Here is a 70,079-nt window from a genome sequence, read left to right on the forward strand (position 1 = left end):
CGCAGACCCGCCCGCTCGACGTGCGCCTCGATTTGCTCCCGCCGGGAGCGAGCCACGTGTGCCGCCCTTCTTGCCGCGGCGGGCTCTCGCCCCCGGCATCTCTGCGAACCGAGCTCTCTGCCGACGCGGGGCTGAGGTCAGACTCCGACGGCCGGGAGAGCTACTTTACCCCCTGACTCGACCCCAGCCACGTGCGACACTTCCGTCAAACCGCTCTATTCGCTCTCTCGCTGAGGCGCTGTGGGGTACATCTAGCCCGCCGGGACCTCTAGGGCCACACCGGGGAAAGGTGAGGGGGAAGGAAAACCAGGGGGCCAACGGGTCCTCGCGTCGCTCTCGGAGTTCGCGTCATTGGCTGCCGATGAAAACCAGATGGACCTTACAATAAACTGTGCTCTGTTCCCCTTCCCCTTTACGGCACGAGACGGGTCCTTTTTTCAAGAAACGAAATGTACCTTAGCAAAGGAAATGTGTATTTCCCTCCACAAAGGAAGAGCTATTCATCTGTTCGCATTTACCGGCTAACTTCTAGCTTCACCCGAGAGGTCTTTGCTATGCGGCTCTCCCTCGTGCCCAGCCCTGTGACCCTGGGAGTCCGCCGGGGCACGGGGAACCTTCTCGGCTCCGTGCGCCGATTTTCTCCCTTCCGGCTTTGGCTGGTACTCGGGAAGAAAAGGAGACTTTATGACCTTTGGAAGAAAGGCCGGGGGGCTACGAGGCTGTCCTAAGTTTGACCGGGGAGAAAATTAGAAGGGCCGAAGCCCACCTACAACGTACTCTGCCTACTGCCCTAAAAAACACTACAAAATGTTTCTATAAATACATTAGCAGCCACAGGGGGGCTAAGGACGATTGCCATCCTTTTTTCAACGAGAGGAGAAACGCAGTGACCGCGGATGAGGAAAAGACCGAGGCGCTTCATGCCTTCTTGGCCTCCGTCTTTAGTAGCAAGACCGGTTGTTTGCCGGGCGCCCGGCCCCCTGAGCCGGAAGATGGGGAGCGGAACGAAGCCCCGGTAACCCGGAGGGAAAGGGCGACCGACCTGCTACACCGCTGAGGCGCGCGCCGGTCTCTGGGGCCGAGTGGGATCCGCCCGATGATACGGAGGGAGCCAGCGGCGGTGCTCGCCGAGCCGCTTTCTGTCATTTATCGGAAATCCCGGTCGACTGGAGGGTAGCGAACGGGACGCCCATCTACCAGAAGGGCCGAAAGGAGGGATCGGGGATTTACTGGCCTCTCGGTCTGACCTCGGTGCCGGGGAAGGTTACGGAGCGGATCATCTCGAGTGCCATTGCGCGGCACGTATGGGACGACCGGGCGATCGAACGCAGTCGGCGTAGGTTTACGAAGGCGGATCCTGCTTGCCTAACCTCCTCTCCTTCTGTGACAAGGCGACCCGCTTAAACACAAGAGGAAAAAGCTGTGGACGGTGTCTACCTAGACTTTATTGAAGCCTCTGCTACCATTTCCCACCGCACGCTCCTCGTGAAACTGGTCGCTCGCGGATTGGACGGGCGCATGCTTCGCCGGGTAAAAACCAAAAAAAGCCGGAGGGCTGGGACCCGAGCGTTGTGGCGAACGGAGCTAAATCCAGTCGCCGCCCGGTCGTGAGCGGTGTGCTCCGGGGCTCGCTACTGGGGCCTGTTCTGCTCGGTATCTTCATCAATTGTCTGGACGAGGGGATCGAGTCCAACCTCGGTAAGCCTGTCGGGCAGGAGTGTCGATCTCCTTGAGGGTAGGAAGGCTCTACGGAGGAATCTAGACAGTGCGGATGGATGGCCCAAGGCCAACGGTGTGAGGTTAGATGGAGCTAAGGGCCGGGTCTCGAACTTGGGTTGCGACCGCCCCGTATGGAGCGACGGGCTTGGGGAAGAGCGTCCGGAAACCTGCCCGGCGGAAAAGGACCTGGCAATGTGGGTCGACAGCCGGCTCAGTGTGAGCCGGCGGCGTGCCCGGGCGGCCGAGAAGGCCCATGGCGTCCTGGCTTGAATCGGGAATAGTGTGGCCGGCGGGACTCGGGCAGCGATCTTCCCCCTGCGCTCGGCGGCAATGAGGCCGCGCCTCGGATACTGTGTTCGGTTTTGGGCCCGTCGCTACAGGAAAGACACGGAGGTGCCGGAGTGAGTCCGGAGAAGGGCGACAGAGCTGGTGAGGGGTCTGGAGCGTGACTCTTGCGAGGAGCGGCTGAGGGAGCTGGGGGTGTTCGGCCTGGAGAAAAGGGGGCTGAGGGGAGACCTTCTCGCTCTCTACAGCTCCCTGAAAGGAGGTTCAAGCGAGGGTGCGGTCGGTCTCTTCTCACGAGTGACGAGATAAGACGAGAGAAAACGGCCTCAAGTCGCGCGGGGGGAGGGTTTGTATTGGTTAATAGGAAAAATTCCTTCACCTAAAGGGTCGTCGAGCATCGGTACTGGCTGCCCGGGGAAGCGGTGGAGTCCCCATCCCCAGAGCTATTTAAAAGACATGTAGATGTAATGCCGACAGATGAGGTTTAGTGGTGGACTTGGCACCCTTAGGTTAACGGTCAGACGCGATTACCTTAAAGGTCTTTTCCAACCTAAATCCTAGAGTCATAGAATTGCCCAGGTTGGAAGGGACTTGTCCGATCATCGAGTCTGACCGTTAACCTCGCTCTGACAGAACCCATCACTAAACTGTATCTCTGAGCGCTATGTCTACCCGTCTTTTAAATACCTCCAGGGATGGTGACTCCACCGCTTCCCTGGGCAGCCTGTTCCTACGCTTAATAACCCTTCCGGTGTAAAAATTTTTCCTCGTACCCAATCTAAACCTCCCCCGGTGCAACCTCTCCTCCTATCGCCTGTTCCTTGGGAGAAGAGACCAACCCCCACCTCTCTACAACCTCCTGTCCTGTGAATCTATGATTCCGTTTAACACAAGGCCGGTTCCTCATTTCTTGCTATTTCTTATTCTATTCTCTCCTCTATTCCTTCTTTGGGGGGGGCAATTTGGCAGGGTAGATTTGTTTCGCGGGTGGCAGGATGGACGCGGCGCTGCTTTTGGGAAACGACGGCACGGCCTTTTTGGGTCCTGCCCGCCCGCTGTGTCCGCTCCGGAGAGCGACCGGTTGTAGGGGCTCCGGCGCGACGCAACTCCCTTATTGACTCTGCCCTCAACCGCCGTGACCTCCGGAGGGACATTACACTGAATCGAGACCTATACAAGCTCTATTAGAAGGGCTTAGCGTTGTATTGACTCACTAATTGAAATACACTCACTAGGTTTCTAGGTGAAAACACCTCGGGGAAAGCTCTGGACAATGGTTCTGCTACGACGGCAAGCGAAATAAGAGGGAGCGTGTCTGCCTCGGGGCTGTCCGCAGGATTCGTAAACTCCCATTCCTTTACTGCCGGGTCACATCCATTTTCTTTACAGCGCTCCCGACAACATTAGAAATACCGGAAGAGCGCACGGCGCGAGAGGCGGAGGACATGCAACCCCTTAGTCTGCTCTCGGCACCTCTGAGACAAACCAGGCTCCAAAGCGTGTAAGGCCTTTTCTTAGCAGCGAGACGATGCCCAGAAAACACCGCTCTGGCTTACAAATTGGGGCCAGGCAACCTGCATGGCTCAATGCTCCCTTTGTCTCCCACGGTCACCCCCTTTCCCGCCTGTCACGGCAGACGTGGCTCCGGCTGATCTGCCCGGCTTGACATGGCAGCAAAAGGAGACCGCGCCAACGGCAGGGAGGAAGGGGACGAACGCGAGAGACGGAGGGTCACCCAGCATTAGTAAGCAATGCTCTCGCTTCCCTTGCACCGTCCTACACTCCCAAGGCATGATCTCGGCCGGTCAAGTCACGTAACGCGTATCTGTGCAGCCAGCAAAGTCCCTAGTGCTTGGCGTGAACGGGGCTGGATGCAGACGAACCGCCTGGGAACCGCAGACCGTATATTCCCGTTAAGCACATTCGTGAGATGAGCCCACGCCTCCCGCTGACTGCAAAGCCTGAGAGGGAGCCCCGCAGAGCGGACCCTCCGGCCGGCAGGAGAGCGGGACTCTGACCGCGGGGAGCGCGGACAGAGCTGGCCCTTCTCCTTCCCTTCCCCTGGGCGCCGACGCGCTGCCCTCCTTCCGCCTCGCATCCCCGCTCCCCCTTCCCGCCCCTGCTCCCTAACGCCCGGGACACGGTGCTGCCCAGCGCCAAAAACGCTGCATATTACAATGACTTCCTTCGGTATGACCGCACGAGCCCTGGGCAAGGACGGGGCAAGTCGCTCTCTACAAGGGAGGGGTGAGAGTTGTCTCTCGTGGCCCACGGCGACACCGGGCAAGTCCCCGCGCCCGGGAGCCCGGCGCTTTGGCCCGCCCCGATAAATCAGGGTTGCGGCCGCTGGCACTGGTCCTGTGCTGTCCCTGCATAACCGTACATCATCTCTGCCACACCGATGAGTTACGAGGGCTGCACAGGCACATTACCTATGCTGAGTGTTTTATGGGCGAGCGCACAGCTAGCTACCTTTACCCTGGGTGGAAAGAGACGCTCCGTTGGCACAGCTCGAACCCTCCTGCTGGGCGCAATGGCCGGGAGAGGGCGTGGGAGGACCTGGAGGGATGCCTGCGGGCCTCCGGCTTCCCGCTTTTCGGTGGGACGGGGCTCGCCTTCCCAGCTCTGCCCAGGTAGGAAAATGACAGAAATTGGGATGGAGGGCTCTGAGAGCTACCGGAACCGAACCGGGGGGAAGTCTGTCACCGTAACGTATGAAATCGTTTACACCTTTTCCTCTCTCCTCTCGACATCCATCCACACCTTCATCTCCCCATCCAGAGACAGACGCAGCCCCTCGTGGCACCCGACCCACCCCTTCAGCGACAAGGACCAGAGCCTACGCTGCTGCCCGCCCTGCCGGTGGGTCCCTCCCCAGCCTCTTCTCCTTGCGCCCTGGCCAAGAACCCGACCTCGCGGCGCGTCTGACCGATGGCCGGGAAAGCCGCTTACCCGAAACGGCCCCCCAGCTCCGGGATAATGCTTAACAGAAACTAGACACCAAGCGATGCTCTTGACCTGCAGAATAATCTCCCCGATGCACATAGACCACGTAGACCCTATAAATCTTCTGTTACAGGAAACCCAAGTTTTTTACAGCTACTCTCCTTCCTCACAAAATGTAAGGCACAGAAAGGAGCCTCGAGGCAACGTTCAAAAACACATCCCTGCGCGAAACCGGTAGACATTTAAAACTGACAGGGGCTTCCCGGGGATCGCTCCGCAACAGGAACTGCCCGAACTACCAAAGACGCTGACCATAAAATGACTTAGAAAAAGAAAAGGAACCAGGCGCGCATAGTGCGAGCGGGACCTCCGGGATTGGACACGAGCGGCACAGAGCTTCCACAACGCTGTAAGAGGTTCAAAGCCACAAACTGAGCGGATCCCACGCTGTGGGCCACCCCCCTCCTTGTGGACACCAGCGGCATTAAAGTGTCCAGAACCCTGCAGTGCTGGGACAACAATCTCCCCTGTCTATCCCTGCTCACCTGGCTCAAAATACTCGATCAACACGATCGATACACCGGGAGAGGAGCACGCGCGCTGGCGAGCCTGCTCTGACGGCACATCCCACCTCGTTGCACACACAGGGAAGGGTAACGCTCGTAGAGAGCATGCACCCCTTTTCCCTCCCGGCAGGTCCCGACGCAGAAAGGCCTCGTGCTCCCAGCCCGGATGCTGCGGGGAGCGCGGCCGCAATTGGCAGCGCCAACTTGGGTCTGGGACGTTCCTACCGTGACAGGGACCCTGTGCACAGGGTGCACGGTTACTCCACACGTGCGCAACAGCTGCCGGCCAAGGACACGTGGACCTGCGCGTGCAGCCGCAGGTGTGCCATCTATTTTCACCCATCCCAAAACTGATGGACAAATAGCGAGAGCAATGGATCATCAGTAGGAGATGCAGGTTGCCGGCTACGTCAACAGAGGAGACGCGGGCTTTGTTTGGAAACGCCGTTTCGAGACCCGGTCCTTCCCGGTACGCCGCCCCCGGAACAGGCTTGCCTCGCGCTACCCTCTCCCTGCCTGACGCTCCCTACGGGGCCTCTTGTGTTTCTCACCCCCTGCGCAGCCACGCGTGACATCGGTGACGACTGGGCCTGCGACGCTATTAAACCTCAGCCTGCACGGGCAAACACGCCGCTTCCGCCGGTACCGGGGTGCTTTAGGCCCACGTCCCGGGTCGGGGGGCACGCGCTGCAAGGGGTGTGCGTGGGAGACAAGGTGCAGCTAGGCTGCTTTGGGGGCGCAGCGGGAAAACCTCGGGCATCCCCCAAACAGAACAGGCTGCAACTCCCTTATTTTATCTTTTTAGACTTCATTGCGTTTACTTTCCTTCCGTCGGACTTGCCATCTCATTTCATTTCGCTCCATTTCCTTACAATAACTTTCGTGTCGATACACCCGGATCCCGAGCATCCCCCCCACCCCAGCGAAGCGCACCCGCTGGCCCAGCCCGGTTGCGGGGACGGGGGTCCCCGAGCATCCCCCGCGCTGGGGGGGGGCGGGATGCGGGCGCGGAGCGGCGCGGGGAGGCGCGGAGCGGGGCCGCTGCCCATTGCACATTCTCTCCGGGCGGCGGCGCCGCGTCCCGCTCCCGCCGGCCCCGCTCCGCTCCGCCCGGCCCCGCCGCGGCCCCGCACGCCTCGGCCCGGCCCCGGCGCCACGAACATGGCGACGCCGAGCAGCGGCGGGGCGCGCCGGGCCGCCCCGCTCCCCCGCCGGCTCCTGCCGCTCCTGCTGCCGCTGCTGCTGCTGCCGGCGGCGGCGGGCGGCCATTCCGCCCTGCTGCTGCGCGCCCCCCGGCCCGCCCCCGCCGCCCAGACCCCGCGGAGCCGCCGCGACGCGACGCGACCGCCGGAGCCCATCCAGGTGTACGGGCAGGTGAGCCGGACCCCGGGGGGGGACGGGACGGGACACGAGGGGGCCGGACACGACGGTGCGGTGCAGCCCCCCCCTCTGCCCCCGAAAATACGCGTTACATCACGCCCGAGCGGCGCTTCCCCCCTCCCGGGGGGGCGGACTTGGGGTACCGACCGCGCCGCCATCCCCCCGCGCGGCCGCGGGTCGCCTGTGTCCCCGCCCCGCGGTGCCAGTGTCGCGAGTGGGGAGCCGGCCCCACGGCCTCGGGGACCGCAGCCCCCCGCGCGTCCGCTGCGGGGCTGGGGGGTCTGCGTGTGTGCCTGCGCGTGTGTGTGTATGCGCACACTTGCTGCTGGGAAAACAACTTCCAGGCGTGCAGGGCTCGGAGCGGATCGCGCGCGGGGATGGCCGGCATCCCCTCGGCACCCGGCGGGGATGCGGGCTGCTGGCGAAGCAGCCCCGGCTCCGTCTAATCGCTCCTTCGCCGCCCGCGACTTGCTCCGCTCACAAAGTGGCAAACGTTCAGACCTTGCCGAGCTCTGCCTGCAGCTGTTCCCACCTCCCCCCCTTTCTCCCAGATCCATCTCAAACTACTGGCACTGTCGGGTTGGCATTGGACACTCGCTGGTTCGTTTCCAACAAGACTAGCAGCGGCAGCTGCCAGGTGGCCGAGGGCACGCGCCGGCTCGCCGGATGGGAACGCGAGTCCCTCCGGGAGCGGGTGGGCGAGGGCTCATCACCTACAGATGCTGGTGTGGACCACGGCTACGCTCGGATGCCAGGCAGAGGGAGGTGACTTCTGGCAGAAGGCATTGCTATGTGTGAGCCACCGTGCCCTTCTCCGTCAGAAGGGCTCCGCTCTGCGTTTGCGAGCCAGCCTCCACCGCTCCTTGAAAAGAGGGGGAGAGCAGTTGCTCATCGCAGCAAAACATAGAAACTGCTATTTCTGAGAGTATCCCTGCTCGAGCTCGATTCTCTGGTGAAATTTGCTGCCAGGACTGTCAGGGCTCCCCTCTCTCCCGGCTTTTCCAGGAAACCGTTGCTTTCAGGGTGATACAGAATTACACTCGGGCTGCCTGGACGCCTGCTAGGGACAGCTTCAGCCTTTAAGACTCTAATTAATTCCTTACCTCTCCACACGCTACACTATGCTAAGTTGCCCCACTTGACCCTCCTTGCTTACGCTGCCTGTGTCCCATCACGTGCCCGAAAGGCTGATGGGGGGGTGGGGGGGACCTGCCCGCAGGGGGACGGGGTGCGCTCCAGGAGAGGCTTCGAGCCTTCAGTGACACCCGTGTTTGCCTCCTCGCTACTGCTTTCCTTTCTGGGGGCCCTATAATTTCCCCTTTTTGCTACTTGTAGGATGGGAAAGAGCCAGCCACGAGGCGGGCCTGGCTCTAGGGCTGCCGGAGGGGCACGCGTGGGGCTGGCGCTGCTCCTAGATCCCTGCTCCTCTTCCCCCGCTTAGAGGATGGGAAAAGCTGTTCCTACTCCCCTGGACAATCTGCTTCGCCTCCCCTACCTCCTCGACGTTTGGCTGTTTTTAGCATCACACATCTACCCCATTTTAGAAAAAAACCATCATGCTTGTCTCTCCATCTACTGAAAGACATTTATAGCACTTTCCCTCGTCCTCTCCCTGTGGCTTTCCTCTAACCCACCTGCCGGGGTCAGGGAGAGAGCTGCTTCGGCCGAGCGTCCTCTATCACCGACGTGCAGTGGCACATCTAAGAGGGTGCGGTAACCCTGGTGCTATCCGGAACAGGACTAATAGGAAGCGGTGGGACTTCACTACGGTCTGCGGCTGTCTGGTTTTTTCTTGTGGCCTGAAGCTTTCAGAGGGGATTTGCCCGGGGAACGGAGCCGCTCTCGCCGGCGGCTCGGCGCCCGGTTTCAGACTAGCGTAAAAAACCCGGCCCTTCCGCCGCTTCGGGGCGGGACGCACAAAATTTACAGCCGAGGTACTGCATGTCACCAAGAAGAGTTTATTGACACCGAACAACAGTTCCGAGTTCTCCCGACCGATACAGTGCGGCAATCAAAGATACAAGGAGGGAGCCCGTGTGTTACAGCCCCCCTTGCAGATCAGACCGTACAGCATTACAAACACCCGGGAAGCCAGAAAGCTGCGTAACACGCTACTTGGAAGTCTCACACCTCGTCACAAGCCCCGACCGATACCCATGTCCCCCCCTCTCCGTGTCTCTGATGCTCCTACCAGCGTAAAACCGCATGGTCAAAAAAACAGTCCTCTCTCAGGGACATCATCGTAAGGGGCGGTGCTTGAATCGAGCATCCTACTGCCGTGCGCTGCAGTCCCTTATCTGGGGCGCAACCTGTTCATGTACGTTTGGCAGGTCGCTCGGCCATATGCTATGTGCTGGCTCGCGCCCCAAAACTCCCTGCCCTTCCCCTGCTGTCGACTGAGGTCCCCGCGCGGCCTCGTGGCACGGCACAGAGCCCCGGCTCGGCGGCGCAGGAAAGTGGGGTGCGGGAGGTTGGTGCTGCCGGTTGCCGCCACGGGAGATGTCACCAGGGGACCGGAGCCGGAGGGAGGGACCCGTCGCCCCGGCTGCAATCGAGGAGGGGAAGAAAGTCCAAAACCTTTGTGGCTCCTCGGGAGCCGAACGCAGCTTACTCGACACCATCAGCAACAGGCTCGGAGCCCTCTTGCCCTAGATACCAAAGACACAAGCACAAAACATTACTTGGGTTGCTCCTCCGGATCCTCACCACCGATCGCATCTTTGCGCCGCTTCCACGCCTGGCTACACCAACATTTTTTGGGAACCTCAACAAACAACAAGACCGGTAGCCTACACTTCTGTGCCTTCGTGATTTTGCCCGGGTTTTTCTGGCTCTGAAACACCGGCGACCAAGAGACTGAACGCACGACTCCAGCGACCGTCAGCTTCGAGACAGAGCGGGTTTTGTTCCCTTGCGCCACCCTCACCTCTACCGGACTCTTGGCAAGCGTTACAATGGACGGACCGTAACGAAGCAGGCACCGACACGTGACAGGTCTTTTCTAGGATGCCAATGACAACAGAGAAACATCCCCAAAGCAAAACAACTGCTGCTTATGCCCCCCCGGGGCCGGCGGCGCTCCCCAAACCCCTTCCGGCAACCGCCGCGCCCTGCCTTCCTCTTCCTGCGCGAGCCCCTGGCTACCGAGGCAGTGGCTCATCTCCTGCCCGCCCTTAACGACCTCCTTACTCCTGCCTGCGCATCCCTACTCACACCTGGATGCAATTACTTGGCACCGTGATTGTACATTTCTCGAGTACGTTCCCACCATTCCACATAAATCCCGCCCCCTCCTGGGGGAAAGCCGGCCACGAACCGCATCGCCTGTGAGGATTTATCTTCAATGCAATAAACAAGGAAAAGAAAACGAGCCGCCGTGGCTGCCTACCTGCGTGCTGGGACGAAGCGTCTTCCGTGACCGTGAGTCCGTCCGTCTGATGAGTGTCGGGTCGTAGCCGCTGCCAACAGCGAGGAGAAGCGCCGAGGCAGGAGGCCTCTGTGTGCCGGTCCTGAGGGGCAAGAGAGAGCATCACGGTTATGGACAGCATTCACGTTGCAGGGCTGCTAATACAGACACAGAGGTCCCACCTTTATCTGCAGACAAACCTTTCCCTTCTTTGGAAAAGGGCTTATCCAAAACCTCCCCCAAAAGCACACGACTCACAACCTTAAGCCTTAAACCGCGCTGAGACAAAAGACATCTTATCTAACTGCTGCTGGCTCCTGCGGCGGCCAGCTTGCCCTCCCTGCTGCCGCTGTGAGGCCTCCGGCCTCTCCCCGCGCTCCCGGCCTCCGCACGGCCGTCCCCGCGCTCCCGGCCTCCGCACGGCCGTCCCCGCTGTGCCTCCCCGTCCCCGCGCCCGGCGTTGCTGCCCACCCGCACAGCAGCTCCTCTCTTTCCCTCCCGGGAGGACCTACTCTGTCTTTCTTGAGCTTCCTCTTTCCTGGCGCTAACCAGTCCTGCCTTTGAGGAAAAGCAGACCGGGTTTTCTTCAATTCCAGGCCATTTACTACTAAATCATCTTTTATCAGCCCACCTGCTTGACCCCGACACCCCCGCCGCTCCACACTGATGAAGACCTAAGGGGATCTCCTCAGCTGCTAGCGCTCGGACTCCTACACGCTACCCCAGCCTCTGTTAGATTAAAACCAACGCTGCAGCGTGATGCCACTCAGGGATCTTTATCTTTAAGACGGAAGTTTCTCTAGACAGCCGAGCAGAATTCCTCTCCCATTAACATAACGCCACCGCATTGACCTTGTGCAGGAGACGTTAACACCTCTGTCTCTGTGGCACCGCACACTTGCGGAGTACCAAGGAAGCAATGCGTTCCCCGGCAAATGAGCTCCATCCTCTCGCTCATCACCCCTAGAGTGGTGGGCACCGGCCGGCAGCTGGCGAGCTACCCTAAAATACTGCTAGCGCCACATCAAAATAGCGCCTGAGCACAGAGAGCTGAAGCTTCTCTTCTTTTAACACCATCAGCGCGTCCTGCACAGAGAGCCCACCTTAGCTCCCTTCCCTCACAGCCTGCAAACTGGCAAAGAGCCCTTCTTCCTTCAGAGGAGACGGGAAAGCGCCTGGCAGGGTCAGTGCCGTCCAGCTATGCAAGCGGAGACATCAATCATGCTGCATCGGAACTGAACCGTAGTTAATTTTGACCTAGTTTGCCAGCCCGGCAGAGACCTTCCCAGATTAGACTTTAACCTTCTGGATGTGCCCTGGCTGGTGACGGCAGGTCCCGGCACAGGGCCGGCAGGCGCTCCGGGACCCCCGGTCCTTTTAACCCTTCCTGCCGTCGGCAGATACCCCCCGCCCTCGCCCCGTCTGCCTGGCCTTGGGGCATCCCTGCCCCTTTCCCCGCCACCCCGGGAACGTTCCCCGCTCCCGGCGCCTGCTTTTGGGCCGGAGTTTGCCGGCTCCCAGCATTGCTGCACCTGGAAAGGGTACTGGTGTTTTCATTCCTTATTTTCCCTTTGGCAGGTTCCTCACGGACCCCGCTGTCGGACTAAGCGAGCGTTGCGGTGTCCCAGGGGCATCGCTTAAGCTTTCTGTAGCTGTAATGACGAGCTCATGGCACGCTTCACCGGCAGCACGTTAGACCTTTTCTGCAGCCTTCCCCCGTGCCTCGGTTATGGAGTGGCTTTCGTCGGCGCTCACCCAAATTGGCCGGGGCAGCCTCAATTCCCTGTCAATTTATAAAGAGAACCCACCTCCGGGACCCTCTCACCCAGGGATCTGCTTATTTCTGTGGTGAACGGGCCTCCGGCCTCTGCCATCCCCCTCCCTTACCCTTTTCCTTCCTCCTAGAAACAACAGCTAACTGAGAGCTCTGTTGGTGGTAGCAGAGGGAAAACAGCTCTGCCACCAGATGATTTCAGTATTAACACAATTAACATGGGCCTGGCGCGCTCCGCGATGAGTCACCCGTGTTTCATATCAATGATTTCAGACCCTGGCATTTTCAGCGCGAGCCACAGGCAGCGCTACGGCAGGCACAGACTGTATTTTAAAATATCGTGGCAGGGCTAGAAACAGATGCTCGGGAGCAGAGCAGAAGGTACAGTAATGAAGCTTTAGCGGGAGCGCACGGGGGACGCGGCACGCCGGGAATGCAATAGCCGCCCCTGACGCTCATCCTCGATGCTGGGCTATTGCGTAAGCCTTGCCGGGGTGGGGGGAGGCAGAGAAAACGGGGACAAAAGCTTGTCCGCGGCGGCTTCCAGCGAGCCGAAATGACGAGGACACTAGTGAGAGCACCTATCCTTTAAATCCCCGTGCTAACCCAGCGGCGGCTTCGCTTCAGACCCCTTTTAGCTATAGCTTTCTTTGACGGCTTCGGCAGCCGCTTGCAACCGCGGAGGCCCATTGCTCTCCGATACCGTCACTTATCTAGCTGTAGTAATAACCTGTTAACTCATCAGAAATTTCCCAGGAGCTGCACTGGTTTTTAAGCATCCCATTTCCAGTTACGTAACCAGGGCAGGAAAAACACATCACTATTCCCTAGGAGCCCTTTTCCTGCACACCCTCCATTTTACAGCATTGAGCCTCAATCCCCAAGCAGTCGCGCCCCGTCGCCTCCTGATTAATAACGAGAGCCTGGGTTGAGCTGCGGTCCGAGCCCCATAGCCAGAGCCGGACCTCTTGACAGAGCAAACCCATCGACGCACACCGGTAGCTCCCCAGCCTGCTTCGGCGCTGGAGGAGCTCGGCACCGCACGCCACGCACCCTGCTCCGCCCGCCTCCCGACGGACGTCGCCTCGGGAGGCTCGGCAAGGCACTGCCACGGTCTCGGCGCAGCACCACGCGGCCGCACGACGTTCCCCCTCCCAGCCCAGCCTGGGAGCGCTCGGGCTCCTGTTGTGCCCCTTGAGCCCTGCGGGAGCTCTTACCTGCTCTGGGACGTGCTCCCGTGGCGGGATGGCAGCTCTAGGGGCTGTCTTCTTGCTCGGTTTCTGTGGGGTGTCCATTTATTGGAAGATTCTGTAAACCAAAACAAAAAAATATAGTATGAGCAAAGCTAGCAGCACTAACTACAGCTACAAGCAGCCTCCGCTATGTCTTGGCTCCCGTCCTCCCCTCCTGGACTTCATTTGGCACCTTACATATTAGGAGGACAAATTAAAATTTCATGCATATTTCATATACACTTAATCGCTTGGCAAAGACCAAAACACTTCCCCGTTAAGGGGAATTTAAACTTAACTGCTGCTTCCTTTGGGCACAGGGCATTGCTCGTTCGTAGGTTACATCGGCTCCCGGGGAAGGTTTCCCCCATCAGGGGAGGGGGGGGAGTCTGTGACCGTGGGCTCCTGCCAAATGAGCCTCCTGCTGGCAAATAGGGCAGTGTTACTCGTGTCGGGGACAACAATGGCCTTATTGCAAAAGTTTTTTCACATAAAATGTCCCGGTCACCGGAACATCGGGTGCTGTTCACATGGGGCACAATGCAGTGCTGCTGCCTGGACAGCAAAGGCTCGGGGTGCCGTTCCTTTCTCCCCTGAGCTCCAAAGGGCCACAGCAGGGCTGCCGCTGGCAGAGACGAATGTGTGAGGCTCCTAAACCTGAGATGCTATTGCACGAGCACTTCTCAGGGGACTTACAGCGTAAGGCATCCTTCTGCTGGCTTCTCTTTCTTTACACCCCTTAGTAAAATATGCTGCAGCAGCCTTTAGGTGCTCCTAAGCTTTCTGCTGAGCGGAGCCCCACGGCACTCACTGCTGCTCTTCTCCCTCCTACCAGGGAGCCAAACCTTGCTTGTGCCCAGTTTGGCCTTTATACAGGGGCTCTGCCCTAATTAGGCTGCTTGAGGTCACATGGCTCCTAATGAGTAACGAGGCTCAGCTGGCTCCTCTGAGCCAGGCACCTTACCACCGCCCTTTGGGCTTCACTACACCTCACAGGTGTTCCGGCTCAGAGGAGGGGTCTCTCGGGAGCTTGCTGTCTCTTCTTGCCTGTGGGAAAAAAAGAAAACTGTACAGGTTTAGTGCTGAGGTTACAGCAAGGCACAAGTAGGAGCCTCTTGTGGTTTTCCTGGTTTGAAACTGTCCTAGTGTCAGATTTCTTGCAGAAAAAAAACACCCCAAAGCGCTACTGAAACTGTCACGGAGGTGGTGAGAAGCCCCTCTCGGCGGAGAGGAGCTGGGGAGGGCAGGGATGCTCAGGCACGTCTACACCAGCGGACGAATCTCCCTCTGGAGGGCCTCTCCCGGGGAAGGGAGCCTGGGCAGGGTCGCTCGCTTCTGTTTCTGAATGCGATGCTACGGGCTCCCCCCTTCTCTATCTCCGCCCCCCTCCTCCAAATAACAACACAGCTCTAGACAGGCTGATAAACCTAGCCCTCTGCCTGAACCGGCAACCTCAGCCTGGGTGTGGCTGGGAACCCAAAAAAAAGCTGCACCCAAAATAACTGATACAGATGTCGGAGATGGAGATGAGGTTATTCTGCTTTTACGGGACGGGAGAGGGACTGGGAGCACAGAGCCGCTCCGGATTCCAGCCCCGAGGCTGTATGCGGGCTGCCTGGGTGGGCAGCACCAATCCCTTCTTCTCCGCCCCGTGTCCCTGCATCCTCAAACAGCATTGCTGCTTTTTTCCGGCGGGTGCGCAAGGCTACCGCTGGCTTGCTTTGTAGCGCCTGACCTAAATCTCCGCTGCCTTTGCTATCTGGGCGCTCCGACGTGGTCTGCCCGGAGGGGGGGGGCTCTGGCTGGGCAGATGGGGGTGCAGCCGGGGGTACCGGCCCTGGGGGCTGCTCGCTGCCCCCCCTGCTAGTTGTTGATTATTTAATTTTTTCCCCCTTGCGTGAGCCTATTGCATAAGAGGGATTTGAAGGCTTCTGCTTTGCTTGCCCCCCCGCCCCTTCCAGAATAAAGATCTAGTTTTTCCAAGCGTTTTACTTGCCAGTCGCTGGCGGAGGTTAAACTGGCTCCTAGCTGATCCCAGGGAGCCAGAGGGTATCAGGCCTAAGAAAGACTTAGCCCTGTGTTTGACAGCTTCCCAAGGACATGAGCTTAGGGGTTACCAGCCGTGGGCTGAGCACACGCGGCCGCATCTGCAGCCGTTGAGGTGCCCGTCCGTGTCGGAGAAACTTCACCCAGCGTCCCCAGTGATGCTGGCTGTGCCTGCACGCAGGCAGCGGTCGTTTCGGGCACCGGGTTTGCCCAGAGGCTCCTGCACTTTCAGTTCCCACCGTTGATGATGCTCCGATAGTTTTCCCTAGAAACCGTCCCTTCATGGCCGGTGCTGTTACAGCACTGCCAGATACAATGCGTGCACGGGGAATGACGGGACGGCATGTGGCTGTGATTGTGTTGGAAACCAGCACGTCCTTTAGGGTACAGAAGAAGTCGCTGTAGAAAGGTGATTTTGTTTCCCGTGGCCCTTCACCTGTTCAGCCTGGATTTGAAATCACTTCTTGGTCCTTGCTTTTAATTTTCGTACTTCTTATGCCCTGAATCCTGTTTATCTGAGGACGAATAACGGGAAAACTAACCCCTTTAGGCACACGCATTTTGCCAGCGTGTTCATGGGAGATGCTGCTTTGCTGTTCTCAAACATCACTCCCCAGGGAAGCCTTCTCTTTAACTCTTGGTGGCTTGCAGTGAGCGCATGAATACCTCGCTGAGGTGGCCTCGGTCTAAGTGTAACCCTCGTCATGCTGAGCGGCCGCTGGTTCGCTTGGCTCTGCTTTCAATGAGATGGCAGGAGGAGGTGGGAGTGGGATGATGGCACAGCAATCTCGGAAAATGGAAGCGGAAAGGCAGAGCCCTTAGCACTATAGCGGTGGGCTACGCTGTTGCCTTTTAGTTCTCCAGGCAGGAGCTGAGCTCGCCCCAAGTGTGCCCATGAGCACAGCCTGGGCCCCTCCGAGGTCTGAAGAGCCTGACACACGGCGCCCCTCTGCCTTCTGGCCTGTTCAACTTCTGCCCCGGGTTTGAATGAGTTTCCCCAAAGTCTGCGTGTTTCTGAGGAGGAGCGGCACGAGCGGGTGTTTGCTCTCTGACTGTCCCTGCGGGCGATGCTGTGGCTCAGGGTGCCCATTTCCTTGGCGTTGCAGGTCAGCCTCAACGATTCCCACAATCAGATGGTCGTCCACTGGGCGGGAGAGAAGAGCAACGTGATCGTGGCCTTGGCCAGAGACAGCCTGTCCTTGCTGGGTCCCAAAAACAGCAACGTAAGTTCTGCAACCCGGCTCTGTCCTGGGGCGCCTTCGTGGTTTCTGTGCTGGCGGCTGCCGAGCTACGACCTGCCTTTCTCTCCTGGGCTGGGAAGAGGGAAGAAAGGCCCCTGAGTCTGAGTTCAGAGACACACAAAACACCATTTACTATCCTCTCTCTTGCCCCACAGGTTCAAGCCGTGAAAGGCTGGCTCGGGCAATTTCTAAACTGTCCCCCGCTTTTAGTTTTCTGAATTTTTAACCACATCTGTCAGAAGGGGAACGAGAGCTTTGTGCTCCTCACGCTGGGGCTCCTCCTTTGCAGGTTTACGTGTCATACGACTATGGCAAGAGTTTTAAGAAGATCTCGGAGAGGTTCAGCTTCAGTGGGGGAAATGGCAGCGAGGTGGCCATCGCCCAGTTCTACCACAGCCCGGCAGACAACAAGAGGGTAAGGATGTGGCAGGGGTTCCAGTGCGGCTTGTACGCAGTGTATCACTGCCGATAGCGTGATGGCACAGCCCTCGGGCCAGGGAACCCGGGTGTGTGGCCGCCCCGATCTGCGTCCGTGAGTCACGCTGAGAACCTGCCTTTGCACGGGGCAAGTGCGTGCATGGGCCTTTCTGCTACGGCAGCAGGGAGGGACGGACGCCTCCCACAGATGGGGACCAAAAGCAGTTTTTGCAAGGGCCTCTGGCTTCCTGGGAGAGTCCCCCTGGTCATCCCGGGGGTCCCCAAGGCAGAGGTGGGACGTGCCAGCCATGCTGCTGTACCTCCTCTACGGCTCCGAGATGCTCAGGAGCATCGGAGTGTGGCGGGAGAGGGGGCGACTGGGCCAGGGAAAGTCCTCCCCTCCAGAGCTTGCCCTCCCAAAGGCTCCCCGGGACATGTACCTTGCTTACTGCTCCCCGAGCTCAGCTCTGACCTCCTGGAGGCTAACCGCCTGCTTGCTTTCTTCCTTATCGACCCCTCTCTTCCCAGTATATCTTCGTAGACGCCTTCGTCCCGTACCTCTGGATCACCACTGACTTCTGCAACAATATTCAGGGCTTCTCGATTCCCTTCAGAGCGGCAGACCTCCTCCTGCATGCCGGGAACCCCAACCTCCTCTTGGGCTTTGACAGGTCTCATCCTAAAAAACAGGTGAGCACTGTGGTTTAGACGGGAGGGCCGGCGTCCTGCCTCTACCCTGCCGTCGCATTCCCCTGGCCCGTTACGTGCCCCACAGCCCTTATGGCATGCCGAAATCCACCCTGCCTCGTGCCATCGCCGTGTGGTTTTGTGCTTTGACCGTCCAGAGTGTCTGATCTTGAATCGCTGTACGCAGAGCTGTCCCAAATTGGCCTGGACACCCCTTCCCTACAGGTCAGGCTGGGTTCTGACCTCTGCTGTGGTGACGATGTGGTACCTGCAGGGTGGCTGCCTTAAACATTTGCTTTCCCTTCTCCATCATTTATGCTGGTCCTTCATCCACACCGCTCCTGACCGTATCGATCTCCCCGAGCATTGCGGTCGTAACTCACCGCGCAGCGCTGGCAGCTGAGCCAGGACTGACCTCTGCAGTATTTCACGCGGGCAAGTGGTTTGTCTTGGGGTTTTGCATAACAAATTGCTTCTTGAACACAAATCCTTTTTTTTTTTTCTCCCCCGGAGCTATCGGCTACAGTTTGTAAGTAATTACAGCACCCTCAGATAGATACAGGCAGCGTAAGCCAAACCTGGAGGTGAAACAACTATCCCCCAAGATGTGAACAGGGACAGCGTACAGGCTGTACTCACAGTTTGTGCCAGTTTGAGTCGGGACAAAGCAGGGTGTGTGCTGGGCACCCCCGATGCCTTCCTGGGCGACGGAGCTGGCCGGGAGCGGTACCTTCCTCGGGCATGATGCTGGACTGACTGTCGAGGCTGGAGTCTGGCTGGCCGTACCCACGTACCTGCAAAAAAGAGGCAAAAATTGCAGCTCAGGTGCCACCGTAGGGCTTGGAAAAAAACCAGGCAGGTTTCAGGGACACAGGCCCTTGGAGGGATGGGCAGAGGGGCCGATGTGCCTGCGGGCTGGCGTGTTTATCGCTGCTACTTTTGTTGGTGCAATGACAGATACTATCTCTCCTCTTGACTTTTTCCTTACTGATGCCCACAGATCTGCAGCAACAGCGTGTCGCTGTGCTCGAGGCTGTAACGGCCTCCGAGGGGGAGACGGCTCTGCCCGGATATTTACCCTTGCTAACGCAGTCCATGAGTACATTATAATGAGTTATTTTTATTTCTGAGGTAGTATAAAACCAAGTGGATCAACAGCCAGTGAGAATTCCTTCTGGTAGGAGACTAAGGTGCAATTTTTTCCCATTTGGGTTATTCTCCCCTGCAGACAGAAAGGTTGCTGTTGCTTTGGGTAGCTGGCATATAAAGAGAAGTCATCAAAGCAGTTCACAGTTTTGCAATGGACACGTGTCTGTCCTGCCGTTGCTGCCCGAGGTTGGGTCTCTCAAAGGACTGGCTCTGTTTGGTTGCCCAGTCCCACTGCCATCTCCCACCTTTGTCGTTGCAGCTCTGGAAGTCGAATGATTTTGGCCAGACCTGGATAATGATTCAGGAACACGTGAAGTCTTTTTCTTGGTACGTGTCACCCCTGTGTGTTACACCCAGCTCCTGTCGTCTCTTGCTTCTCACCTCTGGCCTCCTTTGCCGCCCTGCGCGAATCAGGGACCCGGGTACCACAGTGTGCTCCGGCTCGGGTCCCCTGCTCCCCTTGTCCAGCCGAGACCCTGCTACCGGGGATGTGGCACGGTGGGGTGACAAGAGACAGCCACCAATGCAGGCTCCTGGGATGCTCCACATTCCCCTGGTTCTTCCATGCCCGCCCTCTTGATAAGGCTCCCGCTCCTTGCTACCCGCTGCCTTCTGCTTTGCTCTGCGAGTGCAGAAATAACACCACCGCTGCCTTCCTTTTGTTCTTCCCAGGGGAGTTGAGCCCTACGATAAGCCAAATACGGTGTACATCGAGCGGCACGAGCCTTCTGGGGCTTCCACTGTCATTCGCAGCACCGATTTCTTTCAGAGCCGAGAGAATAAAGAAATAATCCTGGAAGATGTTGAAGACTTCCAGCTCAGGGACAAATACATGTTTGCAACCAAGTCCGTGGTAAGTATTATGCGAGCAAATCACTGTGATGGTGGATGCTTCGGTACAGTACCACGGCCGCAGCGGGTGATCGCTCTGCTTGTGTCTAAAGTGCGGTGAGAGCGTTTGCTAGGGTCGGTGCTGCTCGCTGCTGCACCTTGCGTTTAGCTTGTCCCAGAGGTGTTGCTCAGGCTGCCTGCCCCGCTTCACCTCGTGCCACCGTGGACAAAGCAACACCTACCGACGCCAGTCTCCTGGCGGGGCTCGGAGCAATGGCGTTTCCCTACGCCTGCCTTCATCAGGCTGGGCAGAAGTAGGTCAGGCTGCAAAGTGCTGGGACCGGGGAAAAACCCTGGGAAGGCAGGCGAGGAGGGACGCAGTGGCAGGGGAAGGGGGGATGTGGCGCAGCAGCTCGGTGGTTAGGAGGCCGCTTGTCAGAAAGGATTACCATCACACATAGACTAGGTCCAAGTAGCCTACCGTGCTCCAGCCTGGTGAGAGACCTGGATTTTCAGTTTGCTTTCCTACGGAAAGAGGATGCGGGTGAGCAACAGCACTCTTTGCGGTCCCTTTGCAGCCCAGGCCCCCTGTACTTTTTGAAGCTGTTGGCCAGCTTCAGACAAATGTGAAAGAAAGCTAGCAGTCATCTGTGCTTTCTCTGAGGGCAAGTCCTTTACGGATGATCAGAGACATGACAGCGGAGAGGTTGAGTCCCATTCCTTCTAGAAGTGGTGGAGCAGTCGTCTTTATAGAAAATGCAAACATTGCTTTGCTCCCCCGCTGCTGCCGTCGAGTCCGTTTTAACGAGCAACCTTTGCCATTTCAGGGTGACTCCTTGCAAAACCCTGTAGCGTTTCCTAGGTGGTTGGCAGCAAGTGTGTCACCTCCGGCCACCCGAGCAGCCGCAGATTTGCTTGATGCTGGCGGGGGACGTGTTTGCGGAGCAGTTTCAGTTTCTCGGCAGCCTCTCTCGCAGGCAGTACAGCCTGCACCTCTTGGGGCCTGGCCCCTTGGCGCTACGCCTGCTCTGCAGCCTGCTGTGGTTTGCAGAAGATTTTATCTGGGCTCGCTGGTGGTGCAGAGGGAAACGTGGGGGATGGTCCGCGTCTCTGCCGAGAAGTCACCGGGCTCGGGGAGCAGCGCCCTGAAAGCACGGGGCTGGTTTGAGTCGCTACCTTTCAAGGGGTGAACTCAGTTTGGGGGTTCTTCGGGGTTGTTCCAGCTTCCGCGGGGCTCAGGGGTTGCCATCGCGCTTTGTCCTGCAGCTCTAATGACCGGCATTACACTAAACGACATTAAAATCACCCATATTCCAGGCTGAGGCAAAGACCGGTGGCAAACACGGAGGCTGAGAGAAAGGCCAGCCTGGCTGCGGACCCCTGGGCTTAGAAATGATATCCCCAGGTGTGGGATGTGGCACTCATGTCAAACCCCAGAGCGGCGCTGGGGAGGGGACAGGCTGGGCGACAGAGGCACCCAGGACTCCCAACTTCTGCTCCTCTCTGTGGGAGGTGCGGTTGCTTAGCGATATGGAGCCTAGGAAAATCAGGCCGCTTATTTTTGGAGCCTAGATCTGGGTTTAGGTTCTTACCGTTGGCATCCCATATGAAATAGGCTGCCCCCAGCTTTTTACCTTTGTGGCTTCGCACTGGTGCCTTTCATTTAACGCGAATCATTAAAAATAGGAAGGAAAGGACAGAGTGCTCTGCAGAAAGAGGAGGAATTAAACCCAGCCTCCTTACTTCCATCTGGCCAGCCAGAAAGGGCAGTTTCTCTCCTTGCTGAGCACTGCCCATGTGGATGTACAACAGGAGTGGGCAGCTGCCAGGCTTTGCCCGCACGCAGGGAGGCACACGGTTTGTGAGTTTGCCCCAGTCTGTCTTTCGGCCGCTGCTGGAGGTGAGGGTGATTTCGGGGGCGAGAGCTACTCCTAATGTGTCCCTCTGCTCTGCTGCAGCGTTTGCAGGGCAGCTCGCAGCCGCCTTCGGTCCAGCTCTGGGTTTCCTTCAACCGCAAGCCGATGCGCGCGGCACAGTTCATAACCAAGCATCCAATTAAGGTAAGTGGCCATTTCCGAGAAGACCTCCTCTCTGCCTCCTTTGCCAAGGACGCCCTCAGATGTCAACAGCAGTTTTTTCTGCGTTTCATCAGACGCTGCGGGAGCCGGAGCTGGGAAGGGACCTTGTATGACCCTGTTCGGGGGATTAGCTGAGCAAAAGCTCATGTTCGGGTGATCTTGTTGTTTACACGATGGTACTTCATTCTAGCGATTCGTGCCTCTGGAGAAATACTGGAATACCCAGAGCACTGTGTAGGGTCAGCACTGTCCTGGGTGTGAGGCTGTCTGGAAAGAGACAGTCACCGACTTCCTCCAGCACTGGTGATGGAGACTGGCCGCAAAGCCCAGATACGCAGAGAGGGGCTGAGCTCGGTGCTCAGTGCCTTGGCTCGGCTTCTGGGGACCTTACTTCTTCCCATGGCCTGGCGTGCTAGGTCACCGAACACACACTGGTTCCACCATCGTGGCCCAGAGCATCCATCTTCTCTGCGGGCAGGGGAAGCCCAGGGGGACAGCCATGGTTTGCAGAGCTTGCGATCCCTGAGCCAGACTTGCTGTGGCGTCCCCAGGCTGGTGGGGAGGAAGGAGAGCGCGAGCGGTGCGCTCCGTGTTTGGTGAAGCAGCGGGGCACGCCCCTGGCTGGGAGACGCCCCAGGCCTCAGAGGGGTCCAGGCAGAGAGAGACCTGTCACCGATGGGGCTCGGCTCCCTGTGCTGCTCCCGGGGGAATGCCGGCGGGTTGTGCGGGGCGGAGGGCAGAGGATAGCGGTCAGGGGAGGGGAAACGCAAAAGTAAAAGCAGAGGGGAAAATACCTCCTTGCAAAGTAGAAAAAGTACAAATGGGTAGAGAGAAGATTTAGCTTTCAGCTAGCTAAGAGGAAACGCTAAAGCAGCCTGTACATAAACCCTGCTGGTGTGCTCACACCTATGAAGCCTGCTCGCCTTTCATTTCCATCCAAAGGAATATTATGTTGCCGATGCCTCGGAGGACCAAGTGTTTGTGTGTGTCAGCCACGATAACAACCGTACCAACCTCTACATCTCGGAGGCAGAAGGCCTGAAGTTCTCGCTGTCTTTAGAAAACGTGCTCTACTACAGCCCGGGAGGAGCTGGCAGTGACACCTTGGTCAGGTAACGTGGGACACGCTTAATCAGATCCATCTCTCTCTAATGCGATTCTCTCTAATGAGAACATTGACCAAAGTCCCTGAAGTTTTTGGCTGCGTTTGATGGCTTGACATTCCCCACTCCCCAGACCTAGGGAGGCTGCGATTCCCAGACTCCACCTTTGTATTTCCTCGCAGGTATTTTGCCAACGAGCCCTTCGCGGACTTCCATCGCGTCGAAGGCGTGCGGGGTGTCTACATCGCCACCCTGATCAATGGCTCCTTCAGCGAGGAGAACATGCGCTCCGTCATCACCTTTGACAAGGGGGGCACCTGGGAGCTGCTACAGCCCCCGGCACAGACGCGCTATGGGGAGCAGATAGACTGCGAGGTAGCGTGGTGCGAGAAAGGACAGGGGGGCAAGCGCGGGAGAAGCCCCCCACCCTGCAAAATAGGCTGCAATGGCAGTCCTGCCATAAGGAAGTCCCTCCTTGCCTTTCCAAGTGTAGAGAGATGGGATAGGTGGGATGAGGACACAGGTGAGCGCGGGATGGAGGGTTAATGCCGCTGTGGTTTGCTTTTCCAGTTTTCTCAGGGCTGCTCTCTCCACCTGGCCCAGCGCCTGAGCCAGCTGCTGAATTTCCAGCTGCGTAGGATGTCCATTCTCTCCAAGGAGTCAGCGCCGGGACTGATCATCGCCACCGGTACCTCCTTCCTTCCCACAGTGTGCCAGGGCTTAGGGCACGTTGTTGTCAGGACGCGAGGAACTTGGCAGCATTTAGTTTGTATACACAGGTTACAAAAACACAATTAAATTGTGCATTTTGCTGTCCTATCTCTGCTGCAGTCCCTGTACAGTAATTACAGCATGTAGCTTTTACTGCAGCACAGTGATGTGAGAAACCTTGCCCGCTTTATTCTGGTCCTCCTTCCTGCCGCTATCCATGTGAAAGGTTTCTTTAACATACAGAAATTCCTGTTTGTCTCACTCCTTTACTGAAGAAAACACTTATGTGTTTTGTTTCATCATCTTTATAGCCGTAGGTTTTTCCCCAGCTGCTTTTAAAGCTTGGCTTAGTCTAAAATATTTGCTTCTGAAGAGATTAGTTTATAGTGTGAAAAATCAGCTCCTCAGTCATCATTTTGCTCACAGATAAAAATAGTTTAGAGGTGTCTGGCTTCGTTCTAAGCACTCGCTTTGCATTCCTCAAGAAGAATGATTTCTCTTGTTCTCCTAGGCTCCATTGGCAAGAACATGGCAAGGAAAACCAACGTCTATGTCTCGAGCAGCGCCGGAGCAAGGTGGAGAGAGGTAAGACTGCTCTTGTGCTTGCCGGTTTGGCCGATGCGGCGGTGCAGTGGGTAGGAGGTTAGCAGCAATAGAGATAAGCGATGTGCAGCTCTTGGGCATTACGGCTGACCTCCACATATGAATCCAAGAGCTGTAGCTGGAAGGTGCAGAATGTCCTTGAGACCAAGGCAAAAAGGGCTTTAAATGAAGGACCACGTGTGGGTTGGCGTAGAGGTGAACGGTCGCGGTCCTCTGGGTGAAGGTGGTGGGTTCAAACGCAGGAGAGCTCCCTCCTCTAGTTCTTCTTTTCGACTGGCAGGACTTGCCATCGGCATGGGTCATCTGGCCCCTTGTAGATGGGACGGACAGGCAGGACTGTATGTGAGAGTGTCCGGAGAGGCTCGACGTCTTCCAGAAAACTGGGATGTCGGCCTCGCTGTATGAGGAGTTTGATGCTGGGTGTTCTGGTCTGCGGCAGCATTTGTGGTCTGCCTGTGCATTCTGCTGCGAGTGTAATATGGTATTTCAACATCTGCAAGCTATTTAATCCTGCGAATTAAACGGCCTCCTTTTCCTCCCGTAAGTGCTGCGCGGTCTGGGTTAAGGTCTGGGCAGCTGCAGCGGCGGTGGGGACACGCCACGGGTCTGGCTGCTGCCAAAGGCGATGGGCTGAGAGCGGGCGCCTCCGAAATTCCACTGGGAAGTGGCCACGGGGAGCCACCGTTTCTCCCCGCGGGAGCCTTGCGTCAAGACAGGAGCGCTCCCCAGCCGGAGAAGGGTATCCACAAGCCAAGACTTTCAGGTGCCAACCTCCCCTGGCTCGCAGGCAGGTTTGCATTCAAGTGCCGTTAAAACATGCCGAGGAAGCGTTGACCCGCGGTTAACAACACTGAGCTCCCGGCTTGTTTGGGCCCTTTGTAAGGCAAGCAGAGGTGCAGAATGACCCAGCTCTGCCGTTCCTCAGCCGAGAAGCAGTAACCCAACTCCTCCTCTCGGCTTTGGCAAGCGGCAGGCTGGAAGGCTCGTTGCTCTCCAGATCACCGGTACGGTCTCACAGCACAGAAAAGAAAGAAACAGTGCATTCAGTGCCCTGCGCAAGCACAGCCCTAAGCACGTTAGCGTGTCCTCCGAGCAGAATCAGGCACGTTCATGCTCTCTGTTTTCATCCTGAGCTGCGCTGGGCTTCCCAGACAGGAAAAAAAGGTGGTTTTTGTCTTGGTGGTCACTAGATAGAGCTGGAGATGAGCACGAAATGCGAGTTTCTTTCCACGAGACAGATGTATGAACTGTCTCTGGGGCTTTTTTTTTTTTGCACACCATGACCCCACTTCTCTGTGAGCATTCAAGAAACCTTACAGCCCAAAAGCCAACACTTACCTGCGGTCACAGGGAGGCGGGGACTCCTTATGGAGCATCGGGAAATCCTCACAGACATAACAAAGAGCTGCAGACTGAGTCGGGGAGCGATGGGCTCTGGATTCATGTCATGGCACTTTGTTAATTCTTTCCCGGGACATGATGTGGGAGGAGCAGAATCCAGGGCGCAGTGCTGCTCTTCAACACAGCTATACGTTGGGGAAACTTGGTCTGGCTGCTCTTGACAGGAGATGTTGGCCCGTAACACTTGAATCTCTGGTGCTTCCAGATACTTGGCTTGGCCCAGGCAACCTGAAAGATTAGCTTGGGTCAGACAACATTTCTGACAAACCATGCTTTCCAGTCAAGCTTTTCCCTGCTCTGATGCACCCCTCAGCACCCTTTCTCTTCCAGGCACTATCTGGACCCCACTATTACACCTGGGGCGACCATGGTGGCATTCTTGTGGCCATCGCGCAAGGCACCGAGACCGACCAGCTCAAGTAAGCGGTGGGGCAGGGGCATTGCCTCTGGGGCTCGGGCTGGCGCCGGCACAGAGTGCCCTGCAGCGGGCAGGACCTGCCCCTGGCAGCTCTCCCAACCCTCGTTCTCCAGGTACAGCACAAACGAAGGGGAAACCTGGAAAACGTTCACTTTCTCAGAGAAGCCGGTGTTTGTGTATGGCCTGCTTACTGAGCCCGGGGAGAAAAGCACCATATTCACCATCTTTGGCTCATACAAAGAGAACGGCCACAGCTGGCTGATACTGCAGATCAACACCACAGACGTGCTGGGTAAGGGGACGGGTGACAGAGCCATCGCTGACACTGGTTGTGCCGGTGGGAGAGACGTTGTCTAACCACCCCATAGCTTTGCAGGTTACACGCTAATAAGCCCTTGCCTAAAATCAGCCGGTCCCCACGCTGCACAGCCTGCCCCGAGCATCCCAAAGGGTGCACGTGGGTTTTGACATACCCCCTCTGAGGGGCTGAGAGCGAGGAAGGGGCACGGGAGACGCTTTCAGAAGCCCAAAGCGATCTAGAAACCTCAGGCTACAACCTACACTATTTAATCATCTAAGCTCTTGCATTGCCACTGACGCACACGCAAAGTTGGGCGCCTAAATACAAATCGGGCAAGGAAAAAATCTTTGGTGCTCTTGCCCTTCATCCTATTTTCCAAAAGAGACCCTGGAGAGGTGTCCTCGAGTCCCGTTAGCAGCAGACCCTGCTGCCCCAGCTGTCCCATGGGAGCCGGGGAGGAGAGGGCATCGCCTGTGGGGCTATGGTACCACCGTCCGTGTTCGGGTGCCCCGTCCCTCGCAGCCCATGTCCACGTGGACCCGGCTGCTGAAGGTGCTCGCATCCCCTGCGCTCTCCCCATACCCCTTCCCTTCGCCAAGGGATTTGTTGAAAAGGAAAAGGGAAAAAAAAAAAACGCTTCTGAAGGCTTGTGCCTATGAATGTTTTATAACCCATTTCAGCTTTGATTGTGAGGCAGCATTTTAATCAAAGAGCAGTTAAACCCAGCAGAGAAATTTGCTTGACTAAAATTTATAACTGATTCCCTTGACATTTTGTTAGAAACGGATCTGTTTGGTAACCAGAATGACTTCATTTAAATGAGGCATTGCAAATTCACTGTCACCGCGACAGAGCTGCTTGTTGCCTCCTGTCACCGAGTGCCGCTGCACGCTCCGAGCTGAAATACTTTCTGCTCTGCCCTTTCTTTTGGGCCAGGGTTTGAGCCTTGAAACTGTGTGTGTGGGGGAAACTCCTCATTTTGTGCTAGAGGAGGGTGGGGAGGGTAAAGGGACAACGGGCATCTTCATGATGCATGAGTGGGTCCCAACGCGCCTGCCCTCGCTCCGAGCATCCTGGGTCTCCATGCCACTAGCCATGGCAAGAAGTCGAGGTTAATGAAGCCTCCTCGGAGGCTGGGCTGGCTGCTCGGAGCCTGTGGCTCCCCTCGAGAGGCCTTTACACCCCTCTCCTGAGAGCAAGGCTCTCTGTGTCCCTCCCGGTCCCCGGGGCGCGGCGCAGGACACGATAGCGTGCTTTGCACATCCTCGCCGGGCACGTATTGGCAGCGGTGACCAAGGGACGTCTGTGACCCTCTTGCTTTTAAACCCTTGGTCCGGGTCACGGCAAGGAGCGCGCCTTTCTTCACCCCAACCTCGTTCCTTCTCTTAGGGGTCCCTTGCACGGAGAATGACTACAAACTGTGGTCGCCCTCCGACGAGCGAGGCAACGAATGCTTACTGGGGCATAAAACCGTTTTCAAAAGGAGGACTCCTCATGCGACCTGTTTCAATGGGGAAGATTTTGACAGGCCTGTCATGGTCTCCAACTGCTCTTGTACAAGGGAAGACTTTGAATGGTAAAGACCAATTAATTTCTTTTAGTCTGGATTGTAAGTCGGAGATAAATATCTGTGACCGATCACTCAAAGTGAACAAACATCCAATTTACTTAGCTCTTTGTATCGCTGCTTGATTTTATAGCAAAGAGGAAACTAAATAGACTGAAAACATCCTTTCATTAATAACGGGGCCTGAGACTTAATTAATGTCTTTAGAGCCTTTCAGGAGCCTTTGAAAGGTTCTATAGAAGAGGAGAGTATTGTTAATGCATCACCTTTCAAATGATGGCAGACAATTTCCCATCGCGCATAGAGATCCTCCGCCAAAAAGCTTAGTGACCCTTTAGCCACAGGGATGCAACTGGCCTGGCTCTATCATTTTATCTGCGATTTGCCCATTACTGACATTGCACAGCTCTCAGGATTGGGAAACACACTCCAGGAATCTGATACAAAGGTTTGGGGTCAGCAAGTGAACTGCTTTTCAGGGACCGGACTTTGAGCGGAGCTCACGGCCCGACCAAGCACGTGCCCAGTGCACACAGTGAGGGACAGGGCTCCAGACGTGCCTGTCCGATGCCGAGACAGAGACTGAGTCCGGCTTGTCGTGAGCAGACTGGGAATAGGGCTGGGGGGGACCCGGTTCCTGCCTCAGAATTGCATCCCTGGCCTCTTTGCAATATCAGATTGACGTAACCTCTTCCACGGCATTTTCCAAAGAACAGATGCACCGTCACTCCCATTTTACCGACAGAAAAAGCCAAGAGACAGACCAGTGACCTAAGCCAGCTAGCAGAACCGGGACATGCGGCCAGATTTTCAGGGCACGCTTGCTCAGCTGTGCCTTGCTGCCTCACCTACCCCAGTCTGCTCGGCCACTGTCAAGCTTAGTCCAAAAATGTTCTTGAAATGTCCTGGAGACGGACGCTGGCTGGCCGTGAGATATTATTATGCAGCTAAATACTGATAATAAATGAATGGACTTCTGAGATCCTTCGGGTTCTTAAAACTTCTATGCAAAAATACAGCGGAGTAATAGTATAGCATAACTGCATTTTTTCCTTTTCCCCTCATCCTTCCTTACATCTTTCTTTCTCCTTGCAGTGATTTTGGCTTTAAGCTGAGTGACGACTTATCCTTAGAAGTTTGCGTCCCTGACCCTGAGTTTGCCGGGAAACCGTATGACCCGCCGGTCCCTTGCCCTGTGGGCTCAACGTACAAGAAGACTCGAGGGTACGCGTTGTCCTTGGGAGGGGAACCTAATCTTCTAAATGCTGGGTTTTATCCTCTTGGTGATTAAAAATCCCAAACAACCACAAAACCACACACAAACGCCCCATGAGCAGCAGTAAACAAATTGCATGTTTGGATATACGTTGCAACTAAGCAGCACTGCTTATTCTAGCCGTGCAGGGTGGCATGTTAACAGTTTCCATGACATAAAGTGCCTGGCTGGATGTGTTGCAGCTACCGAAAGATCTCTGGGGACACTTGTACGGGTGGAGACATCGAGTCACGGCTCGAAGGGGAGCTGGTACCGTGCCCGCTAGCTGGTGAGTACGTACGGGATTGCTTCGGGCACAAGGGCTTCATTCATAAAACCTTTGGCCAGTGCCGGACAGACCGCGCACCAATTCCCAGAGGGCTCTCAGACAAAACCTATGACACAGGAGCTGAAATGCTTCGGTCAGTTATAAATCCATCATCTCCTGTCCTGTCCAGCACCAAATGAGCTTCTGAGGGACCTGCTGAGGCGCAGCTTCAGCCCGCGGAGCAGAGCCCTCTCTGCTCCTGAAGACACAGAGGTGGAGCCCCTCAGTGCAGTCTCTGGGCAGGAACCCTCTTATCCCCATCACGTCCTCACTGTAGTGGGCTTGAAGCCAACCAGAAAGACAGTTGATCGAGGAGTTAGATCAAAAATACCCCTCATCCTGAGGAAACCCTTGGGAAGGTGCTGCCCTGAGACAGGCCGCCGTACGCTGTCGAACGACGGCTGTTTGGGGCCAGACCGGGGCAGATGCTGCCCTTTAATTCTCAGACACGTCCCTGCCACGCTTCGCCTCCATCCTATTTTCTCCTCTCAAATGTACCAGGCACTGAAACGGTCTCGTGCTCCTGCGCTGCCAAAGTTATTTGCATTCTGCTTGTTACAGCTTTAATTTAATCTGCCGTCACGAGCTGCGTGATTAGCATGCTGCCGCACAGCAGCTCAGGAGCGAGCCCGAGACATGGAAGAGGCTTGTGTAAGGGATGGGGCAGCACGTAACAGGGGCTGAGCTGAGCTTTTCCTGCACTGGCCTAAGATTTTTCAGGATGCAAAAGATATTCCAGGTGCAAAACAGCCCAGCGAGTGCCTGGGGAAGCGTTTCCTCTGCTGGGATTCAAGCCAACGCCGTGCTAAGTTTTCCTCCTCGTTCAGAACCTGACACGTTGTTCACCCCTCCGAGCCCTCTCGAGCTATTTGGAGAGCTGTGTTAGTCATGCTGAGAAGGGCCCTGCCGATTGAAAAATAAACCTGCAGTCCCCATCGGGCTGGGCTTTGAAGTGCCGCGTTCCCAGAGTATTTGCTGATCGTCTTCAGATACATGTTGGCTCGCACCATGGTAACACTTTCATGTACGGTATCTGTTTCGTATCTCCGCATAATCTCATTAGGGATGCACAGCCAGAGTTACTTACTGACATTAGCTTTACTCATTAATAGCATTATTGGACTTTACCGGTAGTGTGCTAATGCTCAGGAGACTTGGTCCCGGACCAGTATCCCATTACACTGGATTCTGCGCAAATTAGAAACAAAACCCACCCTGGGATATTCACTGCGGTGGTGGCGTCCCTTAGGACTTGCAGATTTACATCACTCCCACCTTTTTTATGAGATTTTTGAGGAACAGGAGATCAGTATTTTGTTTCTAATGGGCGGCACGCTGACGTGGGAAGGAAAGGGGCACGACGGATTTTGCCGTCCCTACCTCCTCCTTCAGCCCCTGGAAGGAACAACGGCCGCAGTGTGTTCCCTGCACAAGTGTGCACGGGACCCACATAAGGCTATTAGCGCGTTCTCATTAACCTGATCCCACCGAGACAAAGGGCCTTTGCCTCCCTTACGCTGAGGTGCTAAAATGTACAAGTTGGGGGGTAAGAAAAAAATACCTGGTGTTTTCTTTTGGCCCCTCGAGCAGCCTAAAAACGGCAAGAGGCGTCTAAACAAGGCGCTCCCTGTTCTTGCAGAGGAGAACGAGTTCATTCTCTATGCCACCCGCTACTCCATCCACCGCTACGACCTCGCCTCCGGCGTCAGCGAGGAGCTGCCCCTGGCTGGGCTGCGAGGGGCTGTCGCCCTGGACTTCGACTACGACCACAACTGCTTGTACTGGGCCGACATCACTCTGGACATTATACAGGTGAGCGCCCGTGTCACCGCGTCCTTGCACCAAGGCAGGTGTTGCGTGCACACCCTGAAATGCAAATATTTATCTTGGGTACTCCTCCTGCCTGCCCTGTCTGTTAGGGCTTGCCTCGCACACCTGACCGCGCTTCGCCTTGAGGCTGCGGAAGTTCCTCATCTTTTATCCTGATTTATTTTTTTTTTCAGCGTCTTTGTCTCAACGGCAGCTCCGGGCAAGAAATAATCATAAGCACCGGGCTGGAAACAGTGGAAGCTTTGGCCTTTGAACCTCTCAGTCAGTTGCTCTACTGGGTCAATGCCGGCATTCCCAAAATTGAGGTACGGCTGTGCCCACCCCTGCTACCAAGAAGTGATTATATCAGTGCATCTTTTGAGGTAGCCGGGACCTAAGTTGTCTGCCACCCTAAAATCTCACTGCTGGTGGGGCATTACTGAACGCTGACCCTCGTCCCACATCCCGCTTTATTGGATCTAAATGCAAACAGGGTATGATAACATTCAGCCCTGTCTACTTAGACAGAGATCAGTTCGTGAGGCCGAATCACGCAGCAGAAATGGGGGGGAAAAAAGCACCATCCTTGCGCAGTACGCATGGAGCGCTGCCGCAGGCGGCTGCTCGCTCAGTCACATGGAATTGTCCATAACTGCACCCATCTATCCTCTTTTATCGCCTGCCTCACAGTAACTGCTCCCTGCGCCCACGGCGGCTATTTTATTAGGGAGCAGTAATTACCTGCCACAGACTTCACGTAACTTTAACCAGTGCAATTGCCCTCCTCGATGCCCACAGTAAACACACCCCTCCTGGTTTTGGTTGTGACTCTAGGTTGCCAATCCAGACGGAGACCTGCGACTCACCGTCCTCAATTCCTCGATACTTGAACGGCCCAGAGCCCTCGCTCTGGTTCCCCGAGACGGGTAAGAAAGAAAGCATCGCAAATAATCTGCTGCCTTGCTATTCCCGTCCTGCACCGCCACCCTCATAAGAGGCAAAAACGAGGGAGGGTGCTGCACCCTCCTGCACCTCCGAGCTTAGCAAGGATGGGGACGGGAGCGGTGGCAGGCAGTGCGGCTCCCAGTCCTGCATCCCTAAGGTGCCAGCCGCCTCGGAGCAGAGGTCACAAACTGTTTTTTTCTTTCGATTAAACTGCTATTTTCCTCCCCATACAACACATCTACCAGCAAATCACTTTTGCTGCCAGTAAAACTGGTCTGGTCAGTGGGGAAAGCTGCAGTGACGCGCGAGAATCTGAGCCGTGCTCAAATTCCAGCGCCAAACGCAAGTTACATCTGAGTATGGCTTTGGCGCGGCTGCTGCGTGCAAATGTAGCGCTGACCGTCCCGAGCTGCCTTCAGCCATATGTGCCAAAGCAAAGCGGTTCGACGCAAGGTAACCCCCAGCTGCACTCACAGCACAGAACCTGCAGCTAAATAAGCCTCTCTGCTGCTCGTAGATGTGCCAGTCGTGTTCCTTAGAACTGCAAAGAGCTCCCTTTCCAAAGGCACGTCTTGCAAGAGATGTGCAATATCAAGTATTCAAAGCTCTGCTTCATAACTTGTTTCCTTTTGATGAGCTGTTTTGTTATTATTTCACGTAACCTCCCTGCCTGTTGTCAGGTTGATGTTCTGGACCGACTGGGGAGACTCCAGAGCCGGCATTTACAGAAGCGACATGGATGGCTCATCGGCCGGGTGCATTGTTTCAGAGGGCGTGCGGTGGCCAAACGGCATTTCTGTGGATGACCACTGGATCTACTGGACCGAAGCCTACATGGACAGGATCGAGAGGGTCGATTTCAACGGGCTGCAGAGATCCGTGATCCTGGACAGTCTCCCTCACCCTTACGCTATTGCTGTGTTTAAGGTAGGTATGCGGCGCCTCGTTTCTCATCAGCATGCGTTTCCATAGCAGACAGGCTCAGAGGTCGTTGCGCTTATGGGGCGGGTAGTGGAAGAGCTTTGAGCACACTGGATTTGGGGGGTAGGAGCAGGCATGATGCTTGCTCTCTTTCTGCTCCGAGCAGAAAGGTGCCGTTGAAACCAGGCCCAACATCCAAGAGACGTGCAGCTTTCCGAAGCAGCTGCACTGCAGTATCTTCCCCAGATTGTTTGCCACTCAGTAGGCGTGCCTGCTGCTTCCGTCCCTGCTCAAATCCCAGCTCAGGTCTTCCTCTGCTTCTGCCCCTTGGGCTGGGGAGACTTTGTGCTCTCGATTGCCCGGTGTGTCCAGGTGGTTAGGGTGGCTTAGTGCAGGTACCCGCTGATGAGCGCGGCCCCAGCAGCGCTGCTCCTCGCGCTAAGAGCAAAGCCTTTGTTTCAGAATGAAATCTACTGGAACGACTGGTCACAGCTGAGTATTTTCAGAGCATCCAAAAACAGCGGCTCGAGAATGGAGATCTTAGTTGGCCGATTAAATGGAATCATGGACATGAAAATCTTTTACAGAGGAAAGACAACAGGTAATTGCATGAGTGTGCAGATGGTCTTTCCTGCAATTTAGAAATGCGTTCATCCCTCATTTCCACAAGTCCCCAGGCCACTGGGCCAGCCCGTCTCACATTTCGTGAGCCTGAATACACCCCCTTTCCTGCAGGATTTGAAGCACTCGGGAGCTGGTGTAAGGAATGTGTTTCATTAGTGGTGTGCTGGACTTCTCGGCTGCCACAATATACTCCCCATCAGGGAGGGAGTCCATAGGGCACTCAGATGTGGTGGTACCTCCTAGTTTGGGTCACAGACCACGGCCTTTCCATGCAAAATGCTGTACGGTCCAAAAAAAGTAGAGAGTCTCAGAGCTGCACCAGCTTTGTCCTCCACTCACTCGTCCGTCTGGCCTGCAGTCAGGTAGCAGCAGCCCCTGCACGGTGTACGCGCTGAAGGGACTGGCTTCAGCTTCAGATGGGTGTCAGACCATCAAAGGGCTTCGCTGGTCAGCAGCCTGCAAGAGACTGGGAAGCCCTTTAAGGCCCTTGATCTCCCCGGAGCAGACGGCTCTGTGCATTTCTAAGGGCAGCCTCAGTGCTCAGCACCACAGAGCTGGCTCCTAATGGGGCTCTGACCCCAAAGCCTGGGATGGCAGCTGAAATTGGGCTTCCCGTGGCATCTCCAGCCATCCGTCCTGACTGTGTGCCCTTCCTCCCTCTCGTCGCGCAGGGGAGAACGCCTGCATCGCCAAGCCCTGCAGCCTGCTCTGCCTGCCCAAGTCCAACAACGGCAGGAGCTGCAAGTGCCCCGAGGGGGTGTCCAGCACCGTGCTGCCCACAGGAGAGGTGAAGTGCGACTGTCCTCATGGCTACGTCATGAAGAACAACACTTGCATAAAGGAAGGTAAAACCACGCTCGGTTCTTGCTGCTGCTTTACATTGAGAGGCAGCTTCTGCCCTTGCGAGAGGGCGGCTCAACCTTTCCAGTGCCCTTTGGGCGAGGAGGAGTACGGCCTGTCTTCTGAAAGCACAACGTCATGCCTCATGCCAGCTTGTTTTTGTTTTCCCTTTTGCACCAGAAAACACGTGTCTGCCGAACCAGTACAGATGCTTCAACGGGAACTGCATAAACAGCATTTGGCAGTGTGACAACGATAATGACTGCGGGGACATGAGCGATGAGAAGAACTGCCGTAAGTGTCCTGCGGTGGCATTCGCCCGTCCAAATTTAGATGTCTGCTGTGTTGGCATTGCACCTGAGCCGATGGTCTGCGCTCCCCTGTAGTCACGGAGAGCAAGAGGTGCTCTACGGGTGCGATTCATCTCCTCCTCGGGTACGCAGCTGCAGCTGGTGGGATGAGTCGTGTCCTGCAAGGGCCAATATTTCCCCTCTGACCAGCTTAGGTGTAAGCGTCTAAAATTCGGTGAGACTGATGCCAGCTCTCCCGTGAGGGAGCGTGTTTGTCTCTTGTAGTAATTGTCTTCTGAGGCTAATTGAGGGCACAGCAAATGCTGAGGAAAAACGTGCAGATACAAAGTGACTTTCTGGCTTCATGGTGGAGACGTGGGCCTTTTGTTGAACTAATAAATCAAGTTCACACATTAAGGATGGAGGTCACCTTTTCGAGTAAAATTAGGGACTGCCAACGCGTGCAGGAAGGGCAGATGTTACCAGGCTTTGCAGAGCCTGAAGGGTTTGGATTAGCGCTCTGTGGAACAAGGGCCGGGTTTAAAGTTAGGAATCATCGGAGGAGCAGGTGTTCCTGGAGAGATGCCATTTATGCGGTTTTGTACTGATAAAGAGCTTATTTTCCTGCCAACATTGCGATACCAGTAAGCAGGGTCCAAGCCTGAGTTCGTTGCCTGGCTCTGGGTGAGGGACAGCCTCTGTGGGTACCCGTTCCTCTGCGTGGGTTTGCTGGGGATCACCAGTTTGGCGCAGGGACCGGTTAGCAATGCTCATGCCCAGCTTTTCCCCTCCTTTGGCTGCCACTTGCGCTTTCGAGTCCCCTTTGTGGGGAGTGGGCAGCTCTACACCCTCGGCTTTCCTGCTCCCTGGCTGGGAGGCACTTGTGAGTGGACGCAGTGGGTGGCACAGGCTTCAGCCCTGGTCCCCTGACAGATAGCTAACTCTTCTTTGCTCTGCTTTACACGGAGTTCCTAACAATGCCATTAAAATGCCATAACAGTAACTCAGGCTGCACTGAGCAAAGCTCGCAGGATGCTATCCCTCTCCCCTCGGTTCCCTGCACTAAGTGCATGCACTCGGGCAGCAGGAACACATTGTCTAACCAGAACCTCGACTTCTTTCTCCTCTCCACCGCATTAGCCACCACCGTGTGTGACGCCAACACCCAGTTCCGCTGCCAGGGCTCGGGGACCTGCATCCCGCTGTCCTACAAATGCGACCTGGAGGATGACTGCGGTGATAACAGCGATGAAAGTCACTGTGGTGGGTGCCCTCGCTCAAACCTCCTTCCCCGTCCCTCTGCAAGGGTGGAAAACCCAGCAGTGTTTCAGGCAGGGCGCTACTCGTAGACGCTGTAGGGCAAGGCAGTGCTTCACCAGATCTCCCTGTTAATCCTGGCTGCCAACCGCCACCTCCCATCATTTAATAGGTACTGGGAAATGAGGGATGGGAGAAGAGAGTGGGGCTGTGCGCTGGTTCTCACCCTCGCTGTGGTCTGGCAGAGAGACTTTTGTGCCGTTATCATCCAGCTCTCCTGCTCCGCTCCTTGGGTATTGCCATGACCTGAAGCCAAATATTCACTAGAGATCACAAGCCGACCTTGGGCAGCTGCCCAGCAAGCGCACAGGAGGCATGGGCTGCTCAGTGGTGTTGTGTTTGTGGCCATCCACCTCCGACTCGGCGATTCGGAGAGGTGGGCTGCTGAATTGAAGGAGACAAGAGTCTGCAAACAGCAAAGCGATAGCTTGTTGTCATTCAGGGCTAGGGATGAGGCAGGAAAACATGCTTTCAGGACAAGTCTGTTTTGCAGGGCTGTGTAGGCTGCCACCTCTGTGATATCAGCCTCTTCTGCTCGGTCAATAGCCCGTGTGAAGTTTTGCTTCTCCTCTCCCCTGTCCCCTCAGCATCTGATCTGTGTGTGTTTGTTTGCAGAGGCTCACCAGTGTAGAAACGACGAATTCAGCTGCAGCTCCGGGATGTGCATTCGTCTTTCCTGGAAGTGCGATGGTGATAATGATTGCAGGGACTGGTCCGATGAAGTGAACTGCACTGGTAAGCCCTTCGATGTGATCAATAACCTATTGCACACACTCATTACTTACAGCCTGAGGTGCTGCAAGACATCAGCCAATGTCTTGTGCCTCAGTTTCCCTGCCTGGCAGGGCAGCCAGGCAGCCCACAGCTCAGCTCATGGTGATGTAATGTTCCAAAAGCGAAGGGTTTCATTCCGCTAGTGCCTTCAACAGGCCATAGGGCTTGCTCTGAATTTGCTGACTGCTTTGCGATGCTCGCGCAGCGATCCAGCTTTGCTTTTTACTTGCAAGAAGATTGCACCGACAGGCGTGCATTGCTGCGGTGGCCACCGGGCCACAGTCTGCGGCTGCCAGGCAGCCAAAGGATGCTTCTGCGCAAAAAGGGCTCCCTTGTTGCACGGAGCCAGCAAATAGGCCCATGTGCACTCATCGGATTTCACGGCTCACACTCTGACCGTTTTCTTGCCCTTAAATACGTTGCAGAAAACAGGCACGCTCTTTGCGCCTTCTCCACAATCAACTGATCTGAAGGAGGGGCAGATTTAGTTCGGGCAGTGGCTCCCTCTTCTGAGTGGCCCCACACTGCTCCGGGGGTTTGGAAATCTAAAGAGGGTGTCTTGAGTATGGAGTCACGCCTAGAAGATCCGCTCCTGTTTTTGCTTATGACTCATATTGATGCAACCTGGTTGCCAGAGATAGTGTTGTTCCTAGTTTATGCCTCTAGTGCAGCAAGGCCTACACCTGTAAGACTCATTCTCTATTTGCAGTTGAAAGTTAAAACACTGAACCGTCCTCAGCACCACAGTGTAATACCGAAGTCCTTCAGCAGTCGCTTAAAGTTAACAGACAGATGGAGCCTCATTAGATAAGGCAACAGATAACTATGTGTTGGTCTTTTCCACTAAAAACAAACAAAAACTCCAAAACCCAACCAACACAACCCAAAGTATTTGCATGAGAAGAGTTCTGAGAGTAGGCAGCGCTTCAGTCCATCAGTGAAAGACGTCATACTTGTAAAACAATAGAGGCGATATTTTAAGATAACAGCAGTGTTTTCCATGCCATGTGGAAAGAGCAAATGCACTGGTGGGCCAGGGGAGCCCCCCAGGGTACTGGCAGCAGCCCCGGAGCCACTGGGACAGACAGCGGGGCTTCCTGCTCTCGTGGGGCTCTGGCACGGGATCCAGGAGATCCCTTTCAGGCCTCCGAGCTCACCCCCTGTGGCATTTGCTGTGCCTCGAGCACATGGGGTTTATAGCGCAGCGCTGGGGAGCCTGGTCGTTAGTATTCCGAGTGCATGGCTATATAAGAAGGTTTAATTTATATTGGTATCACTTATCTCTCATATGAGTTTCTCTGTAGAGAATTACTACAGCAAAGGAACCTACTTCAGAAAGCATATCGGGTCTATAAAGCCTAAAGTTGAAATTATCTAAGAGGATCACAATTATTTGAGAAACATTTCATCTGACTTCACCGGCTGCAATTACTGCTCTTATCTAAAATAATTACATTTCACACTGAATACCTAATAGAATATTACTGCCACAAGATTGTAGTATTTTGAAATATCTGCAAGTGCATGTCACTTGCCAACCTAAAAATCCAGTAGCATGCAATTTAATTAAGTTGAACATTGCTTTTCTTCTCAATAACGACGAGTGCTCTCCTGGTTGAAGAGCGGTATTTGTCTGTAAAGTGACAGCACAGACTAGGCTTCAACCAAGACACCCCACAGGCAGATATTTTCGTGACAGGAGCCTAAGGAGAGCCAGGGCCCTACTCCCTTGGAAACCCAAAGAGAATTGTAGTTCTAATTTGCTTTGGCAAGAGGGAATAGCCTTGACTGCCTTAATTAAAGGCTGTCTCTGAGTCTGGCCTGCATGCTCCGCCAAGGCTCGCTTGCTCACTGTGACGTTTCTTGCCATCTCCATCAAGATGCCACCACTGTCACCTTTGCCCACACACACCGAGGACTGAGATCAAAAGGCAAGAGGTTCTTGGGAGCTTTGTGAAGGCTCACTAGCCTCCGAAAGCCATCCCTGAGGCACGGCAGGCTGGTGAAGCAGCATGGCACAGAGAGGAAAAGACCATGGCGTGATCTAGGGAGGACCCGGACTCCTGGCAGCCTCTTGCCTGGAGCCCATGAAGTGGTCGCTTGTGCTTGCTACCTGGGCTTGGTGCTGGGACCTGCCACGGCGTGAAGTCCCGGTGCAGGCGGAGGGTGCTGGGCTGCGTGGCCTGACACAACACGTGCCACAGCTCAGCCCGGCGCCCCGCGCTCAGGCAGTTCCCCCCACTCTGGTTTCAGCAGTATATCACACCTGCGAGGCCTCCAGCTTCCAGTGCCAGAACGGCCACTGCATCCCGCAGCGCTGGGCCTGCGACGGCGACGCCGACTGCCAGGATGGCTCCGACGAGGACCCGGCCAACTGCGGTAACGCGCCACACGTGTGGAGGGGGCTCTGCCACAGGGCGGGAGGGATTTCTACGAACTCGCCGAGATAACCCCGCAGCAAACTCCAGGGAACGATCCCCATCCCTCCAAAAGCAGGCAGACACAGGGAAAAGGCAGCCGGGGCTTTTTGTAGCTAACTCAAGGCAGCTTAAAAAAAACACACAAAAGCCACACAACATCTACCCAATTCTGAATTTCAGAAAAGAAGTGCAATGGCTTCCAGTGCCCGAACGGCACTTGCATCCCAACCAGCAAACACTGCGACGGCATCAACGACTGCTCCGACGCCTCGGACGAGCAGCACTGCGGTGAGTACCGGGGCCGGGGGCAGCTGGCGGGGCCCTGGCAGCGAGGGCTGACAGCCTTCATGGCCTGCCAAAGCCCGTCTCCCTGGGAGAAAAGCCGTGGTGAGATAATGGGAAAGCCTTAGTTAGCATTCATGAGCCCCCTGGGAAATCGGCTGGTCTGCGAATGTCAGCAAAAGGCGCAGCAGGCAGGGCCGTGACGGACAGGGAGGGCGCGCTGTCGGGAGCTGTATTCAGGGGGGTGACCAAATCCTTCCTGACGCCTCTGCCAACCCGCTCGTACCCCAGCACGTTCTCGGCCTGTGCAGGGACAGAGCCCGAGCGATTTGTCTTGGAAACTTTCTGTAACTTGCTGAACTCCGGCCGCTGTGCCCAGGTCTGGGCAGCTGGCGGCATTGCTGCTGCCAAGGGCTGCGGAGGTGCCATCCCCTCTCCTCCTCACCTCCCGTTTCTCCAGAACCCCTGTGCACCCGCTACATGGATTTTGTGTGCAAGAACCGGCAGCAGTGCTTGTTCCACTCCATGGTGTGCGATGGCATCATCCAGTGTCGAGACGGATCAGATGAAGATGCCAACTACGCTGGTTGCTGTAAGTGTGATATTGCACATCTTTGCAAAAGGAGAGTGAAATAGACAATGAAACCAGAGGCATGGAGAGGAGAGCGAGTTCCCCATGGGACCAGAAACCTGCCAGTTCTCCTGAGATGTGGCTTTGGACTGTAATGCTCTGCTTATCAATCCATGATTTCCTCTGAGTGTGCTCCTTCCCTCCTCCTCAGTGATGAGTTTCCCTCAAGTCCTTGATCTTTACACTAAACCTCTGCTGTCTCTCCATGCCACCCTGCAGCCCAGGACCCCGAGTTCCACCGGACCTGTGACCAGTTCAGCTTCCAGTGCCAGAACGGGGTGTGCATCAGCCTGGTGTGGAAGTGCGATGGGATGGATGACTGTGGCGATTACTCTGATGAAGCAAATTGTGGTGAGCAGTACCTCAGGGTCTCTTGTCACCGTAGCTCCAGCCTCCTTTGATTTTCAGGAGCATCGAGTACTGGCTTCTTCATGTTTTACACAGGCGCTCATGTGTGTACATGCACGTGTGTGGGCGTAGCATTCCACTTGCACATCGCAGAGGGTCTTACATAGAGATCAGTGTCATTTCCCCATATGGCAGGTAGGGGAAGAAGGCATGAAGCACACTGAAAATCCGATGTGGCTGGCACATCTTGTGGTTGACTAAGTCGTATGTGACCATATTTACTCCACATGTTCCCAGCCCAAAGCAGACAGGCAGTTTTTCCAGCCAAACTCAATATTTACCAGTGTTCCCTGGGTAGCTGTAGGAGCTGTACCCAGCCAGACAAAGCAGCCGCGTCTTCATTTCAGAGTTGCAGGGTTTGCTTCTCCATTTTTGCAATGCTCTGTCTGAATTTCGCTGTCAGCTCTGGTTCCGAGATCATAGGTGGTGTCTGGCCATGAAGGTCCCAGCACACAGACATAATAGCAGTGGCAACAGGCTAGCGAGGGCTGTGAGGACTGGGGATGCTGGAGAAGAAGAGAAAGGACCCTGACCATGATGCTCAGGGGAATAGATAGCTGTAGCCTGGCCTGAGACGCTCCCACACCTCAGCCATACAGAAGACTGGTGAGATAACACTGGGGCTCACAGGACTCTCCTCTCATCGTCAGAAAACCCGACAGAGGCCCCGAACTGCTCCCGGTACTACCAGTTCCAGTGTGGGAATGGGCACTGCATCCCCAACCGGTGGAAGTGCGACGAGGAGAACGACTGCGGGGACTGGTCTGACGAGAAGGACTGCGAGGGTAAGGGCACAGGACTCTGCCCGTGGCAGCCCTAGCCGAGGCTGGGCTGCGGCATGCTGAAGGACCGCTCTCAGCATCTCAACCTTCCTGCAGGGCTGCTCAGGACAGCCTGCACCAGCCCCGTGCCTCCAGAAATCCCCCATGAATGGGCTGTGTGTGCACACTCATGCATCTTTTTACTCTATGTTTTTAAAAATCCTGCTTAGGAGCTGTGCAGATACAAGGCAGGTGAAAATATTGGGCTTGTAATATTCCTGCGTCCCTCCGCTGATAGTGGCTTTCAGTCTGCTGGGAACAGGCACAGCTTAGAGCCCGTACGCAGGAGCAGGCCTCTCGGATCAGCTCTGAATGGTGTATTTTTAGGTTCTCCGGTCCATCCCGTTACTACATCGATCCCACCGACGTGTTTACCTAATCACTTCCGTTGCAACAGCGGCGCCTGCATCATGAACAGCTGGGTCTGCGATGGCTACAAGGACTGCACCGACGGCTCCGATGAGGAAGCCTGCCCGACCTCACGTAAGCTTTTCTCTTCCTCGCGCCTTTCCTTTTTCTGTAGGATCACATCTGCCAGGACTGTCAGGTCTTTCAGTCTCGGGGCCTTGCCAGATACCAGGGCTGAGTTACGCCGTGGTGCAAAAGCCTACCGCCTCCTCTCTCCTGGGGTCAGACCCCCTGCCACCAGCTGGGACGGTGCTCCAGCCCCACAAGCGGCATGAATTACTACAGGTCCCTGCTCAGATGAGGTTGTTCAAACCCGATGCCGTTGTCTCAGATTGTGTAGCAGCATGGAGAGCAGGGCTGCAGGGTGGGTTTCCACCTGCGCTGAGGGTAAAAGAGGGGCTTTTCTTGCTGCCGTCCTCGCTAAGGGCTGCCGAGCTCCGAGCCGGTGCAGGACGTCTTCTGCAAACCAGTTGCTTTTCCAGCCCTCTGCAGTCAGGAGAGAGGATGGCTTAGGCGTCATCCCAGCAGAAGCCATCTACCTGCTAGATGGGAAGAGATTGCCATCTAGTGGAGTCGGGACCTGGGGACAGGATTTTGGTGTCCCTCCTGGTGGCAGCAGCAGCCCGGCCGTGCCTTAGGCGGTCTCCTCACTCCCTGGCTGTCGTGTGCAGGACCCAACGTGACGGCCACCTCCCCGGTGCTCCCGGGACACTGCAGCAGGTTCGAGTTCGAGTGCCAGCAGCTGCACAAGTGCATCCCCAACTGGAAGCGGTGCGACGGCCTGCGGGACTGCCAGGATGGCACGGACGAGAGGAACTGCCGTAAGTGCGGGGTGAGGAGAGCGTCTTGCCTGGCGCTTTCCCTTGGGAAACTATTTGTCAGGATGGGGGTGCCGCCGAGGAGTTTTATTGCTGGTGAAATCCTTGCAGTAAATGCAGCATTACAGTAAAAAAAGGAGTAAAAATCCAAAACAACCAGTGCCATTCCCGTTAGAAGTCCTGTGGTTGTTTTTAGTGGGATAAGCTCCAGGTTCTTCTGATACCACCACGACAGGAGATGCCATCACAATGAGATAGCCCTATTTCTGGCACTGTGCCTGGGCTCCAGCCCTGATGTAAAGCCACCCCAGCATTGTCCCTGCTTTTGAGGCAGCAATGCCAGCAGTGGCATCGCAAACAGCCCAGTGCTGGTGAGGGAACATTCCTGCCCCAGGTCCTGAAACCTTCCTGCCTCTTTCAGCTACTCACAGCACCCTGTTGTGCCCTAATGGTTATAAATGCGAGGACGGAGAGGCCTGCATTATGGTGACAGAGCGGTGTGATGGATATCTGGACTGCTCCGACAGCAGTGATGAGAGGAACTGCACTGGTAAGCAGCAGCCCTCTCCCGTTTCTCATGCCCTGCTCTGTGTTAGCACGCAGAGGTGATTTCCCGGATACATGACCATTCAATTCACAACATCCTAGACATATCTGCCTCTGTTCAATTGTCCCAGCTACCTCCTTACCCATTAATAACCAGCCAGGACAAACTTTCTGGCTAGTTTCTACACTGACAATTTGTCTTCCAGCAGCCTCACACGCAGAAAAACAACTTTAGGACGGGTAAGAGCAAAGCTGTCTATTTTACACGGCCCACAGGTGAAGCAATAGTCTCCGGCTCTGTCCTCCTTTGCAAGGTGACCCTGGGAGCCACGGCGCATGCCTGAACACCATCACTGGTCCTCCCACGCTGGCCTTTGGTGGCCCCGCGGAGGCAGGCGGGATGCATGCCGCAGCCCGCCCTGGGCAGATAATGGTGATCGATCGCTGTCTCTGGCCAGCCATGAGATTCAGCTGCTTTTCTACCCAACTGCTTGGGGAGTTGAGCATCAATCAGGTTTTAGTTCTTTAATTAAATATTGACTGGGAGAGGCTAGCAGGTTTAGGGGAGGGAGAAGGAGCTGCCGAGATTCACAGCTTGGCTGCTATGCCAAAGGGAAAACCATCTCTTTTCCCTCGGATAGCTTGTCTTGCCGTGCCTGTCTGCGGACCCGCGTGCCCGCTGGGTTTCATTTCCAGTTGGGCAGGGAAAGCGAAGCAGCAGCGGTTTGGCTCTGCTCGGTTTCTGTACAGCACTGGGAATGAAGCTGAGCACCCAAGCGGGGCCAGGCCACGGCGTTTGGATGTGGGTTCCGACACACGGTACCCAGAGGGAGAGAACAGGGAATGGATTTGGGCTGTTTCAGATAAGCACCCCGAGTCCCCACCGCTGGGTCTTACTGTGCTGTTATCCCCTAAATGCCTCTCCCAAGGTCAGGCAGCAATTCAGGCGCAGAGCTGGCGTTCCAGGCAATCCCCAGACTACTGCTTTAACAACCAGCCTTCGCTTGGGTCCTTCTGCTGAAGGCGAGATGCGATAAGGAGAACCACGCAGAGAAAGGCCCTGGATGGCTTACAGTGACGGCACAGATTCGTCATATGAGTAGAAAAGTGACTTAGCTTGCACTGATCAGTTTGCACTCGTACACTTTTGGGGAGAACTAAGAGCACCGGGGGTACATTCATGCTCTGAACTGCCGTCTGAAGAGCCCACTCTTCTCCACTGATAACGCCTGCCTAAATTACACATCTAATTTGAATGCTGCAAATACTCTCTTCGGTCATACTACTGCTTCTGCCTCCCCGTGTTGTTTGTGCTATGAACATCACTCCTGTTTCTGTTCTGGGCAAAGGGCTTGTTTCCCTCCCATAGACTAACTTTTCCCGTTGCCTGCTTAGATGACACAATCGTGTACAAAGTCCAGAACCTCCAGTGGACGGCCGATTTCTCTGGCGATGTGACTCTGACATGGGCTCGGCCAAAGAGAATGTCCTCGGCCTCCTGTGTCTACAACATCTATTACAGGTACGCTACGCATTACACTGCGTGACCCATTGCTATTCGTATCAAGTAAAAGACAGGAGAAACACAGGCATGGTATCAGTGCGCGCATGTTTACAGCAAAGTGCAGTTCAGAATCAGGCCTGAAAGGCTGAGGACTGTGCAATCTAGTTCTGCTTGGATAGTCTTTGTACTTGGTTGCAAAGGAGACCCAAAATAGCCGTAACCAGGGGGCATTTGTAAAAAGCTGTATTTATTTCCTCCAGATTGTTTACACAGACAGTAAAGTGGCTATATTTGGGCTTTTTTTTCTGCTCGGGTCTTGTCTTTGTGGGACGGCTAACAATGAGAACAAAGTCAAGAAATTAGAGCACGGCAGTTATAGAAAGCCTCAGAGGACGGTGCTTATAAGTCACTAAACTATGTTTAGTTCAGGCTTTCGAAAAGCGTCCTTTCAAGCAGGTGGTGTGGCTTTACTGAAAAGGAAACTACGCAGCAAGCTCTTAACATACAGATAGATGGTTTCACCCTTTGTTCCTAAACACTTTCCTGACTGGAGGGGTGCAACTCTCTCATGCAGGACGGTCGGTGAAAGCATTTGGAAGATTTTGGAAACCCACAGCAACAAAACCAACAGCATTCTGAAAGTCCTCAAGCCTGACTGTACCTATCAGGTGAAAGTCCAAGTGCAGTGTCTCAGCCGAGTCTACAACACCAACGACTTCATCACCCTCCGGACACCCGAAGGATGTAAGCGGACCTGCATGGCTCGTATCAGTGACTGAGGCATGCTGCTTTGGCCGAGAAAGTAGATACCACGGAGGTATCCCCGTTAGGAACAAAAGGAGTCTTTCCATAGGCCTGGGAATTGTGCTGGACTGGGAAAAAGGGCTGTGGGTTCCCTGCCTAGAGTCAGTCCTGCACTGAGTCACCAGCCTGCCCTCTTTCTTCCCCGTGATTAGTGGTTTAGTATCACTGGGAAGTTCATCTCTTGGTACAGTGCAGTGCTGAGCCTGCGGGACTCTTCAGTACTGCACGCAAGAAGCAAGATCTTTCTAGCTGCAGAGTGGAGGTCAGGTTAAGGGATGAAATGAAGAAAAGAGCTTAGCATAATCCTAGCTTCACCCCAGTTAGAAAAAAACCCTTTATTGCTCCAGAGCAGGAGTGAAAGGGACTCGGGACACAACTGTAGGAAGAAAACCTCTCCCGTGAGCCAGGACCACGTGGCCATTCCCCCTTTATCGCAAGATTTCAGGGAGACCCTGGCCTAATCCTGCTTTTCCCTGTGTGATCCGGACACACAACTGCGACCGTCACTGACACCTCTGTTTCTCTCCCCAGTACCAGATGCTCCTTTTAACCTGCAGCTGTCCCTGAAAAAAGAAGCTGAAGGAGTGGTGTTTGGCTGCTGGAGTCCCCCCGTGATCGCTCACGGCCTCATACGGGAATTCATAGTGAGTCCTGCTGCCCAGCGGGGCCAAGTCTGGACCGGTGGTGGGATGGGGAAGGCTGCTGGGGACTCACGGCAGCACGGCCTATCTGAACACAGATATCTCTGCAGAGGGGTCAGGCCAGGAATAGGACAGTTTGTAGAAGAAATCTGCTAAGAGCATTGGGCAAGTTGGGAGCAGAAATGCCGCAGGGCTCTAGGTAGCGACAGAGCCTTCAGGTTCATAATTTCATTTCTGGCTCCCTTTCTAAGCTGTTGTACGTCTTTCTACTGACCTTTTGACACAGAGGGACCTGTCACCTCACGGTATTGTTGACTGTGGAGCCCTCATCCCTTGTTTTGGTGCTCCTAGGTGGAGTACAGCAGGAGTGGATCCAAGGAGTGGTCATCCCTTAGAACCACCAAGAACTACACTGAGATCCAGAACTTACAGGTCAACACGTTATACACTGTTAGGGTGAGTACGTTTACAGCTCCATCTCATTACTTTTCACTAAATGGTCTAAGTCCTGCACAGTCAAGTACTTGCTAAAAAAGTACGTTGTTCAAATCCTGCCCTTTAATGACAACCCTCAATGGGGGCTTGGCATTTGCACTGCTAGTGTATATAGTTTCAAGGCCCAAATTAAGGCCCTTCATTTGCACCTTCCCCCAGAAGGCCCGGCTGTATTATGAAATCTGCACTACTAATTGCCCATTCCAATGTCACTGCAATTGCACCGGATCTGGGCCAGAGATAAATTTGGTCCTGACTGTATGACTGGGAAAAAGAAGCAGATCTGCCTGTGGGGAATGTATGCATATGGGAGAAGCTGGGTAATTATAGACAGAAGTAATAAGAATAGGAAATGAAAGTCTGCACAGTGTGCCCTGGGAAACATATACTCTGCCATTGTCCATCCTCCCTGTGCTGAATGAGCACAGGTTCTTGGGGAAGTTTGCTGGAAGGTGGCATAAACCCCTCGCCCCAGCCATGAATCAATGTCATTCTCACACTTGGTTGGAGTGAGTCTTTCCTTCCTTGGTATTCCTTCCCATACTAATCTGTTACTGAATAACTCTTTGAAACTGGATTCGGTGCTCACATAGACTTCCCTGGTGCGGTTCTTACCTACACTGCAGCCTTCACAGTCCAAAGCTCCTTATCTTGATGGACTCCTCAAAGATCTTATAAGAGAGTGGTTATCTGCAAAGAGGATGCACCTCCCTCCTTTTAGATTCTTTTAATTGACTTAAAGTAGTCTGCTTTATCTCTGTAATAAGCATTTTATGGCCAAGTAATTAAGCTATTGTTTGCTTCAAAGTCCTTTTCCCATGAGCTCCGCCGCGTCCGTAACCTTGCTCTAACCTCGTTCTCTGTTTGCATTATACAATGTTGGCAGGGTACATTTGTTCATATTAACTATATATATTCTTATTTGAAAAGGTTGCTGCGGTAACTAGTCGAGGAGTGGGAAATTGGAGTGATTCCAAATCCATAACCACCGTAAAAGGCAAAGGTAAATGTTGTTGTTTCGGTCGACTCGGACCACATATCAAAAAGGCAGCATATAAGCCCGAAGTGTTAGCATCAGCATGCATAACCACCTCCTCGTCCTTCATTCTTCCCTATTGAGCGTTTTACACTATTTAACAACTTTGCCGTACCATTTCCCTTAACTTGAGCTGCGTCAAAGTTCAGTGGCAAGTCTGAACAGGTCACCAACTCTTCCTCTGAACTCTGTGGCACGTAGGATGGATGTACTGCCCTGGAAGCGGGTGAGAAGCCTGTCCAGAAGGTGCCTTTCTCTGCTGGACTGCAGATGGATTCCCTCTGACTTGTGTAGGCTAGATCCTACCTTTGGAGAGGCGAGACACATTACCGCTAAACTCCTTCACTATCACTGCCTGAAAGGATGCTTTCTGCACCCTCTTAGGTTATAATTATGATGGTTTCTGCATCTCATGTAGGTTAGACCACTAAAAGACCACTAAGAATCCCAGCAACTATCACAACATTACAGTCTGACAGTTGATAAATTCGAACAACACAGTAAATCATTTCCTTCCAAACTGTTTTTAGAAAAGCCTTTTGAAATCATTTGTATTCATGCCAAGTTTTCCTTCCAAACCTATATTCGGATGTCAAAATTGTCTGCTAATTTGTTAGATAAAAGTGCGTCCTCACTATGTTGACAAAGGAAGGAAAGAAAACACCATGCTACTCAAGTTGCAGGATTCAGATAATATGAAGTACATGAGTACCTGATGGTTAGAAAAACAGAGGTAGAAAGAATCGTAACAACTTTCCCTTCAGGTTTTGCATGAGCGTTTGGCAGCTGGCCCCACCAATAGCGCCCGACCTCCCTCACCAGGAGCCACTAGCTGTGATATGAACTTGTCCCACTGAGTTCAGAAGTAAATACCTGTCTCCAGAGCTCTTTGTGTCCCGCCTGTACTGAGCCAGGCACAGATAAGGCAGCTTTTAGGTGGCTGAAAAAATGACAGAGGTACAGCGTGTCGGTGCCTTCTTTGAGTGGCACGTGTCTTAGAGACAGGCAAGGTTGGGGCTGGAAGATGGGGGGATTCCTGGTCCGAGAGGTGATTGTCATAATGGAAGCCTGTATTTTACCTGTCCCCTCTCGATTAGTATTTGTATTTCTTTGAGTTGCGCTAACAGCTGTTTCTCTCTTTCCTTACAGTCATTCCTCCGCCTGTCATACGCATTGAGAGCTACAGCGAGGACTCCATCAGTTTCAGCCTAAAAATGACTACTAATATCAAGGTAAAATTTCAAGCTTTACTTCTGAAACTAGAGTAAAAAGGCCTGCACTGGATAAATGCTAAATACTGGATGGGATAAGCTGTCACCTATTTAAGTATTGCAATTAATTTTTGAAGCTAGTTATTTCATGCCAAATCATTTATTTCTACCCATAAACCGCCCCGACACTCTTAATTAGGATAGAAAACACAATGCAAAGACTTTCAATGGCGAGTTTTTCACTGCATGCAAAACCAGCTGAACTGATAGTTCGTATTGTGTGCCCTTGCTGCTTGACAGGTCAGCGGTTATGTCGTGAACATCTACTGGACATTTGATACACACAGGCAGGAAAAAAGGACTCTGATCATAGAAGGAGAAAAGTCCATCCAGAAAGGTAAATTCTGTGCAAAGTGTAAAATTCTGCTTTAGTCAACACCCAACGGAAGGTTTTATGGAAGGCTATAGGATTTTTATTTCTTTTTTTGCAACTGAGCAGTTTGGTTTTAGGAAAGCGTAAATCTTGGGAGGACAAACCAACAAATCCTTGACCTCTGTTCTTAGGACTTGGAGATTTCAATCGTATTTGGGATTTATCCCCCACAGCTGCACTAGCCTTTTCTCATCACACAGGATTTTGTGTGTGGTTCCTTATCTACTCTCCAAAAGGTCAACAATTTCTAGGGCTTGCATACAGTACATGTCCCTGTTAATCAAAAGTCTGTTTTGGAAAAATCTCTGGTGTGCACAGTCTAGATATGGGAAAGTATAGGCTAGGTTAGATACCAGAGTCCCAGGTGCGTCTGTATGAAGGAAATTACTCAAAATTAATGAAAACACAAACCAAGAGATGTGGGCTCCTGTCTAACACTTTTTGATGATGCTGACCATTTCCTAGTGCTCTCTCCCTGCCATTGCAGTCCTTTGCCTCACCTAATAGTGCATGTTTCTCTTCTTGCTCAGTGGCAAATTTGACAGCACACACCCCCTATGAAATTTCTGCTTGGGCTAGGACGGAGCTGGGTGACAGCCCTCTGTCTTTTGTACATGTGGTGACCAGTGGGACAAGACCTGCATCGCCAAGTCTCAAAGCCAAGGCCATCAACCAGACTGCGGTGGAGTGCAGCTGGACCGGACCAAGGAATGTCGTAAGGCACCGACTCTCTTTTCTCACCAGCCAGGATAGGGTCTAGCTCAGGGCCTCAAAACACAAGAAAAAAATCTTAAAACAGGGTTATGAGTTGGGACTGAGTTGTGAGAACCTGAAAATTTTACGCTCAAAAAATGAGGGAAAGCACCTGCTTCCCCTTAAATAGAAGAAAAGAAAACCTTCATGTTGTCTATTTGTTCAGACACTGCTCCAGGGGAGAAGTGGCTGAAATACAGATAGCATGATGCTCCAGTAGTCTTTCAGTTGACTGCTGTGTTATCAGAGCTGAGCCCAGGAATTTTGGGGTGGGGAGTGTGAGCGGACAGACTGAACCGGAACGTGGCCAGGAGAGAGTGCTCAGAGGAAAAAGGGTCTTTGCGTCATGTCCCTGAAAAGCAACAGCCAGAGAAAGTTCGGGTGGGAGCCCTGGCCCTTGCCAAACTCTGTACCGTCCCTGTTGTGCTCTTCCTCCGCAGGTCTACGGCATCTTCTACGCCACATCCTTCCTAGAGCTGTACAGGAGCCCTCACAACACCACCACGACCTCCCACAACATGACTGTGCTGGTGCAGCAGGATGAGCAATACCTGTTTCTGGTAGGCTCCTTTTCTGCTCCCCTTCCTACCTGTGCTGCGGGCTGGAGCTTGCGACCGAAGGGTGCAGGCACAGTATTAACCGCTGCGTCATCCCTTCAAGGTCCGTGTGATGTCTCCCTACCAAGGGCCACCGTCCGACTATGTTGTGGTGAAGATGATCCCTGACAATCGGCTTCCCCCTCGGCACCTCCACTCGGTGCATACCGGAAAGACGTTCGCCGTCATTAAGTGGGAATCGCCCTACGATTCGCCTGACCAGGACATGGTAATATCTCACAGCGCCTTCTCCCATCCTTTTGCACACAAAACCCTCCCTCAAAGACAGATCTCCACCCTGCTGCCGACGGACAGCTGAGTCTGAGATCAGGTCTACCCTCCATCTAAATAGTTGTCGTCAAGATGCTGACACCTCCGGGACGTGCATTTCCTGCCTTCACATTAGTGGCCATTAGCTCAGGACTATAACATTCAATGCTGCATTTAAAAAGAGTCAGGTCTGGGATATCTGTTGCTGACAGTCTGAAAGCGAACTTGTGCATGTGCGAAAACACCGTTCTGGGCTTCGGCTTTGCCCCGGAGCCCCAGCAGAGCCCACAGGTCGGCAGGACAAGTGTGGGGCCAGCCGGGCTGCGGGCTCTGCCTCCCACCCCAGCGCAGCCCCAACAAAGCCCGGTTCTGTTTTCTGGCATGCTGGCGTACCGTCAGGTCTCGCTCCATTGAAGGCAAGTCATTTTCTCAGCAAGCTTTCCGCTCCTATTCTGGTCCAGAGAATTTAACGGCAAAGGTATAAATCTTCCCGGCAAAAGTGGAAACTTTGACAGGGCAGGAGTTTGCATTGCATCCTTGTGATTCATTAAGAAATACAACCTGAGATTTTCCTCCTGCCCTCATCTGTTCCAGTAACTGCATTTTCTGTATCTGTAAATATGGATCTTGGGCAGGGATCCAGTGAGTGCAGCAAGAGGCTTGAAATCTTGCTTCCTAGGCTTTTTATAGACTGCAGGCATGGTTTAATTCAAATTTTGTCCCCCACCCCATCTAATGTCCTATCACTGTATGAGATTGCTAGCAAGCTGCAGGAAAGTATGGTCTTTCACCGCCTGTGCCTTTCCTCCTCCTCCAGTTATATGCCGTTGCTGTTAAAGATTTAGTAAGAAAAACAGATAAAATCTACAAAGTGAAAACCCGGAACAGCACGGTGGAGTACACCATTAAGAAACTTGAACCAGGAGGCAAATACCACGTGATTGTTCAACTGGGAAACATGAGCAAAGAATCCAGCGTGAAGATCGGCACAGGTAAAGGGAAGAGTAGTGCTGGGCGTGTGCCGGGGCGAGTCCTTGCCGCAATGTCCACTAGAGGGAATCCAGCACCGTCCCTCCCGCCATCCATCCCACCCCTGCTCTGGCTGCAGGCTGCAGTACTGGTTCTGCATCACTTCGTCCTCTCCCACAGACAAAACCCAGCTCCAAGAGGCCTCCCCTGCTGCTCCCAGGGAGGAGAGCTCCCAGTTAAATGCCCGAACAACAGCAGCGGAGAGAAAGCCTCCCAAACGATAACCGGGGAGTTTGTCTCCTGCCTAGATGGAGCTGGGAAAGACACCTGTTTGGCTGTGTAGACACCATCAAGAACCATTATGGTCCTACTATAAAAACCCACTGAAACCCACTGAACCCCGATTACGTGCCACAGTATCCTCTCCTCCAGTACAGCCCTTTTCTAAGCAGAGTATTGTGCCGATCCCTAAAAAATACTAAGTCTCAGAAGTGACCCCGTTGCTGTTTCTCAGCCAAAAGGACATCGTCTCCAGTGTTAAAATCTAACCCGCCTGCCATTTTTTCTCATTTGCAGTTCCACTGTCTGCACCAGACGCCTTGAAAATTATAACAGAAAATGACCACATTCTACTTTTTTGGAAGAGTTTGGCATTAAAGGAGAGTAATTTCAATGAAAGCCGGGTAAGTTGCGCGGTCTCTCCTGACCTACAGGCAGTGTTTCAGAAAAACCTCCTTTTACAGACTCTTTAAAAACCACCAGTACGTTCTGGTCCTCCAAGTGTCCTTGATGAGCTCTGTGTAGAGCTCACTTCAATTCCTATCATGACTAAGGCGCTCAAGCTGATAGATCCAGTCGGTCACCTTTTAGGAACATAATTATCCTCTTAGAAAAGGTCAGTTGTCACATGCAAAAGGACTGGGAATAGGACACTGCCCCGCCGTGCCGGGAAGCACATCGCTAGCGTCTGAGACTTGTCATTATTTAGACTTTGATAGAAAATCTGTGACACATTCTCTGTCAGGGCCCGGGCAGGTAGCAAACTACGCCAAAAAAGCCATGACGGTTACCGGACTCTGTGTTTTGGGTGGTCTCGGGTGAGTGCTAAGAACGGAGTGAACCAGACAGAGCAAAATTGTCTCTCCTCCCTGGACTGGCCAAGGTCAATGCACACCGACAGATGCCTGGAGGAGGCTCCGCACTGCTCTCTCCCAGCTGATAGCCCAGTACGTTGCATCAAAGCTGGATTCAGGAGGAGAAACAAGTTTCAAAGCCCTATCAGAAGGAGCAAACCTGACCTCTGCAGCCGAGTGATTTGGGGTTTGTGTCTTTGTTTTCACAAAGGGTTACGAGATTCACATGTTTGACAGCTTGCTAAACATCACAGCTTATCTCGGGAACACCACAGAAAACTTCTTCAAAGTTTCCAACCTGAAGATAGGTCACAACTACTCATTCACCGTTCAGGCCAGGTGCCTGTACAGCGGGCAGATGTGCGGTGAGCCGGCCACGCTTCTCTATGATGAACTAGGAACTGGTAAGTCCCTGGCGTTTTCCCCATCCTCCTTCTCAAAGACTAACGAAAGCCTCACAGACTCCTGGAGAAATGTGCTATCAGTTGCTAACGGCAGTTCTTGCCCTCCCTCATCTTAGGTGAAGACTCCTCTGCCTCAAAAACCGATAGACCCACAGATGTCGCTGCCATCGTGGTACCAGTGCTGTTCCTGCTGCTGGTGACCCTCGGGATTGGGTTCGTGGTGCTGTACGTGAGGCACCGACGGCTGCAGAACAGCTTCACTGCCTTCGCAAACAGCCACTACAGCTCCCGCCTGGGCTCGGCCATCTTCTCCTCGGGAGATGATTTAGGTATGTAGCCCTGGGTTTCATGCCCAGCCTTAAGGATGTGAAATCGGTGCGAGACCTAACTTTTCCATCATGCTTGGGGACGCTTTTGGCATTAGAATCTCTATGGATTCGTTCCTCTTCCAAGAGTACAAAGCTGGCCCGGGATAAATGTTTTTAGGAACTTAAACCACCCCATCCCTAGAGGACCAGGTTGGACGGGGCTTTGAGCAGCCTGGTCTAGTGGGAGGTGTCCCTGCCCATGGCAGGGGGGTTGGAAATGGATGATCATTAAGGTCCCTTCCAACTCTAACCATTCTATGATTCTATGAAGGCAAATCTGTTAAAACCGAATATAACATACAACAACCAGGTAAGAGCACGAGCGAGGCCATAATATACTGGGTTTGAGGGCAGTTTGGTGGCCAGCTTCAGTAGCCGGTTTCCTCGTGCCCCATGAAACGCTGAGGGCAGCGTAACAGAGCTCTGGGTTTGTTTTTCAGGAGATGAGGATGACGAAGCCCCAATGATAACTGGATTTTCAGATGATGTTCCCATGGTCATCGCATGAAGCGCATTTCTGACTGTAAAAACCAAATGGTGTAAATATTTTATTTGATAAAAATAGTTGATTGTTTATTTTAAAAATGCACTTTGAGTTGCAATATGTTATTTTTATATGGGCCAAAAAAATTTAAAAAATACACTTTGTAGTAATCAACTGTGAATTGCAGACTAGGTTGGTTTAGTAAGAAATTGCTTTGATTTAACATTAATTTAGTCTTACAAGGCTATGCTTGCTGGGCATGCTTTTAAGTCTGTGAGATATTTTACGTTGACTAAATTGGCTACTCATTTTATTTTTCTAAGACGAGAATAAATTTATTTAAAAAAAATAATTCAGGAGATTATATATGTAGAGAGAGATAAGTAATATAGTCCCTGAAGGTTTTGCTTTTACTTAAAAAAAAAAATCCTTTGGACTTTGTTTTATATGAAAGTATTTTTGTTGTGTTAATTTATTGGGAAATCTGCTTGAGACCAGGTTTCCAAAGTCGTCAGACATTGTACACATTATTGTGTAGAACATGTGCCACTTTATCTTGCAAGGCAGTAGTATCTTGGCATCCCCATCATCGTTCTTGCCATGATAATAAAAATCCTTATTTTTACATATTTCTCCCCCTTATTAAAAGACACAATCTTTTGGCAATCTCAGAGCCCGAGTCAAGGTACTGCAGCCCATACTTTACATGTGAGTTTAGCTTTCCTGCTGCCGTACCAATAAGCCAAAAGCATCCCTACCAAACCATGCCGCCAAGGGTCATGGAAACCCTTGCGTGCGTGTGTAAGATGCCAGGGGCCATTAGCAGGAGGGTCTGGGGGCTCTGCCCGCAGGAGAGCGATTACCCCCGGGCAGCAAGCGCCCAGGCTCAGCAGTTCTGACCCTCGCTCTCAGGTGTGCGGTGACAACACACTGTTCCCTCCCACTGCTGCCCAAACCCCTTCGGAGGGCACCTGCAGTTACCAAGCTGCTGACCGTGCCCCTCACGCGCAGCCCGATAAATCTGTAGTTTATGCTAATAACGTCACTGAAAAAAATTGCCCCTACACCTTAAAACACACTTCCCAGCTAATCAGGACACCTTTCCTCCGTGGAGCTTCTCTAAGATGCTACTATGTCGGGGGGACGGAAGGGGGAGCCTCCACTGTGCGCAACTAGGAAACAGCTTCACATACAGATTTTCCACAGTCATACAGGGCTGTAATTACTAAAGAATCTAAATTCATTAGGTTTACAGCACGGATTTGATCCTCCTTCATTAGTATTTCCTAAAAGTAGCTGTAGTTGTACCTTCAGCTTTAGAAGTAACATATATATATATATACACGTATATATATTATTTTCCCATCACTAGTCATCTTACGTTCCCAGTAGACATAATACTGACTACCAAGCTAAGCAGTAGAAATGTCTGGTTACCACTGTCGATAGCAGTGATAGCAAAACATGAATCTCACCACGAATCCAACTACTTGCCAACCCAAGAGCGACGACACGAGCAGCTATTCACGGGTCACGCCTGTCCCTGCTCTATATATGCAAAGCTTCGCACCAGTAAAATACAGCACACTGTCTTGTCACACTGTTTTCTTTGTTAAAACCGAAAGTATTTTTGCTGTGTAAATTCAGTTATAATTGCAGTCTTCCTACAGATGAAATGAGAGAGGCCAACTATGTTTTGATACATGACCAATCCATTTAATTTTGCATACAGAAAATGTATAGAAAGTTGAAGTTCTCTATGGTTTGATACTCTATAGAAATACTAACTCTATTTTCAGTTACTGGTGTTATCATTCCCGGTGACAGTTTTTTCCCCCAAAGCTGGGACCAAACAATAACAGATTTTATAAGTAGCAGAAAGCTTGCAGAGTTGCAATATTTTTACCTTGTTAGTGGGTCAGGTGCTGTTCAGGAGTAAAAATTTTGAGTACATCAACCCAGCATGTATAGTTCAATTTTGTCTAGAATTACAGCTACATAGGGAGACCAGAATCTGACCTAGAAGCTAAACTACTCTAAAGATATAAATCAAAAGATTTGATATAGGAAAGAAAGCCTAAAAGCAGAGATAAAGAGTACTGAACCCCTTCCTCATTAGGCAAATATTTCTGGCACAGGTAATGGAAAACTACAGTGCAGCATCCCAGAAGATGGTACTTCTCTGGTGAGAATTACCATTGGTTAAATACTGCTACTTTACTCCTCCAGGCTAAATCCTGCTTGAGTACAGCGAGTCGAATTTAGCCCATCTTGTGTCTCTATCTGGGAGGCAGATGCCAAGGGGGACCCTGGTAACCACTTTATACTCTGCAGACATCCTGTGGTTGGATGCTTTCGAGCGTCAGCTGGGGGACAGGTCACTTCTGGCCATTCTGAAAGGCTCCTTTGTACCCGTGGCTCAGCCACACTCGTACGGAGCTCAGCCTATTGCCACGGCAAAGCGTGTTGCTGTAATACTGTACTCAAAAGCGATGCTCCCGGTTACCTGTGCCTCAACGTGGGTGGAACGGAGCCCTCTGAGCTCCGTCTACAGAGTGGCCCCAGCGTTGGACCGGGGTTTAAGAGCACGGCAACAGGCAAGCTTCCTGCAAAGCTGAATTTACCATATATGTGGACAGTACTGTAACGCACAGGCACACCCCACCCGCAGAGACTTTCCCTTCATTGCAAAAATCACCACTGTGCTCTCAGCAAAGCAACTTCACAGGGCTCCTGTATTTTGTATAGAAATAGAGAAGTCTAAGCCCCAGGCAGGGAGTGAGCAGGACAGCTGCAGTTCTGGGTAAATTGTATATTTTTATGAACTTTTCAAGCACGGAATCTTGTTCACAGAAACGTATATGGGGTGGGAGGGTTCTGGTGTAAATATGGTACAGGGATGTGGACGCATATTTTGTTCTGGTTTTGTTTCCGTAGCCTTATGCAATGTGACATGAGTCGTTACCCTAACTTTTGGGAGGTGACTTGGGTTTACCTCATGGGAACCCAGTGAAATGTTGGGATCCATAAGGTAAAAAGGGGGTATGGGAGGAATGTTTAGGAGGAACTTCTTCCAGTTAATTTGTGTTTACATCCATTTCAGATTTCCCTGCAGGTGCCCGCTGGTACTCTTAAGTCCATTTGAACAAAAGACTAAGGTCGAACACTAAAATCTGGTGGGGTTTTGGACCGTGAGTCTTGTTTTGCTTTGGCTCGGGGTTTTTTTGAGGGTTTTTTGTGTGTTTTTGTGTTTTGAGGGTTTTTGTGTTTTTTGGGACGGGGGTTTTGCTTTTCACAAGGAGGTGGCATTTTCAAGGCTTGAGATCTGAACACCCATTCAGGATCCAAAGAGCAGTCCTTCCAGCCTGAATAAATCGCATGGCTCCTCCGTAAAACGGCTGCGGTGCCCTGCTGCTCAGTCGACGGCCAGTGCCCCGGGTAAAAGCTCAGAGGAATTTCAGAGAGGGGTGAAGCACGTTGTGTTGACCGCAGGGGAATACTCTGCATGCAGATATTTAATCTGCAGAATAGCTGGCGCGCCGTAAGTTCACGCCCCGGCTAACCCTGCCGTAACTTGTTCCATGTGCTCCTACCTTGACACAGCATTAGGAGGAGAGAGCTGCAGATGTAGTTCTGGGAAAAGGCTATTTTCCTTGGACAGAGATCAAGTTGCATATATGTAGATGTATACGAGCGTGTTCCCAGCCAGAAAGGGGAGGAGCGAGCATACGAGCGTGAGGGAGCATGTGGCGGGACAATGCTGGCCACCAACATCCATGCCATCGTCTTTTGGCCCCGTGGCCAAAGGACCATTGTGTTCACAGGTCACCTTGGCGGTCACAAAACAGTATTGCTTCCTGCAGGTTTCTAGAAACCCTGGAAGAAGTGACCTGAAAGCTCCTGTCTGGGTGGAGAGGGATCTGCCTGGCCCAGGCAACCGGCAGGGCAGGATTATTTACTAACCCCGTTTCCAGAGTCGCCAAAAGCAGCCCCAAAATCCCATTAGCCACCAGGGAAGCCTCCCCCGAGCCAGGGACTCTCCTTCTTCCCTCGCAGGGCAGATTTCAGTTTTAGGATCTGCATATGCTTGAAATCTCTTTGTAGGGACAGAGAAGTGTTTAACAACAAACTTCACTAATTTGCTGGTGGAAATGTAAAATTGTGTTCAGGAAAGACCGAAATAACATTTTCCAAAACAACTTTCAGGTCTCCTTAAAATGGACTTCAGAAGGGAAATGGTGCAATTGAGTTAGTTCCTTGGACCCAGAGAGCACCTTCGTTGCTGGAACTAGCTGAAACATTTATAATTAATCCTTCAAAACATGCAGCAGTCTACAAGCAGCCAGTCCCTAATGAGTTTTTTAGAGCTAGTGTCAACTTCTAATCTGACTCCTTAGGCGAAGTTTAAGACTATACCATTTGAATTGCTACTCTGTGTCTTTTTTTATTTTATTATTCATTCACTGATTTCTGTGATGTTATTATTGCACAATTTTGAAGGAATTTTTGTCTGTCAGGTTTTTTTCCCACTCAATGATAATAATAAAAATGGACTGGGTAAACAAAACAAATTCTGGTTTCCCAAATTATTATCTCTGTGTGTCTAGTGCAATAACAAGGAGACTCTTTTCTGACCCATATTTCATTTTTGTTTCACATTAGAAGGACGCGTTCTATAACCTAACAGGATGATCAGAAACAGAAAAATTGAGCTTTCTGCAGAAGGAGCAGCAGAGTCCCTACTAGAGATGTGCCACTAACATTCATAATGCGATCACGTATCTGGCTAGTTCTCGGTCCCTTCCTTCAAGGTCAGCAGCAGTCGGTGAGCAACACCCCCAGACACCAGACACCATTTCGAGCCTTCCCGAGCTTCACCTCCAAGTCTGCAGAACATCATCTCCGGCGCTAAGCCCGGCTTGCCGCTCACATCACACGTTATTTCCCTGATTAAAATCCATTCCCACAACAATCCCGTCCCCGCCTTTGCACTGTTTGGCTGTTGCTGTTTGAAGCCCTGTGTGTGCAAGTACACCTGACACCCAAGCCGCCGAAAGAAAGCAGAATTACTACGCGCAGGGAGAGGTAATGAGCAGGCAGCAGTCTCTTCACACGTACCTCATTTTTTAGCCTGCATAATTGGAACGGCAACATGTGAGCTCGGTGGACATAATTGAGGCATGCAAGCATCTTAAGTGTTGCACTTCATTAATGTTTAGCTTAAGGCAACAATAACAAACAGTCATTCCCTTCCTCCCCGTTGCCCCCTTCTCCATGAATGAAGCTGATTTTTCCCTATTGTTGCTGAAATAGATTGCTCGCCCCAGGAGGTACAAGAAGTTACACCTCATTCCCATGCACCTACTTTCTGCTAAAGTAGGCAGCGTGACTCTTAAGCTTCCGTGCTAAGTGTCACTGAGAAAATCTCGACAGGCTTGACAGAAAGAAGATCTGTTCATGCCTCCCCTCCTAACAAAACTTGCAGATTTTCATGGATACGGAAGATTTTTCCCCTAATTCTTTACTGCCTTCGTCAGAACTGTATTTATCAAGTTACCTTGTGATGAACCAAAGCAATATTGCTCTGAGCAACCCAGCCTCTCCTGGCCACCAAAGGTCCCACTCACAGACCTTTCCCTGAGCTGCTCACGGTCTTTTTATACCAAGTCTCTCCCCTGACCCTCACCCTCAGAGCCACCACCTGGAGGGCAGCCCGAAAGTCGCAGGTGCAGACTGAACCCACCTGCCCTGCAAGTCTGCACTGGAATTTCTTCCTCCCTCTTCTCCCTTTTTGTGGCTTTTATGACCTTACCTTACTACCTTAGCCTCTAAACACAACAAGCTCTTGACAGATAAAGGAGTTTCTCGCAGAGTCTCCGTAGTGCCCGTGCGATTGGTATACCCTGCTCTCAGACACTTTAGGCAATGCTATTAGGCAATGAGTCCCAATGAACAGTGGTATCTTAAATATTGCTGAACATGTTAGCAGTTCCCAAATAAATGTCCCAGCTTTACTCATTACCTGACTTCATTTTCTCTTTGAGACCCCCCCTGTTGTCTCTTGTTTTACATCTGGGCCTGGAATGTGCCACAGGAAGCATCCAGCTCTCTTTTCCCTGCTGCTTTCAGGCTGCACAGTCAGTTTCATGTAGAAACACAGGTAGGTATGATCGCATTGTTCACGCGTGTTTCTCCAAGCCCCCCTTTCCCCATAGCACCCTCCGAATCAAGCCCATCTGACAAAGGGGGAGAGATCTCAGAATATGCCACTGTCCTGTGTGATCCTTGAAGACAGGCAGCTATGCAGGAGAAAGATATCCAAGCGAGCGTTCCTGCTGCAAAACATTTTTCCCCACTATAATATACATGAGAACACATTAAGGAGGAAGATTCCAACCACCAGAGGAGCTTCGGTTGGAGGACGTGGTGCAAACCCAGCCGGGAGGCCCGGATCCAGGCTCCCTTCCCTCTGCTGCTGCTGAAACTACATCTCTCCTGCCCACAGCTAACATCAGGGGCTGCTTCCAGCAGGCGGCCCCCAACCGCAGGGAGGGGAGGGCGAGGATCCACTGATTTTGGACTCGGTGAGCTGCCCGCAGGAGCGAGGAAGCCAGGTGGAAATACAGCAAGGCCAAGACTGCAAAAGCACTTCCCAGCATGGGTTAAGCATTTCACAAAATAGGTGCGCTCTGATCTTGAGAGAGAGCAGCTGAAGTTCTGGCTCGCTGCTCCTCCTTTGAGTAAGCAATCCGAGTTTCTTGTGCCAGACTCCTGAATGTTTGTGTTTAGCCCTTCTCGGCAGGAACGATGAAATAACTGAGGATATTTCGCAGCAGAACTCAAGCCGGAATTTGGGATGGAGGAGCCAAGAGCTCCCAGATAGACCAGCCCCTGCCCTATGGAGGGAAGAGAGGGTCTGTGGGAAGGAAAGATTCACTCTAACCACCAACATCTTGGCTCCTGCCACGAACCTCTCAACCTGCCAAATGCGGGGTGCAAGAAAAATGGCAGTCCGGGGTTCTTCCAGGATGTGTGGTTTAGTTCCTCCCTGTAAATTATAGGCATCCAGAAGCCCACATCCCCCAAATTCTCATATCTGGGCTCCCACGATGCCTGGCAGATTTGCTCTCCCAGGGCCCTGCAGAGTGAAGCAGGGAGCGGAGCTGACCTCCTATTCGGCAAGGGCACCTGCGTGGGGTTGGGCTGGAAAAAATCCCACTGCTTTGGAGGGTGATGAAAAGGAACTAGACGATGATTTGGGAAGGAAAGCCAGGAAGACAGTCAGTGAATGGGGCACGGGGGTGTGAGCTGAGCAGGAGTTATTTAAATACATCCTGAGGCTTGCTGCAACCTGACGCTGGCTGTACAGGAGGGGAACATATTTTAGAGATGGAAGACCTGAGGCAGAGATGGACAAAATGTGGCATTCACATCACCAACGGTGGCTCAGCCAAACGAGAAGACTTCTTTTCCCTGGATCTTTCTGTAGCCAGCGGAGGGAAGCAGATGCCCTCAAAGGAGGAATTCGGAACCTGAATGAGCTATTCTCAAACGTTTTCCTGCACTTTTTCATTCCCTTCCCAGTGCGAGAATGGTTGCCTGCACATTTTGTATCTCCCCAAGCCTGAGATCCTGAAGGGAAATGGCAAGGAGATAGAGAAGAGGCTGGAGGTTTCCCCTGGCCTGGCCGCTGTGTAACGTTAGGCAGGATTCATCCTTGCCCAAGCCGAGAGGGTCACTCCAGGCCCCTTCTGTAGCCAAGGAGGAGGCCCAGCAGTTCAGAGAGTGCTTTCCCTCGTCTTAAAGTAGGTCAGATATTCTTTGCTATAAAGGGAACTCAAGGTGACTAGCTCACGCTGAAGCTTGTGACTGTAGGACTGTACAGCCTATGTGAAACGAATCCCAAAACCCACAATTTCGGTACGAACATTCTCCTGCCCAGGGGAGGCATGAAGCACGTGCACTGCCTTCGGAGCACCCCATGCCGCAGCCTGGAGGAGAGACCTCGCCTTTGTAGCACCCCTTCCCCGAGAGGCTTCCCGAGGCAGCGGGGTTAGGCTGGCTTTCTGAAATTACACAGCTTTCCTTCCCCCCTGCTGTGGCTTTCTTGAGATCCCTCGGCAAGCCAGAAACAGAAGCCCAGAGGCCAATTCCCACTGGTGTGTTTAGTCACAAGACCAGCTTTCATTTTCAATCCAGTTCCACTTCGCAGTAGCTATCTGTAACTCACAGCCAACGTGTCTACGTACCCAGGAAATTACCATGGCGGACTCGGAGCTGGTAAAGACAATAGAGCGTTTGGCTCGTTCATTTGGATCGGCACCATTTCAAATGCACTTCTCCTCCTAAACTTATTTAACCTCGCAACCAAGAGCCACAAGGATGGTGAGCTATTTGTTTCGAGACCAGATCTCCTGGGAGAATAGGCACAAAGAATAGAAGGCAGCCTGGAGAGATGGAAGAGAGAAAATTGAGAAAGGGATTCGAATGCATCGCCCTTGGAGACCATGCCTGTGACCTGCTAGAGTCCAGCCATCATAAATAAATAGACTCCGTTTATTGTCTAGCCAGGCCGGCAAGCACGGTAATGCTTGAGCCGGTTCCAGCGGGTGGGGCTACCGACCAGCATCGCTCCTTCGTGCTGCGCTTTCTGAGACAAAACAGATGTCGGCCACCGAGCGCCGGTTTTGTCGTGTGATTTGTGATGCAGCCAGTCGCATGCAATGGATGAGGGCTTTGTTAACGGCCCCCCCAAACCGGAGCCAAAAACTTCTCCCATGATGGTGAATCCTAAGCGAGCGGCGACAGTGCAAAACGAGCGCGGTTCGAAACCTGCGACGATTAAAGCACCGTGTTCCCCTTCCCTTTGTACCAGACCCACCAGATGCTCCGCAGTGGTTCGAGAGAAGCCCGAGCCAGACCCCAGCTATGCCCGTGCGAAGGGCCGAGCTGGGAACCTGCTCCATCCATACCCGAACCGATGATTCACTCTTTAACCTGTTCTGTGGCCGATTCGGTCCAAAGCGAGCTGTTCCCAGCTGGCCCCACTGCCAGCCATGTGCAGCAGATGGCAGCAGCAGCTTTAGTCACTGGCCACCAAACTCACCAGGATTCCTTCCCCCCCTTCCTTTTTTTTTTTTTTTTTTACTTTTTACTTTTGGTGGCCTCAAAAATTATTAGTTCCAGATGAGCTCCTGCCATTGTAATAGTCCATTTAACCCGATCCACTCTGAGCAGAGTCAGTGCAAGTTCAAATGCAGCATTTTCACATGTAAACTATACATCAGAGGCATATTTTCTGCACGGCTTTGGGCATTCCTTGTGCAGCCAAAAAGGGGAAACGCCGAAGGTTAAACCTCGCGCGCGCACACACACACGGCCCCAGCCGTGGGCAACAATGGCACTTTGTCAAGCCGGCGCTGCCAGAGCGGAGCTGAACTTATGAATTGAACCAGGAACCTCAGGACTGCTTCTCCCTTTGAAGATTAGTGCTAATAAGCCAAACCAGTGGGTATTTTGTTTTATAAGGAAAGAGCATTTCAAGTCACGTACGCTGCTATTGTTGGACACAAAACATGTACTGTCTCTGCCTGCGGTGACTCTAGTAACCGCTCCATGCTTGTCTTTTGCTGGGATTACCTTTATTTTTATACTATATTAAATTTACCTCCCACCGTCTTTCAGGCCTATTAAAACCGATGACATTTCCCATGGCTAATTACACACACACATATAGTTAAAAAACCTATTTGTACTATTTTACCGTCATATTCAAATGTTATGCCTTATGTGGGTTACGTATTCAGAAACGATCACCAAAACTACCAGATTTCCCTCCTACTGGAATAATAAGCACATCCTATATAAACAAGTTACATATAAGAGGTACATTAAATGATTTGTTTCTGGTAAATGAAGACAGCTATAGCACAACACACAGAAAAATTCATGTTGTTTGCTTTTGTAATTCGCTGTACGCCCGGCCTTTAATCTGAGGATCTCCGAGCACTCTGCACAGTTTAATTAAGCCCCACAACTGCCATGTTGGGGAATTATATTAAGTGTTGTTATGCTGATTCTTTACAGATGGGTAGACTCAGGGACCAAGCTGCATGCGCCAAACTCCCCTCTCCCCCTTCAGGATCGGTCCATAAAGCTCTTCCATGTGGCCTTCCCAATGACATCCAGAGAAAATACACGAGCTTAAAGCCCCAACCGAACAAGAAAACCCTGCCTTCATGGAAGGCTGAGATTTCCAACAGCATGTTGTACCTGCAAAGCATCTGACTGCCCTCCCACTCCACCAGCGCTGGTGGAAACCTGTGCTTCTGTCGTGCAGATCAGCACGGTGCCCTGAGATGGGCCACCTGGACTAGTGGGAGGTGTCCCTGCCCATGGCAGGGGGTTGGAACTAGATGATCTTTAAGGTTCCTTCCAACCCAAACCATTCTATAATTCAATGATCTTAAATAACCCTTTCACCAGCCCACATGCAATGGTTAAACACCAAACCCATGCATTGACATGACCTCAATATGGGGTCAGGAGCCAGACCCCATCCAAAACTTAAACCTGCTGGGCCCCAGATCTGCTCTTTTGCTGTGGCGCTGGGAAGAAGAAAGTCCCAGCATCTTGGCTCCCAAACTCCCATTTTTCCACAGTCTTCTCTCCTGTGGGATCTGTATGGAAACCACTCACACTGCTGAAGCCACAGGACAAATGAATGGGAATTCACTCTGCCAGTGATATCCATCACGAGAGACAACTCTTTGGAGGGGAGGGGCATGCTCGGCCCTAACCAGCTGCACATGTACAGCGTCCGCCTCTTCCAGCCCCTCGGCTCGGGGATTAAACAGTCCCTAAACCTTGGGAGCGAATCGCGCTCCCAGCGAGCAGCCCGGGGCTACTGAGCACAGAAGCAGCCAAGCCATCCCGCGCTCCTGGCTCTCGCCCTCACACCTCATCCCCCTGAGGCCACCACTTCCTCAACGGCCTTGGGAATGGGAGAGCAACCAGCTTTGGCTGGGGTATGAATAGGTGCTGAAGTAATTCAGCCTTTCCCAACATTGTTCTAGCGGAGCAGAGCTCCATCTCTCCCTTTTCCTTGCTCCTTCCCCCCTCTCCTCAGCGAGTTCCTTTGTTCTCCTGTTTACAGCAGCATCGATTTGCTGTCAGAAAGCAACACGGCCTTGGAGTTTCTGTACATGCAGTCGAAACCCAGCCGACTGCAACCTGCCCCTCTCCCATCCCGATGCCCCACGACGAGCTGCACTCCCTGCTTCAGGTGCCGGTGCCCTTCCCCGCTCCCCTCAAACTCCTGCAGCACTGCGGGGGACACGCTGCTCCTCTTTTCAGATGCTGGGGAAGGTGGGGGACACAAGCCATGGCCTTGAGCCATTCTGGTCCCTCTCCTGGGGGACCAACCCTCGGGCAGGGGCTGAGGGAAAGGGCCAACAGCTCACGGCCTCTCCGTACCCCTCCATGGAGCTGTGCACCCTGCAGGAAAGTGCATCCCCTCCTCCCCAGGGCTTGAGCCCATTCCTGAAACCCCAAAACTCTGTCAATGCAGGAATGAGCCCTGCTCCTGCTCTTCTTAATGCGGCCCCAGCTTTCCAAACCATCAACCACATGTGGATCTGCACAACCACACAGCAGCCTTCTGTCTCTGGACCTTGAAGCACTCTGCAAAACCACACGCATGCCAGACGTCCCAGGAGGTAGGATTCCGTTCGCTCACCGGCAGAGAAACCGAGGCAGAGAGAGACTACACAACCTGGTCACGGCCACAAGGAATCACAAGAAAGTGAGCAACAACAAGGAAATCTGGTTCTTGAGACTAGTTGAGAGACCTCAAGGGCTTTGGTCATGTTTTCCTATTATGACCTGGTAAAATTTCCTTGCTGCTGCCTAAACAAGAGCATGGGTTACGTTACGAGTGAGCTGATTTGTCCTCAGTTGGTTCAGATACCCAAGCAGTTGCTTTCAGACACGTAACCCCTAGGTAAAGAGAATCTAGGCACAACCCTGCAAATCCGTGTTGCTTTTGAAAGCTCCTGCAGTCCTCCGTGTATTTGCAGAATAGATGTAATACATGTAAGGACAGGGCAAAGTTCCCACTCCTGAACCCATCTCCCTCCTGGTCTACCAGGACGTGATCCAGCTTCTGTGCCTCCTCAGTGCGTCTGTCCAAGACAAAGGATGATCACTGCCAGTCCTGCTAATGCTTTAAATGGGGCCATGGGCTACATTTCACCTCCCAATTCCCCCAGTAAGAGCAGCTGGGGAAAAAAAATTGCCAGCAGTCCCAATGCTGGATGCCATGGCCATTTCTGTGACCTGTTAACAAGTCCCAGCCTCGCTGGGCTTCCAGCAAGTGTTGCACCCAGACTACATGACCCATGTTTGAGAGTACCGGGTCTCCGCTCAACTCTATTAACTGCCAACACACACCCCTCCAGCCCACATCAAAACCTCCCGTGGTGACTCCCCTGATGTGTGGTAACTCAAGTCCCTTTAACGGCTTCTCGGAGGGCTGAAGCCCCCATTTTTACTTGGTTCCAGTTTCCAGATCCCCTCTCTGTTCCCAGCTCCATTCCTTTCACCTGCTTTTGTTCAGCTCTCCTGTGAAAGGAAGGGTTTGAAGGGGTGACAGGTCCGTAAATATATCGTATTTTCTACTGAAAAAAGAAGGTAGAGCAGAAAGAGTGATGGATATACTCTTCCCCTCCCTGCACTTGGGACAGATGAAGGAAGATGGCAGATAATTGCTCTTTATTGTGCCCCGGGTTCACCTTAAGATGAAGGAAGTGATAAGATTTCAATTAATGTCATTTAAGATTCCCTGCAAGCTGTCCTGTTCCTTTCTTGGCTTCTTTCCTTCTCTGAAGCCGTGGTCCTCAATGCTGCTTTTGTAACCCCATGGGAACTCCCTAAATGGGCCACATCCTCACCTGGTGAGCACTGTCAAGGCGCCATCAACATCAGTGGAGCAATGCTAATTTAGACCAGATGACAATCCCCCTCCAAGCCCGCTCTCGATTTATTATAGGGCAGGATAGATAACGTACTTCATTATACAAAGCAGGGATCGTTTTCCAGCTTGCCCAAGAATGAACCGAGAAGCTTTTTCTAATCAGCTTAAACTGATCAAGATATCCAGGCACAGAAACCACGCTATCCAGGTTTCTGTGCAAGACACCTTATGCTGAGCTTTCTTACTTCCCTGAGTAATTGCATCAAATTCCTCGGGATTGTTTTCTTGAAAAGAGAAAATACAGTGAGGTGCAGACCCCAGAGCTGGCTCCTTGCTGAATAGCGCACACACACCGGGTCAGAGTGAAATCTTCACTAGATATTTTTCTTTTTAAAAAAAATCAGGAAAAAATTACTAAAAGAACAAAATGGTTGAACAGAGCTGCCTGTGAGATTCTGCATGCTAGAAACATTTTCATTTTGATCTTATTTTATCTAAAACCAGAAGAAAGCATTGAATCACCAAGGTATTCCAGAACAAGCCCCAACATCTTGAAAATGTTCGCACTGATCACTTCAGATTTTCAAAATGTCTCCTTACAAATATCTGCTGGCATGCAGTCATAACATCTTTCTTTCTGACAGTGCCGTTTTGGGAAAAACCAGAAGTTTCACAGAAAGAATGACTCCTGGGTTTCACAGATTTACTAATTCAAATCGTATATGTATATGCGTATTTTTTTTTTACAAACAGTAGTGAAAAACCACTGAAAAAAACCCCACAAAATCAGCGCAAATAGCTGAAATTCTCCCCCCCACCCCACCCCCCCGCAGATACACTAATGTTTATTGTCCCCAAGAGCATCCATTTTTGCTCCTCTTCTATATATACACGTATGACGTTTCCATATGTTCCTTAGCTCAGCTCCCTGGTAACATACCACCCTTCAGGGGAGGGAGGGAAGGATGGGAGCAGGGGGTCCGGAGAGTGGGATGCGGGATCGGGGTGGGGAAGGAGAGCATGAGCCGAGGGTTCGTGCTTCCTCCTCCTCCTCCTCGTGCACCTGAACCGCGCCAGCCCGCGTCCTCCTGGTAATGACAGACTCTGCGGCGAGGACCTGACATAGATGCCACAGTAAACAGTCATTTTCCTGCCGCATGTGCATCCGCTCCCCCCAGCCCGTCCCCTGCAGCAGGCTGCCGGCGCCGCAAACCTGCGCCTTACTGCCATTGGCAGCTCCTTTTTTTTTTTTTTTTTTTTTTTACAATAGCCATTACCAAGGTGTGAAATCTGCGGGAGGAGGGGAGGGGGGGAAGGTTGGGAAGGTGGCCTGCATCTGTGAATATGATTACAGGCTTAAAACGTGTGAAGCCTTTTCAGATTTAATGAAGCAGAATGTGGCTTTCATTTTGGCTATGCATATTTTGAGCCCTAATATATGTTTATTTAGTCTAATTAATTGCCTTTTTTTCCCCTTTAAAAGATACCTGCTCAGCTCTCCCAAGTATTTTGCAGTATCCACGCATTGCGTCTAACAAAGGCAGCTCCTCTGCAATACGTGGACCGAGACCTCAGCGTTCCTGGCTACTGCGCTGCATGATGGTAGGAGGAGGGGACGGGCTGATTGGAGAAGAAAACACCATCTTCAACAGATTAGAAAGTCATTTTTCTCCTCCTAGGTCAATACTGAGGCGTTACGTTTACCTGATCTGGTTTTAGCAGATACTGTCGTTTGAGATGGATAAGTCAGACGGGGGGGTGAGGAGTTATGCAGAAACATGAGATTACCGAGAAGCAGTGATTGTGTGAACGCTGCATGCATGACCTCGACAGGGAAAGGCAGGCTACTATACGGTATTTACATTTGTCCTCTACGATTCTAGTCCTCCAGCTAAATACCGGACAATAATATGGCAAAACAAAACAGGAGGAAGCCCTTGAATACCAGCAACAGATATCCAGCGCACAACCACCGAGCGAGTCACCAGTCTTTGAGGAGCAGGTGGTACAGACTGGCAATTCGGAGATGGGAAAGCTGGTGCAGTCACAAGGACAATCCTTCCCAGTAGCCCAGCTTGTGAGCAAAGACTAAGGGCAATGCCAGCCAGAGCCTGGGCAGGAGATGGGAACATTCAACCGAGCCACCTTCCTACGCAGAAGATGATTAAATAGGTGATACAGTACACATACAGCATATATACAGTAGACATACAGCATACAGCCTTTCATCTTGAGACCTGTTTTTTCTTTTAAATGCCTTTGTTCTAGTAGTTCTGCTCAAAACTTGGTGGTTTTTTTTTCAGTCATTTCCACCATGCTCTGGACATGATGTAGACAAAACCTGAAGTACTGAGGATGAATCTATCCTGCTCAAGCGATCATTGCTGATCACGGATAGCAGAAACCCCTGACTCCACTGGCAGCAGGGAGGATCCATGTGTTCCCCCAACCAGGGGAAAGCTGTTGAGCGAGTAGGGATTTCCAAGGGCACATCCTTCATCTGCTCCCTGCGGGTCAGGGGCTCAAATCTGGATCTCTCACCGGGCAGTTACTGGTCGTGTTTTCCTGCCCTCAAAACTCTTCACCCCAACGTCAAAGAGGATTTTTTTTTTTTTTTTTTTTCCTAACTATGAAAAGTTTTTCAGGACAGGAAAACTGTTTCCTGTCCAGACCAGACACTGGCTTCCTGCACTCTCTCCAGCAGATC

General features: G+C 53.0%; 1 protein-coding gene across 3 annotated transcripts; it reads left to right on the forward strand.

Moving 5' to 3' along the window:
• The first annotated feature begins 5,892 nt into the window (after positions 1 to 5,892).
• On the forward strand, positions 5,893 to 58,983 carry SORL1 (sortilin related receptor 1). Of its 3 annotated transcripts, none has more exons than XM_063355234.1 (48): positions 5,893 to 5,985; positions 16,461 to 16,577; positions 16,885 to 17,010; positions 17,541 to 17,702; positions 19,108 to 19,175; positions 19,521 to 19,701; positions 21,638 to 21,739; positions 22,700 to 22,869; positions 23,043 to 23,235; positions 23,431 to 23,548; positions 24,083 to 24,156; positions 25,906 to 25,994; positions 26,107 to 26,285; positions 27,684 to 27,870; positions 28,957 to 29,085; positions 29,320 to 29,405; positions 31,084 to 31,256; positions 31,448 to 31,579; positions 32,088 to 32,179; positions 32,879 to 33,125; positions 33,582 to 33,720; positions 34,415 to 34,588; positions 34,764 to 34,877; positions 36,014 to 36,136; positions 36,806 to 36,925; positions 39,218 to 39,343; positions 39,565 to 39,672; positions 40,127 to 40,258; positions 40,517 to 40,648; positions 41,356 to 41,490; positions 41,854 to 42,009; positions 42,606 to 42,755; positions 43,174 to 43,302; positions 44,694 to 44,820; positions 45,377 to 45,546; positions 46,138 to 46,250; positions 46,599 to 46,703; positions 47,673 to 47,745; positions 48,928 to 49,010; positions 49,290 to 49,386; positions 49,953 to 50,137; positions 50,616 to 50,735; positions 50,836 to 51,000; positions 51,859 to 52,033; positions 52,587 to 52,693; positions 53,355 to 53,547; positions 53,664 to 53,876; positions 54,356 to 58,983. In XM_063355234.1, exons 1-48 carry the CDS (start codon positions 5,908 to 5,910, stop codon positions 54,421 to 54,423), a joined length of 6,435 nt encoding a protein of 2,144 aa, XP_063211304.1. In that variant the 5' UTR covers positions 5,893 to 5,907; the 3' UTR covers positions 54,424 to 58,983. The 3 variants fall into 3 exon arrangements, with proteins under 3 accessions (XP_063211304.1, XP_063211302.1, XP_063211303.1); XM_063355232.1 differs by lacking the exon at positions 5,893 to 5,985 and adding an exon at positions 6,628 to 6,890; XM_063355233.1 differs by lacking the exon at positions 5,893 to 5,985 and adding an exon at positions 6,628 to 6,890 and having other exon boundaries at positions 39,221 to 39,343.
• Positions 58,984 to 70,079: the final 11,096 nt, after the last annotated feature.

Source organism: Chroicocephalus ridibundus, chromosome 18 (genome assembly GCF_963924245.1).
Source record: "Chroicocephalus ridibundus chromosome 18, bChrRid1.1, whole genome shotgun sequence".
Taxonomy (NCBI): domain Eukaryota; kingdom Metazoa; phylum Chordata; class Aves; order Charadriiformes; family Laridae; genus Chroicocephalus; species Chroicocephalus ridibundus.

Bases quoted from the DNA above. Each gene is read 5' to 3' on its own strand.
- SORL1 (XM_063355232.1), top strand. From the start codon at position 6,678: ATGGCGACGCCGAGCAGCGGCGGGGCGCGCCGGGCCGCCCCGCTCCCC. The intron at 36,926-39,217 runs GTAAGCCCTTCG...CTCTGGTTTCAG, and splicing joins CGATGAAGTGAACTGCACTG to CAGTATATCACACCTGCGAG. The intron at 51,001-51,858 runs GTAATATCTCAC...CTCCTCCTCCAG, and splicing joins ATTCGCCTGACCAGGACATG to TTATATGCCGTTGCTGTTAA.